The sequence below is a fragment of the Hermetia illucens genome, chromosome 4, assembly GCF_905115235.1.
Source record: "Hermetia illucens chromosome 4, iHerIll2.2.curated.20191125, whole genome shotgun sequence".
Classification (NCBI taxonomy): domain Eukaryota; kingdom Metazoa; phylum Arthropoda; class Insecta; order Diptera; family Stratiomyidae; genus Hermetia; species Hermetia illucens.
Genome location: NC_051852.1, coordinates 124,909,729 through 124,981,817, shown reverse-complemented (window position 1 = coordinate 124,981,817; position 72,089 = coordinate 124,909,729). Strand labels below are relative to the sequence as shown.

Here is a 72,089-nt window from a genome sequence, read left to right as displayed (position 1 = left end):
CCTAATTGCCCCAACATTGGATGTTCCACAAGAAACTGAAAAATAGAAGATTCAATTGGTGGAGAACCCAATTAGCGAATACATCCTGTTCATTATATTGTTTATTGCTGTAGTCCTGATGTAATAATTGGTTTATAGAGAATTGCATGCCTCTCGTAAAGAAATCCTTTAATCAATTTAAGGGTCTATAGCATACCAAATACTACCTATTCAAAGCGCTGTTCTCCTCCTTAAAAGATCATTTATTGTGGAAAAAGGACATTTGCAGGAAATATTTCTTCATTTATATATATAGAAAGGTTGAATGCGTTCGGATACAGAAGGTGAAGTTCCTGATCGCCAAAGCGCACTGATTATCCTTGTCTATGTCTGAATCAAGTCGACTCACACCTCCCGGTGGTAGCCCTGGATAACCATGAGGCAACCGTCGTTTGGTGAACAAACGTGGGCGGCACCCCAACACTCTAATACAGAGACTGCTGAACCTGGCAAGATGTATAAATTACACCCACCGGTATCCATCATCATCAACAACGGCGCAATAACCGGTATCCGGTCTAGGCCTGCCTTAATAAGGAACTCCAGACATCCCGGTTTTGCGCCGAGGTCCACCAATTCGATATCCCTAAAAGCTGTCTGGCGTCCTAACCAACGCCATCGCTCCATCTTAGGCAGGGTCTGTCTCGTCTTCTTTTTCTACGTTATAGACTTTCCGGGTGGGATCATCCTCATCCATACGAATTAAGTGACTCGCTCACCGTAATCTATTGAGCCGGATTTTATCCACAACTTGACGGTCATGGTATCGCTCATATGTAGGTTACGGAATCGTCGATCCTCATGTAGGGAGTCAAAAATTCTTCGGAGAATTCTTCTCTCGAACGCGGCCAAAAGTTTGCAATTCTTCTTGCTAAGAACCCAAGTTTCCGAGGAATACATGAGGACTGGCAAGATCATAGTCTTGTACAGTAGGAGCTTTGACCCTATGGTGAGACGTTTCGAGCGGAACAGTTTTTGTAAGCTGAAATAGGCTCTTTTGGCTGACAACAACCGTGCGTGGATTTCATCATCGTAGTTGTTATCGGTTGTGATTTTCGACCCTAGATAGGAGAAATTGTCAACGGTCTCAAAGTTGTAGTCTTCTATCTTCATTATCTTCTTTTAACCAGTGCGATTCGATGTTCTTCGTTCTTTGGTTTTGGCGGTGACGTTGCCACCATGTACTTCGTCTTGCCTTCATTAGTGTGCAGCCCAAGATCTCGCGCCAATCACCGCCTGCTCGATTTGGATGAAGGCAGTTGTACGTTTCGGGTGGTTCTTCCCATGATGTCGATATCGTCAGCATAGGCCAGTAGTTGGGTGGAAGCCACCGATATCCAATGAAAGAAAAAAATGGAACATATACCCCAGACCCCATGCAGACTAATTGTACTAGAAAATCCACCCTCTCAGGAGGTCGATCCAAAGGGTTCTGGGAGAACCTTTTATTGCATTTGATCGAACTTTTTTGTACAGGGTAACAAGGTCACCATCATCGATCAAAAAGGTTACGCAAATAACAACAAAAATATCACTAATACCAAAGGAACAAAGAACTAAAACTACAAAACCAACTAGTAAGGTAGCGAAAACACCACGAATACCCCACAGATGAAGAAGAATTCGCCAGAGAAACTGATTGAACCTTGCAAACAAGAAGAGCGTCTAAGAAAAGAAAGGCAGACTTATCACCGGAAATCATTAGACAAACCCCGCGGAAAGCGATAAAGCGAAAAATCTAACGAAATTGAAAGGAAACTTCCTTCGTCGATTAATGTTAGCGAAATCGATAAGCACCAGAAAGTTAGAAGCCTCCTATTGGCAACCATGATAAAGGAATATTCAATAATTGCTCTAAATCTACATCTACAATTGCTCTGGGAATCTACATACTATAAACGCAGATAACTGCAGAGCCCCCTCGAAAAAGCTGAACATGGAAAAAAATCCAATGGTACACATATGAAAACAAAAACAACAGGACTGTCAAGGTTATGGCTAACCGACTCCACCCAACGTGCCAAAAATATGACATTATGTAAGACCTAAACCCGAAAGGGCTTTAAAATTCTAGACGATGCGAATATATTGAAAAAAGAAAAATAATTCAATGAAAACGGAGATAAAATAAGCAATAAGCGTGGACTCTCACTGTTCGTGCTTACGTTTGACAATAGTGAAGGTCCAAATAAAATTCACAACTTAAGAGCTACCCTTAATATGAAGGCCAAAATAGAAACACCATGAAAAATCAGCGGCCTAAAACCTCAAAGCAAAAGATTTCGAAATCCTAGGTGTGTGAAATGTGCTGGTCACCATGAATTTAAAATGTCCAAACGTCCAAACAAAAGAGCTTCCCCAGCAAAATGTGAAAATTGCAAGGGCCAACACCCAACCAATTACAGAGGCGGTGACGTAGCGAAAGAATTACAGAAGCTAAAACATACAGGGGTACTGCTGCCAAAGTTGGCTGCTCCCGGAAAACGACAAAAGGAGTCACGCAAAACCAATCCAACGAATGTTGTTAAATCCGTGAAAATAGAATACTTGCAAGTGGTAAGGCAAAGTGCTCTAACCAAAAAGAAAATGAAGATGATTGTCAAATTTCAAAACTATTTTAGAGAAGAAGAAGATTTCGCTCAACTCTTCCAGTTCAACGGAAATTGCTTCATTTTAGGAGATGACTTTAACGCAAAAAATGGATTCTGGAGATCTAGATTAACAACATCCAGAGGCAGAGCATTATTGGAAGCAGGAAGACCAAAATATTTCAAGTTCCAATCCAGCGGTAAGCCTACATACTAACCGACAAAAACACCCGACGCCATTGATTTCTTTGTAACTAAGGGGATCTCAGACTCAGCTCAGCAAAAGACACATTCTAAGAAAGACAGGCGAGTAAATGCAGATGCAGACAGAAGTACTGGCTGGCGATCACATGAAAATAATGAAGTCCGAAAAATGACTGATGTCGCTGATATAATGAGACGCCTGAAAAGAGTAAAGCCAAATAACTTGCTAACATAAAGGATGCCTAAAGATATAACAGCCAGTTCCTCAGCAAAGCCAACCGAGGTACTGAACCAGAGCGTATTCTCCCAATAAACACAAAACCTAGATATGCAGAAACCTAATTATGCATGGCGAAATCTCAGTCGTAGCTTGGTGAAAGGTGGCTTTAGTTGGTAAAGGACCCACACTCTCAAGAATTGTCAGCCCTGAGTTTAATCTTTTGAAGATTTTCATCTCATAAAAAAAATTATATATTCCAATGAAAAATTCTCAACTTGACATAGTCATCTCTATCCGTCAGTCTAAAAAGAAGTTTCGAACAGAATCAAGTCTTATCGCTAGCCAAGCCTTTAAGTGATCTACGCTTCAGCATCCTACATTAGACGCTGCTAGTTGAGAAGCAACTGTGACGAAGGAACTGATGGGAAAAGCCACGACGAATTATAATTTCGTACAACATCCACTTGAACCCCAAACCTCGTTGAGGTATTCTTAAGATTCCCATCCCCCTGATAGTGTTTCATGTTTCCTCTTTAGTGGAATAAGGCATCCACACAGTGTCTGATAAAACAACGCTTCAATTTCATTATCACCACAGGGAATGCTGTGCAAGTGATAAACCCACAGCGAAAGATAAACACAGATATCCATGGCAGCTGGGATTTGAACTCGTAACAACGAGATTGAGAGGCTGACCTCTCAATCATCGTGCCGTCCTCCTGATAGTTCCGTTCTTATGTTATCAGAATCAATGCAAATCATCCTGTTGTCAATAATTTAGTCCAAGTATAAAACCGGATTCGTAATGAATTTGCTGTTCCATTTAACTCAGGACCAGCAATAATTGTCGAAATCCATGTGATAAACAAATCATCCGGCACAATCCGAAGACTGCATAACCTGAAAGACATTGCAGAGCCTAAACGGTGAGCTGACGAGTTGCTAAAACAGTTGCCCTGGAGCTAGGAAAACTATTTTTTTTTCCTGAAGCACCATCAAACGGTGTTAGCTTGAAAACATCCTTCAAGATAAAACTCGTGATAGATCCAAATTACGGAAAGCCACTGAAAACACTGTTAATGAACTACAATGAATAAGCATCCTTTGCAGTGGCTTGTTTTATCTTGTGTATTTCAAATACTCAAATATAATTTTGCAGCCTTTAATACTAAGGTTTCTGGCGATAACCGTGAACCTTTAGACTCTTCAATGACTTGCAGTACCAACATCAGGTCAAATCTTACCATAGAAAAGCTACAGCGGGAGAGACTAGTAAGCGTATTAATACAGTCCACGTAGGGGTTCTACGTGAGCACCTGTCATGGAGACTTAATCCCACGGCCCTCTTAAGACACAGCTTGATTTTGTGACCACAATTAGAGCCCCGGCGAAGCAAGCTACGACGGTACCAGTCTATACCAAGTGCATGGCTCAGCATTCATACTGGTGGATGCAAGACCTAACTAAATCTCTACCGAACTAAGGAGTACGGCACCCGTGTTGAAACGCAACACCACGCCGAGGCCCGAAGGTCTCTGTTCGGTTGAACGCAACCACAACCCCCATCAAGCTCCCACTAGGGGCCCAAGCGCAAACAACCGAGCTGTACTCACATATAACAGGAATTCTCCCGAAGTATGTGGGTCCAGAGGCTATCCCAGTTCCCATGGTGCCAGTATACCCCTGGTAAAGTTTCGTGATCAATTGCCACTTCAGATGAGTCCTCGTGCAGACTCGGGTCTGATCGCCCTGATTAGGCCTTTGGAGCATTCACCTACAGCATCACGGCCGGTGCCACCACTATGGAGGTTCCCTTCGGCCACTTGGTTTTGGTTCAGCCGACAGGGTTCTCGCCCCTCTTCCTCACCACCACCTCTGAGCACCAGTATTAGTACAAATATCGATGGAGTGTATCGGAAGGTTTATACGTCTTAAGCCTTCAGCTTCGAAAGATCGGAAATTGGCTATGACAGCATCAAGACTTGCACACTATTGTGTCGTCAAATATGTATGTATTATTTGGTGACTTTCTCAAAGTTATCTATGAATAATATGTTTTGTTGCTGAAGGGAGTCCTGAGCCAACAACCTATTATAATTAACCACACCAACTGGGAAGAATACAACCCATACGTTTTTATCATATTCTTAGACCAAATACATCCACTTTTGCCATTCAGGGAATAGCGAAAGAATATTATTGCTTTCTACCGCGGCTAGCGACTCACGAGTGTAGGCACTATAGTTTCGTTAAGCTGAGTTCCACTGTTTCGAGAAAAAGCTCACAATTAGTATTTTTTTTAATTCACGGGTTTAATGTCTATCTGTTCGTCTGCCTGTCTATTTGTCTGTCTTTTTTTTTCGGAAATGGAAATCGTCCAGATACACTATTCACATTTTCCAGCGTGTGGGATTTTTACCTACTAAAACCACCCCCTAAATCCTGTCCTCTTTCCCGCGGAACCACCAGACAGTCTTTCGTCGCAGGGTGGATATGGCTCTAGCATCTTCCTTCGCCCATCGATTGCATTCGCAACCGCGCCTTTCTCGACTCCTCTGCGTCTCTTAATCCGTCCAACCATGTCGTTCACTGTGTTCCGGCTCTCCCTGCATGCAAGCATTTTTCCAATTATATTTTCCGGTGCTAGTGTTCCTCCCAACGGCTCCTCTCGACTCTTCCTTTCCTCAGCGAATCTAGGACAATGGGAAAAAAACATGCTCAGGGTCCTCCGGAATACCGTCGCAGCTGAGACAGTTGGGTGAGCTATCCAGTTTAAACCTATAGAGGTATTTACGGTAACCGTAATGTCCCATGGGGAACTGCGCAAGATCACAGTCTATCTCACCGTGCATTCTGTGTGTCCACACATTGATGCTGGGAATCAATCTGTGGGTCCCCGTTTTCGCCTGTTCCCACCGTTGCTGCCACCTACTTAAAAATTCCTCCCTTTCGGCGTTTTTCATTTGCCGATCAGAGAAAGAATCGGGTCCATCATAGATACCTGCAATCTCATCGGCCAAAATGTCAATCTGCATCATTCCGGCTACTAAAGCCACGGAAGCCGAATTGTCCGCTTGATAAGCGTCCCGAACTTTCTACAGCCGGGAGCGATCTATTGTAGATTATTCTCTCCAACATTTTCCCCATAGTGTCCAATAAACATATAACCCTGTAGGAAGATGGTTCACCGGGAGGCTTAGCAGGTTTAGGCAACAACACTAACCTTTGTTTTTTCCATGTCTCAGGAAAGATCCCATCAAACAACCATGCTTCAAACAACTCTACGAATATGTCTGGCCTCGACTTAATGGCCATCTTAAGGACTTTGGTTGGTATGCCGTCGAGGCCGGCGCTTTGTTGCCTCTCCACTACTTCTTCCGTGGTTGCTGGGGGTATTACAACCACACCTAAAGATGAATGTAGACTGTAACCCCTTGTGTTCTCCCGAAGAAGCAAACCCTGAACGATTTTCAGTTGGAGATCGGGACATGCAATTTGTAGAGCTGCCTGACCTCTAAATCTCCCCATCACAACCCTGTAGGTACTTCCCCATAGGTTTATATGCGCAAAGTTGCTTGAAGCAGCCCCTCTTCGCTGTATAGCCAGCTTCAGGTTTCTTCGGGCTTCCTTGTAAGCTCGCTATTTCACCTACTGGTTGATCCTACCCATTGCTCTCTGAGCCGCTTGTCTGGTTCAATGGCATGCCGACCGAAGATCTGACAATTCACTATTCCATCAACAGTTCGGCCTTCTACTAGGGAAAGTATAACGTCTCGGCATCGAAGAGTCGCATGCCTTCGCGATATACTCAATGATATGGAGGGCTCTTTTCGATGGTGTACCTTGTATAGTGTTCTTGTCCAACCACACATCTATGAAGGTTTGCTCGTCAATTGCTTTCGTAGATCAACCTACCGTTCTCCTCATTTTTGGACGGAGAGGTTTCCAACCGCTTGTGTTGCTCTTCAGGTCAAAGACTATTGCCTGGTGGTCACTATGGGTGTAATTAGACCCTTGGTTGAACAGAACGCACGGTGAGATTGATTACTTCCTTACCCAACTTCTAAGTGGGCATGGAGGTGTTCAGTCTTACTTGCACAGGATTGGGGAGGCGCGATCTCCCGATTGTGTGTTCTGCAATGGAGTGGTGGACGACGCTGTACACACCTTTTTTTCTTGCGAGAGGTGGGACGGCCTTCGTAAGCAGCTTTATGTAGAAACAGGGTAGCTCTCTCCAGACAACATTGTCAAAGAGATGCTGAAGAGCGCTGGCGGCTGGAATCGTATTGCGCATTATGTTCGGGCTCTTCTTATTGCGAAGAAGATTGAACTCGAACAGCGGAGGGATCGGAAGGTAAGGGGTTCCCTGAACTAACAACAACTCCCTTCCTCCCCTCCCCTCCCGTTGGTGAAAGGAATTCCTTGGCTTGAAGGCTCCCAAAGCCGGGAGAGCGGGAGGGCTAACCCGAAGTAATGTGTCAAACGGTTGAGGTTCCAGGACATATCGCGAGCTATTGAAGGACTAACAAAAGTCATATCCACAACCGAACCGGACCCCCCCTTTTCCGGTAAGTATTAACCTAACCGTCGTTAGCCAATATGATATTTAACTGCGCGAAAGCCTCCAAGAGACAACGTCTTTTGCATTCGTCAGTGAACTCCCCCACTCTGTGGCCCATGCATTGAATTCACCGGCGATGACTTTTGGTTTCCGTCCTTTTGCATCCAGAACCAATCTATCCTGCATGTCCTCGAATTCGGCCAACGTCAGGCTTGGAGGAACATAGCAACTGTAGACGTATATGCCGTCTATTTTTGCCCATACGAACCACCTTGTGGACTATCTGATACATTCCTGGATGGCTTGGTCCCCACATGCCCACAAGGTCGCCCCACCTGTTTGATCGGCTACCCATACATTATTGTTAGGGTTTCTATAGGGTTCGCTCATTATAGTCACTTGCACCTTTGATTCATCGGTGGTCTGCTAGAGCAGATCTTGCGCGACCCTACCCTACCCAAGAAAAATTCGTATTTGTATATTTATCCAGTTCTTCACAAAAAAATTCTAAAAAAGCGAAAAAAACGCCCTTTACACGGGATGACCCTCTTAATTGTAATGCATTTGGCATGCCCAATTGGAAGGGTAGTTAGAAACCCCTAAGGTTAGCTCTTGCTGTAGGCAAACATATCGAAGCGAAAGGAACTAAGTATGAATTGTAATGATATCTTCTTAAGTGTTTACACTTTTTCACCGATAGGTTTCATCTGGCATTATTATAACTTCGAAAGTCATGTATAAGTGAGTGTTTTCCAAACCCTCTCTGAACTGAACTGGTTATTGATAGTTGTTCCTTTTATAAAATTCTCATAAGAGCTATAGTGGATACCCTCAGTCGAGTGAAACAGCTCCTTGAGCGTGGCGTTCTGTCTAAATGCCCTACAGCCTAAGATATTAGAGACACTAGATAGGCCTCACATCTACTGAAGTAAATATTGGCGGTGGCTATTATAATATTTCCTTCTAATGGATATCTTCCTTTTATTTTAGCTCCCTTCAAAGAGAGCAGAACGCATTGGGAGATTCCTTCATATCTATCCGATTTCCAAAGTTATGGTACTCCGAAGAGAACAAGTTGTAAAAATCTCTTACATTCCAATCCATTATCTTGCATTCGAAATAATTAATTTGAACACACTTTCTATCGAAATATTACCTCTCGTTGTTTCTGCCTCCCACTTCTCCAGACTCTCTTTTTCTTTAGCCTTTGTTCCGTTCACAACCGGGATTAACCCGCCGTGACCAGTTGCATCATTTTGTTCGATCAAAAACCTGATCTGTATGCAGTTGTGAGGCTTTCAAATCAACGTTGTTTCGGCCGCCCTTTTGGTCGCTTACCATTAACTTCGATGTTCCAACCGTACCATCGAAGGCGCCCCTCTCGCAATTTTTCCACAAGCAGTGCAACTCCATATCGATCGCGGATATCCTCATTTCGGGTGGATCAAGGCGTGTTAGGGTACTAGTCCATGTTCATCTCCATTACCGCGAGGCGCCTTTCATTGCCTTTTATAGTCGGCCAACACTGAATACGATAGAAGCGACAGGGTGGACGACACTGCGCTTTTCCAGACTATTTCTCTACATTTATCAGATTCTGACAAAGGACATTCTTGAAATCCACAACCAGAATTCGATTATATTTATCTTTACCCATGATATCTGCCGAACTAATTTAGTTATGTTAAGATTTGGTTTGGTTTATGTGCCCCTTTTCATATCAATTCTTTACTTTCCTGTTGGTGAGACTGAACGGATTAACAATAAAATTACATCCGGTAGTCTTCATATTATGAATAAAACTTAAGTAAAAGCTAAGATAGAATACTTTCTTTCTGGGAATCCACTTCTTGCTAGTATATGGATCTCAAGAGTCTAAGGACGTACTTTTAACTCCTACTCGCTTACAGTCAACACTGTATCTGAACACGTTCAACCCTCTCAATACTGGGAAATAAAATTACCGTTCTGAAACCAGGCAGGTGCTAAATGCATTAAATTTTAACACAAAGTTTCGTAGGAGTAGATAAAGTTCCGCCTAGCGAACATTTCAAGTATGTTCTACGCAGATAGAAGTATATATTCAGGACAAGTAGAGAGGAACTACTCCTGCCTGCCTTTTACGTATCTATTTCGATACAAGTGCATGCACATGTCATATGGCCTACACACTGACACAGGATACTCTCTACTTTTAGCAGGTTACCTTTACCTGTAGCTGTTCCACAAAACTTAACAGTTGTTTCCAGAACATAAGTTTGTAACTTTTTCTATTCACACTATCAATAGATGAACAACGCGCTACTTTGTAAGGCGTTCGTGGCAAAGTTTCGCATGTCGACCAGCGTTTCGCATTGATGTTTTTTCCGCTACATAATTTTAAAGGAAAATTTTCTTGGGAAATTAGATGAAACTTGGGGAAAAGAGTTCAGTGAACTTACGATCTAAATAAAGTTTTTCTTTTTGAGAAAAGTTCATGGTAGGGACAAATTTTACATGAAATTTTGGAATTTGACTAAGTAAACGAGCCTTGAATAATTTGATGATCTGAAACCTAAGATAACATAAGACCCTTTTCACTTAGCATAATTTTGTTAAGAGTAATAAGATTTGTACCAAATTTTGTAGCATATTGATCTATGTACATATGTCACCCGCTAGGCTATGTGAGGTATCACCTCCTCCCTTAAAATGTTATGTTAAAGTGGGGTCTTTTGTTTCATCATTGTAAAGTTTTAATTTTCAACTATAACATGAGGAAGGAAATGGGGAAGTTATATTAGAGGAAGGCCACGATTCCTCTCTCTAACCCCAAGAAAAGTTGTGCCAGTGACTTGTGGTGGTAATCTCTATCACCTAAATGACCGCCGCTTGCAATGTTCCGCCCCCAATAGTTCCTGTGGAGTTTGAACGAGGCACATCTGTCTGTGACGTATATTTCCACCTGGAATATGCTAGTTTGTTTACCCATCGGTTGAAAGTACACTTTCTTTGGACCAATGACGCCGGCACCCGCTCCCTCTGCTGTGAGGTATCCGTCAGTATACCAAGTAATCAGTTGCTGGTTGAAGCCGTATGTCACAGCTACGCTCTCTCAGTTTGCCTTGTTCCTCCAACGTGTTTTAAACTTCTTATTGAAGTGAAACGTCGTTGTCATTTGATCCCTTGGTATCAGTAATTCGGTGTACCGCCTAGAAAGATTATCAATCTTGCTTCGATTTAGGCAGCTTCCTGCCTCACTAACACTTCCAGCCATTCTGAAGATCGCCCTCCTTACCTGCATCTGTATATATAGGGGGAAAGGAGTTAATCCCAAAAGGACCTCCAGTGATGCCGTTGGATATGTTATCAATGCTCCACCTACACACATGCACATTAGTTTTTAGAGTCTGTCTAATTCCTTGACTGTTGTACTGAGTTCAGTTGTTTATGTTCAGATTAGCGCCCTATAGGTAATCATTAGCCTTAGTATTGCAGTGTATATCCAAAGTAGGATCTTCGGGGTGCAACTCTATTTTTCCATTTTTCCATTTCCTACTACACTATTATACCTTCACGTAATTAGAGCTCTCATAGCTTTTTGACAAGTACTTCCGACATGCGCCTTCCAGAGTAATTCCCAAATATTTCACCTCTCTTTCTCGTTACATCTCCATACCATGTAAGCTTATGGCGCTCAGGTAATCACAATCAAATCAATGATGCCATGGTGGTCTTGGATGGATTGATGCGCAATAGCGCCTTCCTGCAGAAAGTATTAGTAATCCTTAGTCCAGTTTAGATTTTACCACTTAGGGTATCCTCATATTTGCTCCTTCAGATTAAAACAATGTCGTCAGCGTAACCTTGGACTTGTATTCCAGTATTTGTTAGCTCGTCCAGGAGCTCATTCACTTCTATACTGCACATTATCAGTGATAGAATTCATGACAATTGAATTGGTATCTCTAACATACTCCCCATTCAATCCCGTAATACATCCGTCAGCTGATACTAAGCAGTTTCGGTTGACCGTGCTGCCCGATAAGCGTGTTAACACGCCTTAGAACGTTAGTTTTAATATAGTTGTCTACGATCTTCTCCGCCGTTTTAAGTAGGAACGATGTTATGTTAGGCATATTGGTCTGAACGATTTAGAGTGAAATAGATCCTTTTCACCCGCTTTCGGAATAAAAACCACTTCCACCCGCCTCCATGGCCTTGATGTATATCCGAGAGCTATGTTGCTCCTTATCACCATTAAAAGAAACTCTAAGATGATATCTAGCCCTCTCTGGAGTTTTAAAAGCTCCCACTAACTTCCCCCCTTCTAAAGGGCCCCGTGAAATGAGTTGTGAAAAGCAGCCTTAAGCCTTAAAACGGGACAAATTGTACCAACTGGTCCTCCAGGTTGGGGGTTGGGTAGGGCTGACAACCCTACACGGAAAACATCTTGTTACGAAGCCACAACAGGAGCCTCGGATAGGACGGATTTTAAAACGACGGACCCGGCAACGACAAAGGAACAACGATTTGCGCATTTTCTCATGGAACGTGCGCTCCCTGTACAGAGATGAAGCTGATAAGCAGCTAGCCGATACCCTGTCCCAATATAGGGCTGATGTAACAGCGTTGCAAGAGATGCGATGGACAGGGACCGGTTTCCTAGATAAGAGCCACTACACTATATATTATAGCGGTCATCCAGTAAACCATGTGCTCGGAGTAGGTTTCTTAGTCAGCCAAAAAATGAAACCTGCTGTTATCGGCTTTGAAAGCATAAGCGAACGGCTATGCACTCTGCGCTTGCGAGGCAAGTTTAGAAATATAAGCCTCATAAACGTTCACGCCCCTACAGAGTCGGAGAAGGATACCTTCTACGAGGCAGTAGAAAGAACCCTCGAAGCCTGTCCCAGATATGATATCAAAATCATACTTGGGGATTTTAACAGCCAAGTATTCAGGCGATACGTTGGCTCCCATAGCTTACACGAAAAAACAAATGATAACGGACTGCGGATTATTCAATTAGCAGGGTCACACGAAATGGTTGTTGGAAGTACCTGGTTTGCGCGGAAAGCGGTCCACAAACATACTTGGGCCTCTCCAGACGGGACCACTTTCAACCAAATTGACCACGTGTTGATCGAACGCCGCCACTTCTCAGCCTTGATGAATGTCAGAACATATAGGGGGGCCAATATAGACTCGGATCACTATCTCGTTGGCATGGTGCTCCGAGCTCGAATAACAATACCACCTAGAATCCCCTCTGACAATCAGGTGAGAGTGAACACTGAAGCCATCCACAACACAACCCTCCGCGACACCTATAAGAGGGAAATGGATGCCGCAATAACCGCAGTCAACAGAGGACCTGGAGATGAAGCATCAACTAATGATCTTCACAACCACCTTAAGAACGTTATCATGGATACGGCCACAAATATACTTGGCCCCAGCCGCAAAAGGAGTCGGAACGGCTGGTTTGACGATGAATGTAAGCTAGCAACGGAACGGAAGAATTCCGCATACCGAGTAATGTTGCATTCTCAAAGAACGCGGGCACGCGCAGAGACTTATCACGAACTCCGTCGAGCGGAGAAGCGACTTCACAGACGGAAAAAGGAAGCCTGGGAGAACCAACAAGTCTGTGAACTCGAAAAGTACAGGGAGCAACCGCACCAGGCGCGGAAGTTTTACCAACAAGTCAGCAGGATGAAGCCTTATACACCTCGATGCTCATCCTGCCGAGACAAAGAGGGAAATCTGATTTCCGACAGAATGGGCATATTAGAGCGATGGGTTCAGTACTTTGATGAGCTACTGGACAACCAGAACATCGGCGAGTTGGAGGTCCCGCCAACTGAAGACGACGGACAAATACTGCCACCACCAAGTTTAGGAGAAACAGTCCGTGCAATTCATCGGCTAAAAAATCATAAGTCGCCAGGAGCCGATGGAATTACAGCCTGATTGGTTAAATATGGAGGCGACCAATTACACCAAGTCGTTCATCAACTTGTGCTCAAGGTATGGGACAGCGAATCAATGCCTGACGATTGGCAACGAGGCATAATCTGTCTCATACATAAAAAGGGAGATATCACACAGTGCAGCAATTATAGAGGTATCACGTTGCTGAGTACCATCTATAAGATATTCTCCACTATCTTGCTAGGCCGGATAGCCCCATACGCCCAGAACGTCATTGGCCCATACCAAAGAGGCTTCACTCCAGGCAAATCAGCAACAGATCAGATTTTCTCTCTGCGGCAGGCGATGGAAAAACTGTTGGAATATGGACAACAGTTGCACCATCTATTCATTGACTTTAAAGCCGCCTATGATAGCATAGCCAGGGTAAAACTGTACACGGCCATGAGAGAATTCGGTATCCCGACGAAATTAATAAGACTGACTAGGCTGACCCTGACCAATGTGCGAGGCCAGATAAAAGCAGCAGGATCACTCTCAAGACCATTCGACATCAACAACGGTCTAGGACAAGGGGATGCGCTATCATGCGTCCTCTTTAACCTGGCCCTCGAGAAAGTGATCCGTGATGCTGAGGTGAATGCAAGAGGTACGATCCTCTTCAAGTCCACCCAACTACTGGCCTATGCTGACGATACCGACATGATGGGAAGAACCACCCGAGACGTACAAACTGCCTTCATCCAGATCGAGCAGGCGGCGCGAGATCTTGGGCTGCACATCAATGAAGGCAAGACAAAATATATGGTGGCAACGCCAGCACCGAAGACGAATCAACCAACAACATCAAACCGCACTGGTCAAACACAAACGCGAACAAGAATAAGGATAGGAGAATACAACTTTGAGACCGTTGACAATTTCTCCTATCTAGGGTCGAAAATCACAACCGATAACAACTACGATGATGAAATCCGCGCAAGGTTGTTGTCAGTCAACAGAGCCTATTTCAGCTTACAAAGACTGTTCCGCTCGAAACGTCTCACAATAGGGTCAAAGCTCTTACTGTACAAGACTATGATCTTGCCAGTCCTCCTGTATTCCTCGGAAACCTGGGTTCTTAGCAAGAAAAATTGCGAACTCTTGGCCGCGTTCGAGAGAAGAATCCTCCGAAGAATTTTTTGGCCCCCTACATGAGGATGGACGATTCCGTAGCCTACACAGTGACGAAATCTATGAGCGATACCATGACCGTCCGGTTGCGGATAAAATCCGGCTCAATAGGTTACGGTGGGCGGGTCACTTAATCCGTATGGATGAAGATGATCCCACCCGGAAAGGACCTCGGCGCAAAACCGGGATGTCTGGCGTTCCTTATTAAGGCAGGCCTAGACCGGATACCGGTTGTTGCGCCGTTGATGATGATGATGACCCATCTTCTCCAGAAGATATTGCCCTATCTATAGCTAAAGCTTTGTATAGCGCGGCTGCTTCTGCGATTTGTTCGATTTTTTCACAGAATTCCCTGAAGCTGTTTCGTTTTGCTTCCCTAGTCGCGTTGCTATCCTCAGTCAGTGAATTTTTGTTCCTCAGCTAGTCTCCGGTTTATTTTGCCCGGTTGAAGAGTTTTCGAACCTGTGTTCTCATTCTAGCTAGTCAAATAGCTGGCCTCAGATGCATCAAACGACACATCTGTTGCGGCTTCCCACTGCTGTTTACAGCTCTATTTCGCTCCTAATTCACCGCTCACCTGTAGATGACCCATCTTTTCACTTAGGTGCCTTGTGTAGGTGTCCAAGTCTGTTCTCTTGGGTTTCTTTTTTATTCTATCGATTTGCGGGTTGCCTCAATGTCGCAACTATCCTTGGAATTAGCCCTTGCAATTACGGTAGTTGCAGCTTTTGCATGATTGATGTTTATCTGAACATTGGTTCCGTTGGTTTTTGGAATTCTTCTCCTCTGTCAGAATATCATTCTCCTCCTCCAACATGGCGCTTTCCTACAAGTCGCTGTCCACTATAAGCCCTACAACATCTAGGCCTAAGTCGTCCAGCTTCTCTTCTTCAATAGGCAGCAGTCCTTTCAGCCTCTATGGCCCAGAGATTCCTTCGAGAACCTCAGTATGTTTTCCACCCGATCTCTCTTTGTGTGTTTTTCCTCAGCTTTTTCCTGTGTACATTAGTATATTGCAAATCGATAGTTGATATGGCAACTCCGACGTTTAATCGCCTCCAGGGATCGGCCATCACCCCGCTCATGAAGTGTTTACCCTTACCCTCCACCTTGCACATGAAGTCTCTCTAAAATCGCATATGGAGATCCTCATTCTGAGCAATTAGAAGACCTATGAGATCTTCCGTTTCTAGTGCTTTGGATTTAGGAAGAAACACTGTCATCATGTGCATCCTAGGTATATCATTCCAAGCAAGTGTCAACAATTCTGCTCCCAACCTGACAATTTAGGAACTATAGTCCTAAGCCACTCTGCACTGGCCCCCATCGTGCAGTCCACCTGTATTTGAAAGCGAAAGCCAATCTCGGTGAACTCAAGCTTGGCTATCCACCCCTTGCACATCTGCATGACGACACGGCCTTGATAGTCTCCTGCTCCTCACGAGTGAGTATTTGCTAGGAAAACATTTTTGATGGTGTGGCTAGTCGATTGCCCTTGACCACACTAGCATAACTATTAGCGAGCTTCCTGAATCCTTCTCACCTGACCTACCCACGAGTCCCCCGTCAGGTTTGGCTTTTTTGGGAGCATTCCCCTAATATGGGCTGATCTCTGCTTCTCCACACTTTCTTGGCTTCGATAAAGATGGCTGACGTCTGCCCGTTTTTAAGGGCTTCTTCTGGTTTCATGCCTTCCTTCCGATAACGCTGGCACCATTTAGCACCTACGCCACAAAAGCCATAACTATTAGCGGGCAGACGCGAGAGAGGCGACTGAAAAGTAAAGAAATTTGTGGGCTAGCAACCTGCAAATCTTGAAACATTATTGCCACCGCAACGTCAATAAAACGTCGAAGGCTTTTCACTATCGAAAACGAACTATGTTTGGAATGTGCGCACGCTCCTTGATAATGGGGGCGGCGGTCCTCCTTTCTCTAACTCGATCGAGAATCCCAACCATATAAACTGGATATTCGACCTAACCGAAATAAGATGGTGGGACTCTGGATAGTACTCCTCTTGCCCCGTTAATAGTAACGTGCTCTTGTACTCTGGGAGGCCAAGTGGAGGCAAACAGGGTGTGGGGTTGTTTGTGATGATAACGACAAGGTGTACACTCTTAATCTGGGAGTTAGTTTGTGACACAGTTTAGGAGCATCGCAATTGTACAGTATTATGCACAAACGGAAACTTTCGATGTAATGGAGAAACAACCACACGTAGTTCAGGAGAGGCTTCCTGAAAGTCACATTGTCGTTGTGATAAGTGATTTGATTGCCAAGGTGGGCGTCTCCGCTAGACCGTGCTATTTTGTGGTCATGTCTGAACACTCTAGCCCGTTGGTGCTTGGTTAACAAACTAACATTAAATGTCAAGGAATGCTACTGGATGTGCTATTCTCATCATTCTGGTTCTATTCTCAACCCCAATAACCCCTATCAGTACTGACGCCTTTCGTCTTCGTTCCTTCTCCGGCTTTACCTCAATCCAGCCCTCTTTAACACTGTTCAACTCGCATGTTAAAAAGATTCTTCAATATTACTGTGTAATCTGACCCCCCTTCCGCTATTCTTGAAGTTGTGCAGCTAAAATTCAGGCAGACCCTCTTTTTAAAAAAAATCTCCCCATGTGCGCTATCCTTCCCAACTTCACGCCCTCAGGCGCCTTCAGACTCTGTAATTGCCTGATGGACGGTTCTGCCAACTCCGATATTATATTCCGCATCGTCTCCCATAGTAAATTTGCTTTCGCTCCCTGATCCTGCAATTATACCGGCCCCACAATGCCCTAAAGCTTGAGTCCTTTGGCTGCTTCTTCTTCCTTACTTTTAAGTATATGTAAAGCCACTTACTTGGTACTTCTGGGGATATAATATGATGAGAAGGCATAGTGTTCTACGGATGGCGCAATATAACCCAGCTGTTTAGAAACATAGCATTCCGTGTTATTGCTGCCGGTACTATCTGATTCGTCAATTTTATATTCGCAATTAGATCCTTGTTTTGTTACAACCGTTGCAATATAACATTTTTAGATGGTTTTTTATATAGATATGATTTATATCATCTCCATTACCAAGGAAACAACCTTCCATTATTGGGTCGAATTCCAAAATTGCTACCAATCGAATAAACTTCTATTTCAGGGGCAGTTCGACAGCACAACAAACCAACGCAAACTGTAGAACAATAGCTACTCAAGGATCATATTGAATAGGAGCTCATCAGGCGATCCAATACAAATTATAAGAGCCAGTGTCGAATAATAGACAATTCCAGTAGGTCAGCTATCATCAGCAGATACTACCTCTTCGTCACAATTGATAATATAAATTACTACCTCCAATTGGTCAAATATAATTAATATCATCAAAGTTGAAGATATCCCTTGCACTAATACCCGCCGAGTCGAGGACGTGTTATTTTCGTCATCCTACATCCTGTCTGTATCCTCAATGAGAAAATTCAATTGTACCCAACTTCCAAGATGTCATTCTACCCTAGATTCGAGTATTTACCAATACTCTCTGTGAACGTACAAATGGACCATATCCACTCCTACATGCTATCCTTTGTTCGGACTTTGATCAGTATGTGACCAGAATGTTCGATGCAGGATTTTTCAGGGGACGTGACAACGCAACGATTCTTAGCGCTATGTCCACAGGAGAGAAGATGCTGGGCTGAAACTCTTCCAATTCAGTGCAATAACAAATTATTTGGTATCAAGTATAATGAGGTGATGGGGTAGTAATTGGAAGTAGGCGATAGAAGGATATTGGTCATTTAGTTCTAAGCAGGCATTCTTAAGGAAAATATCCTTTTATAATGAGATTTCTAGTTAATCTTTCGATCCATAGCGAAATTATAGATGTGACGAAACTTCTATCTCCCAACTTCGCACCAAAGTTAATTTCTAGGGATCATCATGTCGATTGAAGTTATAGCAACTATTGCGCCATCAGGGTGACATATTGATAACGTAATCTCGGAACCTAGGCTACTAACGAGGCCAAATGTGCTCGAGCAGGCAGGGCAAAGTTACTAGATGGCATCGATCCTTGTTTATTTCCGATCCAAGTCGAATCAAATTTCCCAGTTGGCAGCCTCGGATAACCATCAGTCAACCAAGTGATGAACTAACGTGAGCAGCGATGAGGACGAGCAGGCAAGACATGACTTATGATCTGCAAACAATTCAGAATAGATTGCATATGATCTGAAGAACTATGGCAGTCTCTTATCTTACTATACTAAAGTGACTTCACGTGCAAATGACTGTTAGGCTAATGTTAAAGCTAGTTCCGTCCTAATAACCCGATAATTATATTGGAATGGTTGCAAGCACGTCCAAAGCTACCACACCAATAAGTTGGCAATGAAGGCTCCGTTAAGATGGACTCCTGACTAGCACCCACTCGTGACGGTCCTGTCGGTATAAGCACGGGGATAATTCTAGCGGAAATGGCGATTTGCAGGATCTATAATATGATGCCAACAACAGCAACAACAATAACGATGACACAACTGGCAATAGTCACCGCTTCTTGCAATTAAAATGGGAGATTTTTGCTAAAAGGACAAAGCTTCGGCGGCCACCAACTGAAAAGCTAAAAAGGCCCACTGTCCCAGTAAGGAAGGGGCCTAGTTGTGAAAAAAGAAGTAACACGGTAAAAGGTAATAGTTTTGGCAGCCAAAAAGGGGTAACGCAATCAAGCTCGACCTCGAAAAAGATGGGAAGTTCTGAGCTGCATGATACTCCGTTATCGGGAAAAAAGACGATCGATCTCGCCAAACAGACGAAGATGAATCCCATCCGAAAGAGAAAACCAGAGGAAGAAGAACGACTCAAGAAGTGCGGGACGTTCTTACAGAAAATGAAAGCTGCTACCATCGTCCAATAAAACATAAAAGATGTCATAAAATTCTTCCTGGAAATGGAAGAACTCCGGAAGCGCACCGCATACTAGCACATTTCCTGAAAGAACACCAAAGAGAAGCCACCCCTAACTACACAAAACATAATGCCTTCCGCCGACCCTAGGAGAAACAAGCAACTGATAAAGGAAGACGAGGGGAAAAGAGCGTAGACGTGTTACCAATGACACAGCAAAAAAAATTGCGCGAGGTGATAACCAAACGGACCAAGTTACGTCGAAAAAAATTAAAAAAAAACCGCAACAGCAGTGCAAGTTGAACATCGACAATAGTGGCTCCGCTGTAATAAAGTCGAGGTCCGCTAAGAGGACAACATCAATGTCAAAAAAAAAGAGAAGGGATAGATAACAAGACTTGACAGGAAAGTTTTTCGAAAAATCTGAAATAGCACCAAACCGGAAAATATTGGAGTAAAAGTGGAAACTTTCCCGGCGGGCTCGAACCGGCGGTATAATTGTGTCGAAAACCGCTAATACATCCCGCGAGGCACCGAGAGCATTCTAGGAACGAAAGTACGCTTTTCAGCCTAGAACTCATGTACGCCAAACGATATTAGGGTCTCGCGTGCAAAGAAGAGGTGAAGAATAAAAAGGGATTACCCTAACGTGAGCAACCTTAAAGTTGTAGTTACATCTGTAAACTCTAGAAGAAAAAAATCGACCATTGCCACAGGCCCTTAGAAGAATGCGAATCAACTTCTTCACTGCAAAAACAAACAAAAACACTCTGCCTTAAGTGCCGGGCTTAGCCCGGACTACGTCGGTTTGTATAGAGGTGGACGAAAGACCCTTGTCTTACATCTTCCTTTCCAACCTCCCCGAACGCCCCCTCCCTTTATTTCCTTGCACATCCCCGTATGTCAAAACTGACGCTCACCACCCCGACTTGAATTTGAAGCGGAACTTTCTCGTTCAAAACCCAAAACCAAGCACTAAGTTCAACTTCCGGAGAGCCAATTTTGACGGTCTGAACTCAGCTTTAGCGTCTTTCAACTGGAAGGACCCTCATCCTTCCGGTACCAAAGTGTAGGTCGTAATAGCAGAGGTACCACAAGACTCAGTGCTAGGCCCCTTGCTAAAAAATGTCATGTATGACAGAATGATTGCGCTTCTCGTGTCAGAAGAGATTGCGATGGTCAGCTCTGCCGATGCCCTGGCTATAGTGATTGCAACAAAGCATTCAGAGGATGTGAATATTTCGCCACGGATATGATGAGAGTGTTTGCGAGCGTTTGAGAAAACGGAAGCGGTCTTTATAATGAACCGTAGAAAGAAAAACTCAGTGAAGTTGGAGATTGATGAACATATGCTCGTTTCTAAGCGAGCTATATATATAGTATCTGGGGGTGACAATCGACACCAAATCGAGCTTTAGGGAATACCTATAGTATGCATATCTTGCGCTTGCAAGAATGCTGCCGAATGTTGATGACTCGAAACACTGAAGACGGCTTTTAGCAGGAATGGTGCGATTCATTCTGCTTTATACGTTGCCTGTCTGGACGAAGGCGCTTTCAAATTCTTAGAGAAAAAATCAGGTAAATTCAGTTTACCAGCTGATGGCTCTGAAGGTTTGCAGCCCTTTTAGAACCACTTCAGATGTACCAGAATTGGTGGGGGCCATTCAACATTCTGGCGAATGAAATGAGCGTGCTTTATCATGCAAGACGTATAGAGGGCATACAGAGCACAGGAATCCGGCAAGGCCAGACCCGTATAATATCTGACAACGCAGATAGGACGAGCCTTCGAAGGGTCGGTGGTTCATCCCTAACATTAGGCTATAAGTTGAAAGGAAATACAGAGAATCCAACTAACACATTATTTAGTTCCTCACGGTCCTGTATACAGTTGCACTCAACAGGATCCAGAGCATGTGATGTTTCACTGCCTAAGGTTAGCGATGAATAGAAGGAACCGAAATCAACCGCTTCGAAGGAGCGTTTACCCGGAGCGTATAATTGCGGGTATGCTGAAGTCGAAAGAGAACTGACTTACGCTTTCTTCCGCAATTGTAAAAATGAGCTGATGAAGGAAGTAAGAAACGGCAAGCTCAAAGGACGAAAAGCACGATTGCCTAAAGGCAACAAGATCCCGCAAAATAATACCTAAATGGTGGTACCGCGGGGATGAGGCTGGAGATACCAGGGGTGGTTTTCAGCGGGTGTGAATTTGACATTTGCCCGCTCTAACTCAGATGTTTACATTTTTCGTTTATGCACAAAAAAACCCACACTGAAGACCCGTTGAGTCAAATTAACCTGATTTTAGAAGCGGAGACTAGCCTTTAGCCTTAGTTATCGTAAAGGAAAAAATTCCGGCGATCACAATACAAAGGACATTACAGGGTTTTGATGGCCGGGCAGCTGCATATACAGTACAGGGCCGTCTCCTCCTCCTACTCACATAACCGAAATCACCGCCCCAATCTTTTCCATATGGTAGTTTTAGGAGCAGGTTCTTTCACAAGGATTTTCGCCTGCCGGCAAAAATTCAAATTTTTCCACTAGGGTGCGCAAACCCTTGCAATTCCCCCCTCATAGTATACTTGACAGTGGTTGGCCGGATGCCAAATGTGGTTCTGGCCCCAGTGGTGGTGTTTGAGTGCCCTGGCGCTCACATCAGGAATGTTTCGTTCAATCGCCAATTTTCAGCTGCATCTGATGACAACTCCGCACCAACTGACATGTCGTTGCTGTTTAGTGCTGATCATGCTGCCGGCTGTCGCAACAGATTCGACATTCTTCTGCTGCCAATGAAATGGCATATATCTCCGCCTGGAATATGGTCGCCATTCTTCAGTGAAGTCGGGCCAGTTCCATATTCAGATTTTCCGAGAACACCCCTGCGCCTAATCCGCCTTCCATGACCGACCCGCCGATGAAGATTATCTTCTCCTTTGGTGATTAGGACAGTGTACATCAGAGCTACCGAATATTTGTCAAGGAATTTCCAGAAAGACGCATGATGGTATCATATCCCGCCCTTCCACGCTCCGTCATTATCTCAAACTATAATCTAACTTTAGCCTTAGTTTTCCACCTGTTGCCACTTTCGGTCATGCTTCTCCCAGGGCAGAGGTGAGGCAGCGTCTGATGAGTTACCTCTGCCCTGGACGAAACCGTGTGCTAGGCATACACGATATATATTCCGAATATCTAGACCCAGGGCATCCATTCCCTCTATTACTAGCGCAGGAATGATGCCATTCCAGTCTCTCAGTTGAGGGTTGTATGCGCCTGTCGGTCCCGAGTTGAAATTTTGGATGCTGACTGGGAAATGCGCTTCAAGCAAATGGTTTGCCGTAACCCACCTTCTAACTACGTCCTTTAACTAGGATTTTCTTCAGCTTTGAGGTTGCCTCAAGAGAGTTAGAGGTGAATCCATGCCCATTACGAAATCAATGCGTCTGCGATCTGAGAGTGTGATATCGTTTGATACTCTCCACTCTCCGACCAGAGCCGCAATGTCAGGAGATGCCACCGGGATGTCGATGACCTCTCACCTGACCACGTTGAAGAAAGTGGGTTCATTACCCAAATTAAGGATCTGCAAATTGTACCAGATACTCCAGTAGTCTCGATTCTCTTGCATTGATGTTAGAACTTCCCCAAAATATGTGGTAAGCGTTGAGATCACATCCTGCTATTACCCCCATGCCTTTACTTTTGGCATATTGGATAGCTCTGATGAATGTTCCATTGGGAACTTCTTTTGCGTCATAGGGGAAATATGCAGAGCACCATAGTATTTTTTTATCTCTCTGTTGACTTTTTATGGTTAGTTTAGCCAATTTGGTGTCGCCATCACATAGGTCGTTAACCAAATTAGCATGGAAGTCTTTTGAGACTACCACACAGAAGCGGGGTCGATCACTTCCATTGGCATACAACAGGTCAGCATGTTGTAAGTTTAGGCCCCTGACTATCCGACTAATGACCAACGGTTCTTGTATGAGGTATATAAATGCCTTGCAGCTATTGATCCGACGACTGAGTAGTGCAGTCGCCGCTTTACAATACTGCATATATTTGGAAAATATGGCACCGCATCTACGCTTGAGATGAAGATGCCGAGGGCTTCGCGTCCCCTTCAATGGTTATAGGAGCCGGCATTTGTAACGTGACGGTCCCTAACCCATAGTAGAACCAGCAGCCCGTTTCTTCCGGAACCTTCTTCTAGTTCGGGAACGCCAATAGGAAGAAAAGTTCCCGGGATATCGGCTCTCTCTCTGTTTTACTGCCTAACAGTATCCAGGTGGAGGTGTTGAGGTTTTTCCGGACATCAAGTTGTTCCAGAATCTCAGCACCTTTACGCTCTTCTGGAAGCCAGGAGAAACACTTTTTGAACGATGGCAGCTCAGAGACTCTTGTCAGGGTTAGTCCCGCGCCCTCCCACAGATCATTGAGGGAGGAGCAATACTGCCTGGACCACTCGTTCTTGTTTTCGACCGGGGTAACATCTCCAATTGAAAGCCTAAACCCATGTTGCCTTGGAGAAATATAGTCATAGTCAAAGTTAAATTGTCAGTCAAGTGAAAATTGCTTTATTCTATTTTCTAGTCTTGGACATACCGATTAAGTCTAGGAAACCTCTTCCGCTCCCTATCCTCAAATCAAAATAACACCTTAATCTCTGCTAAAATAAAAAAGCTGAGAGCCCCATCAAAACCGAAACTTTCGTCAAGTTCTCCCTCTGAATAATTACTTTCCTACTTTTCCTTAAAAAATCCAATAAAATATTGAAAGAGTTCCGAGTGGCTCTTTCAAGACGATTTCTCTGAATCATAAAAAATTCCCTATGTTAGCCGGAATTTTCATCCCTTTCCATGTCTACCTCAAAAGGAAAGGTGTTCCTTTTTATCTCCCATTTCCCTCTTCATACCGAAACCATGGCCGAGTTTTTGTTAATTGAAACCGAAAAAAGCGCGAGTGAAAGGCCAAAAGGGTGGTTTTTGTTTGAGTTCGAATCGACTCAGTATTCAAGTCCTGCTGAGATGAAAAGCTATTCAGAGACTTCTCGACAGAAAGATCTTTTTGAAAGTTAATTTTTTAGCGTTATGTTTGCGGATAAAAATATGGTTAATGGTACTGAAATAGGGTCAAGCGAATTCGAGCGTAAAAGGAAAATTGCTTTAAGGATGGTCAAGATTTTTGGCAGACGAATAGCCTGTTTAGAGGTTTTACTGCCTCGGTAGGTATGGATTTGTTCCTGGCACGAGGTAAGTTGAGAATGCAAGTTTTATTATGCAATGCTCTTTGAGCAACACCAGCTCATTACCAGGTCTTCCTTAGGAACCCAATCAAAACATCAGAGTAGAGCAATCGAAGGAAACTCTCTAATATGAAACCATAGCCTCATCAAACGTAGTAACTTCTGCAGGAGGAGTAGTCAAGCGATGATCAAAGAATTTTCTGACCCATTTAAGGCAACATACATTATCATATTCTGCTAACTTCCTCCAACGGAAACCAATTCCGACTTAATCACTTTAAGTTAAAATTTCAAAAGGATTACATTTCACGACGGTTTTCTTTCAAACTTTTCGGAAAATAAGAAGCGAACCACATTCCGACCAGTCACTTCCCACTCTGTTAATTTGCAAAATGGAATCGGAATTATGCTCCAGGTGAACGTAACACACATACCCATACATATATCTGCCTGCCCTCAAACTTTGCCTCCTTCGAGACAAACAGGACCTGCAGGAACGCCGTGAGATGAAGGAAAACTTTTCACTTGAGTTTTAGTTTCGGGTCACGCTAAAAGTAATTTCCATTAAGAGAAAGTTTTCCCGACATCCATCTCCGCCTCTTACCGGTTCCTTCGTCCTTTTTCTCATTTTTCTCTGGGAATTATGCTAGCGATCAAGTGCTAGACGTCAGGTTTATTCTGGAAAATTTCGTTTCACTTTCCTACACACCAGACTCGAATATTTCGCCCGGAAAAAACTTTTGGCAGACCAATAGTCCCGGTCGTTAGTCACGCCATTGTATCATATTGGATGGAGATGATGGTGGAGGAGGCCGGCCGACCGGTCCTTCTGCCAGGATGTATTCGGGGCGGACTGGCTCAGGAAAACCTAATCGGATGACCTTTCGGGTAATTACGCTTGTCTCGTACGTTAAGATAATTCAGGCTATTGATTGGAAACGAATTTTTACGAGTAGGAGCTAAGTTCATTTGATGGATGATTTTTTCCTTAATAGGATAATTTGTGGTGACGTTAGTGTCTATTGATGGAATGATTCGGTTCACTTGGATGACTCGATGTGCTGTAAATTTGCTGGGAACGCTGTCTTCCATAGTTGAGTGTGGTCAAGGTTTGACCGCAAATTAATGAATGGATGCATTTGCCAAGGGGATTGGGTAACTTCGCTCTGGTTCGAACGAACTGTAACACCTCAGGGAATCGGTGGGATAAATATTGCTTGTGCTGATAGTATTCAATATCAACATGGGGCAGCAAACATGCCACTGAGATAATGGTTCCCTTTGAGTTGAGTCAATAATAGTAATATTTTCAAAGGCATCGCACTGCGTCCGGAAAGGACTATTGTGCGTAATAGTATACCTATAAACTATTATATGTCATTCAAGCCTATAACCAACAGGAACTCATTATATTTCCTACTTCCAAGTCTTTCAACATGGCTTCTGGTATTAACTACAACTCCGCCATGGTCTTTTCATGGTGTCAAAGGGTAGTATAGGTCCTAGGGCGAAACGTGGATTGGTACCCACGATGGAGCATAAAACCCGGGAAACGCCTGCTGAACCAACACCAACAGCTCTACTACCAAACCCTATATCCACCTCCACGTGGTGATCTCTGGGAGTTCTTTCCTAACGAAATGCTGCAGACGGAGAAGGATAAAGGCGAGTCTGCCGCGCCTAAAAACGGAACAAATTGTACCAACTGGTCCTCCAGGTTGGGGGTTGGGTAGGGTTCCCTACACGGAAAACAAAAGTTACAAAGCCAAGAAAGGAGCCTCGGACAGGAGGGATTTTAAAACGACGAACCCGGCAACGACAACGGAATAATGGTTTGCGCATTTTCCCAACGTGCGCTCCCTGTATAGAGATAAAGCTGCCAAGCAGCTAGCCGATACCCTGTTCCAATATAGGGCTGATGTAACAGCGTTACACGAGATGCGTTGGACAGGGATCGGTTTCCCGGAGAAGAGTCGCTACACCATATATTATAGTGGCCATCCAGTAAACCATGTGCTCGGAATAGGTTTCTTAGGCAGCCGAAAAATGAAACCTGTTGTTATCGGCTTTGAAAACATAAGCGAACGGCTATGCACTCTGTGCAATGTCACACGAAATGGTTGTTTGAAATACCTGGTTTGCGCGCAAAGCGGTCCATAAACATACGTGGGGCTCTCCAGACGGGACCACTTTCAACCAAATTGACCACGTGTTGATCAAACGCCGCCACCTCTCAGCCTTGATGAATGTCAGAACATATAGGGGGCCAACATAGACTTGGATCACAATCTCGTTGGCATGATGCTCCGAGCTCGAAAAACAACACCACCCAGAAGCCCCTCTGACAATCAGGTGAGAGTTAACACTGAAGCCATCCACAACACAGCCCTCCGCAACACCTATAAGAGGAAAATGGATGCCGCAATAACCGCAGCCAACAGAGATCTTAGAAATGAAGCATCAAAAAATTATCTTCACAATCACTTAAACAACGTTATCATAAAGACGGCCACAATGTACTTGGTCCCAGCCGCAAAAAGAGTCGGAAGGGTTAGTTTGGCGATGAATGTAAGCTAGCAACGGAACGGAAGAATGCCGCATACCGGGTAATGTTACACTCTCAAAGAACGCGGGCAGACGCAGAGACTTATCACGAACTCCGCCAAATGGAGAAGCGACTTCACAGACGGAAAAAGGAAACCTGGGAGAACCAACAAGTCTGTGAACTAGAGGAGTACAGGGAGCAACCGCACCAGGCGGGGAAGTTTTACCAACAAGTTAGCAGGATGAAGCCTTACACACCTCGATGTTCACCCTGCCGAGACAAAGAGGGAAATCTGATTTCCGACAGAATGGGCATATTGCAGCGATGGGTTGAGTACTTTGATGAACTATTGGACAACCAGAACATCGGCGAGTTGGAGGTCCTGCCAACTGAAGATGACGGAAAAATACTGCCACCAAGAAGCATGGAAGAAAGAGTCCGTGCAGTTCATCGGCTTAAAAATCATAAGTCGCCAGGAGCTGATGGAATTACAGCCGAATTGATTAAATATGGACGCAACCAATTACACCGTAATGTAAAGTGTAAAGTGTAGGACAGCGAATCAATGCCTGATGATTGGCAAAGAGGCATTATTTGCCCCATACATAAAAAGGGAGATATCACGCAGTGCAGCAATTATGAGGGTATCACGTTGCTGAGTTCCATCTATAGGATATTCTCCGCTATGTTGCTAGGCCAAATAGGAGCATACGCCCAGAACATCATCGGCCCATACCAAAGAGCCTTCACTCCTGGCACATAAGTAACAGATCAGATTTTCTTTGTACTGCAAGCGATGAAAAAACTGTTGGAATATGGACATCAGTTGCACCATCTCTTCATCGACTTTAAAGCCACCTATGATAGCATAGCCAGGGTAAAATTGTACACGGCCATGAGAGAATTCGGTATCCCGACGAAATTAATAAGATTGACTAGGCTGACCCTGACCAATGTGCGAGGCCAGATAAAAGCAGCAGGATCACTCTCAAGACCATTCGACATCGACAACGATCTACGACAAGGGGATGCCCTATTATGCGTCCTCTTTAACTTGGCCCTGGAAAAAGTGATCCATAATGCTGAGGTAAATGCAAGAGGTACGATCCTCTTTAAGTCCACCCAACTACTGGCCTATGCAGCCAATATCGACATCATGGGAAGAACCACCCGAGACATACGAACTGCCTTCATCCAGATCCAGCAGGGGGAGCAAGATCTTGCGCTGCTCATCAATGAAGGCAAGACAAAATATATAGTGGCAACGTCAGCACCGAAGACGAATCAACCAACAACATCAAACTGCACTGGTCAAACAGGAAGAATAAGGATAGCAGAATACATCTTTGAGACCATTGACAATTTCTCCTATCTAGGGTCGAAAATCACAACCGATAACAGCTACGATGATTAAATCCGCGCACGGTTGTTGTCAGCCAACAGAACCTATTTCAGCTTACAAAAACTGTTTCGCTCGAATCGTCTCACCATAGGGTCAAAGCTCTTATTGTACAAGACTATGATCTTGCCAGTCCTCATGTATTCCTCGGAGACTTGGGTTCTTAACAAGAAAGATTGCGAACTCTTACGCGTTGGAGAGAAGAATCCTCCGAAGAATTTTTGGCTCCCTACATGAGGATGGACGATTCCGTAGCCTACATAACGACGAAATCTATGAGCGATACCATGACCGTCAAGTTGTGGATAAAATCCGGCTCAATAAGTTACGGTAGGCGGGTCACTTAATCCGTATGGATGAGGATGATCCCACCCAGAAAGTCTATAAGGGCAATATCTATGATAGAAAAAGAAGACGAGGCAGACCCTGCCTAAGATGGAACGATGGCGTAGGTCAGGACGCCAGACAGCTTTTAGGGATATCGAATTGGTGGACCTCGGTGCAAAACCGGGATGTCTGGAGTTCCTTATTAAGGCAGGCCTAGACCGGATACCGGTTGTTGCGCCGTTGATGATGATGAGTAGTGGCGACCACTAAGTTTCAGATGGGATGCCGATTTGGTTCTGAATAAGTGGCTAAAATAGTCTACGCAAGCGGATACTTTTTCCTCACGGAAGTGACACTGGAGGTTACCTATTTTTATTGGGTTGTAGTTGACGTCAAGAGAAGATTTTTTTCTTCCAGCCAATCGATTAATTATTGAGAGAACTTGTGGGCCAGATTTGAGGAGTTTCTAGTAAGATGCATTTAATTCGGACCGAGTAGCTCCATTGATTTTGCTGGACAAGCCTTTGATGATCTCGGAGAGGAGACGGTAGTCAGCGTTGCATCTGTGCCGTAACCATTTCATCGGTTACGGAACAGATGCAACGCTAACTACCGTCTTATTTCCTGTGCTGCAGTAGTCTGTTTCTATCGCGGACTAAGAGGAGTGTTGACGCGGAGCGTGTTTGTCAATTGTGGTTTCGAATGCAGAGTTGACTTTCCGGATGTATGTAACTAGCTCAACATTTGAGTGGATGCGCGATTTGTCCATGGGTGGGCCCAGGGCACTGACTAAGGCGCGTTGGAAATCGTTCCAGTTTGTCAGATTGAAGGATCTGCATTTATGCGGATGGTAGAGTGAAGGGAGAATTTGCTGTAGATGCAGAAAGAGACTGAGGGCATAATGGTCGGAGTGGGCTGCCAAAGAAAAGCAACTAATGACTCATGCTGAGAAATTGGACAAGATTATAAAGCCGTCTAGGAAAGAAGATCTACGAGGAAAAGATGACATTCCAGGGTCATTGATGTCCACGCTAAGGAATGGGGTTGACTAAAACCAATCGAAGAGCACTTTGCCGTTTTCATTGTTAACTGAGTCGCCTCAAGATACGTGCCTCGCGTTGAGGTCACTGCCGAGGATAAAGGCATCGAAACTGACTGCGATTTCCCTGAGTTCAGAGAGAATGGGAGTGAGGTGACGACCTGTACCGCCGGGGAAGTAGAGACAGCCGATTAGCACTCGGAGGTCGCCACCACCCCACAGAGGAAGTCTAACTACTGCTAACAGGCGGTTTGACGCCAGTGCAGCCGATGAGATGCTATTTACCCTAAATCCCGCTTTGGCTAGTATGGCTGTGCCTCTGCCCTCGTTGTTGCCGAAAGTAATGTAACCGGGAGCATATAGTTTTACGTTTGGGGCTTCCTCCAGTCTGGTTTCGTTTAGGAGAGTGAGGTTAGGATCGGAATCGTCGAGGAGCTTGTGAAGAACGGAACGTTTGTCGTTAGAAATGAGCAAATTAGTCTTGAGTATGAGCACCTTCATTTTGGTTGTCTAGCAATTTGAAGAGCAATTGTAAGTACGCTTCGGGTTCCAAGGGTCCCATGAAGAAGCCCCTGGAAATGGAGGAATGTGGAGGCGATAAAAAGCTAAAGGTTTCGGGTCTTCCTCGACCCGTGTCCACTGCGGCGAAAGACGGGGTCACTGGAAAATGCGACCCACGTTTGGTATAATTACATTAATCATGCCGTTTCCTTATTTCTTTTGCAGACGAACTTGCGACAATATTTGAGCAAGTCATCATTTGGAAGGACTTTATTTCGGAATCTCTTATTTCTAGAAATGATGAATTGATTTGAAAATGGGACTTTTAGAAAACGAGTAGAATAAATGAAAAACTAATTTTCGCTGCACAATCGATCCGTTTTCATTAAACAAATTTCGAAATGTCATATTTCAGCAGCCTCTCACATTTAATTTATGATATCGAAAATATTCTGAACATTGATTTGGAATTTTCATCAAATTAAACTCCTAAATTGTCTAATTTGCTAAAGTGGACACTTCGTCCGTTACATTTTCAAGCCAGCCCGCCCACCACGTACAGTCACCGTCAGCAGCGAACGACTTCCTCACCACAGTCCACCAGCCGCAGCGAATTCGCCTCACTTTTACCCGGCCAGCGTTTTGCCGACCGATGCCGACAACTTGACAATTCCCATTCATACAAATTGGCAAGGGATGAAGTAGTGTTCGTGTCCGCTGTCGTCGCGAAGTGCAAAAGGAAGAATTTTTTAATCGAGCCGAAAGTGATAGTGCGTGAAAACATTCAGCGCTCACGGAGACCCAGTAATTTGTACATAAAACGAGGCGCCAGGATGACGGAATCGTACGAGGGCAACGGCGAGTACAACAATTACAATGACGAGGAGACGGACTTCAAGCGGAAAGTGGGCTCCGGCGGAGGCTCGCAGAATGAAAATTCCGAGGAGCCGCACAACGAGCAGCCGTCGCTCAATGACAAGGCCAACGACTATATTCGCGACTGCCTCATGGAGAAGAACAAGCTGGACAAGAACTTTCCGATCGCCGAGCGCCTGTTGGAAGGAGGTAATTGCATGGGTCCGCGGCGGCCGTGCGAATTTGCATTTTCAATTCATGTCTTGTTATCAAAGATGGCCTCGCGACGGGCTGAAAACAGGTCGTCCGTAGGCGAAGGTAGTGTGCGATGGCGTCCGGCAGCCATTTTGTATTGGATGCCGGCGACCGTGTATTTTGATTGAGCCGATCCCCAGTGCGAATTTCCTAGCGTGGAATTGATGGCAGCGGAGATAGGTTCGATGGACTCAGATCGCTTGGATATTGTCAGCCCCAGGAGGCTTGAGTGAAGTAATGACAAACTGCGGATGGGATGCTGTGTCGTGCCGGTGCATAGTCTGCATATGCCCATTGGGGGGTTGCCTCTTCTATAGGTTCTGCAGTTGGACAGTTTTCGATAGCAAGCGATAAAGCATTGTCCCAAGTTCCGTTGAAAGTATGTTATCTAAAACTCAGGCAATCTTCTTTGAGGTGTGTGGAGCCACGGCAAGGAACCATAATGCCCGAAACCGAGAATCATCAGGAAATTTCTGAGGTGTCTGAATGAGTTGAGATGACTCCGTAAAGAAGGTCGGAAGTGGTGGCTCCTTACTGCTTGTTCGAAACTCCACTGTGTTATCTCTAGGCACTATCAAAGAAGTTCTCTGAAAAGCGTCTGGACTGTAGTGTTCCGACTGTCTGGGCTCATGCTTTACATATGCTAACTCAGCTGGATGGTGATAAGACTAAAGGGAAGCTTCGTTGTTGTTTTAGAAGAGAAGCTCTCTCCTGGGGTCCTAGTTGGCCTTAGTTTCTGCTGATCTAAATCTTACGTACTTGAGTAGAAATTCATTCATTCAAATTTGCTTCGCCGCGATAGTTCAACAAATCTTGTATATTCAATCCTTCCGGATATCCTGCTACTTACATTAAGGATATTATTTACTTGGAAAATCCTCTTGCAATAGAGCTTATTCGTTCCAATAGAAGCGTTCGTGAACACGTGTTCTGAGCTCGCTTGATGCTGGGTGAAGTCAACGCCAGATCCAAACTTTGGTCTCCCAGACTCGACTGGGTTTTGGGTCAGCTAAAGGTCTTTTCAGCCTTGGAATTCATAATGAATGGAGTGAGGATGTTGGAAGAAGGCATATTCTTCCTTAGGCTTTATCCCGCTCGGTAGGGAATCGGACCCTTTAGACCGAGTTCGCCACTTCTGGGCTGGTCCTGGTAGAGGCTCTCGATTCACCATCTAGCGTATCAGATCGTTATTTTGGTCTCCCGACTTTGATATTTAGGCTAATCTCAACCGAGCGAGCACTGATTATATTATAATACCGAAGACCAAGCTCGAACGATGGATGCATAGCCAACTGTTTCAAAAGCGTCCACAAATGCCTGAGTTCGTCACGCTTGTTGCTCGCTTCACGACATCATTCTACCCCAGTTGAAACCAAAGGGTTTCAGCGGTCAACCAGACCAACGGCTCTGCTAGCCTTGCATCGTATGCCCCTCTTCCTGGCTGCGGTTTCTTCCGTGAAGAAGGGCTTCAGCCAGGTCGAACGGATCTGGACTCCTGACGTCAAGGCCGTCCTAATTAGAACATGCGTGCAGGAGTCAAGATCCTTATGCACACCAGCTGCGTTTTTCGCGTTGTTCACGGGTGGTAGTCGCTTCAGCTTCCATACTACGTCCTTGGGCAGACGCAATAACCCGGTGGTGTTAAGACCCGACCTAATGCCGAATGCAGGGTCCCTGAGTCTCAAGTTCCCTCCTTGTACCAGCTCCACGGGGCTTCCAAAAAATTCTTCGACATTGATGGTCCGGAGGCCGAATAGAACGACCAGTAGGACTTGCGACAAAGAAAGGTCGTCTTGGCCCATTATAGCGTCTTTCATCGTCCTACCCTGTCATCCCATTGAACTGCGAGTGGTACGTCTTTTTTTTAATTCCAAGACAGGGGAAGACTCGAACTGCTTTCTGCTAAGTGATCGTATCTTCGGCACATCAAAGCGTAGAGCGCAATCTCGACAGAAGACTTCGGCACAAGATTGTGCAGAAATGTCTTTCACGTGAAGGTCTATCGGTGATTGTGACATAGTATTTGAAATCGTAGTTGAGTCTCACATAGGACCAATTTAATCGAGATGAATTGTGGCCCGAGGGAGCATGCCTACTTCCTTCCTCACATGTTTTATAGTTTTACATTTCGGGGATGCGATACATTGTCTGATCCAAGAATCAATATCCAGTTCATGGGCGACCAGAAATGCCTTGCGGTGATTAACCGAGTCGTTATCCGGATGCCTGGTTACGCTAGATCGTGATTGGCATGAAATAATTCCTTACGGAAATCGCTCAGAATATATGGCTTTGGTCCCTTGTTCAAAGTCTCGCAGTATATAGTAGACATAAACCCGAAGATAAGAAACTCTGAAGAACTGCGCCTCCACGATTGCCGGAAAATCAACGGTGACAGGGATCTTGACCTCTGCAACACTTGAAAGAGCATCACCAATAACGTTATCCGTTCCAGATGCGTGTTGAATGTCGCGTAAATTGGTTGATAAAGTTCAGATACCGAAGTTGGCGGGGGATCGCTTTGCCATGTTTTTGTTTCAGAGCAAAGGTGAGTAGCTTAGCGCAACCTGGATGAAGTGGCGTTCTTTGTGATCAACGTATCACTGAATGTTTCAAGTCGAAAATTTACCGCAGTGTCGTCAGCTCTGTCTGGTTCTGAGTGTTAGCTTACTATAAAAGGCAACGAACGGCGTCTCGCGGTAATGAACTGGATCCGTGGCGATCACATCCGAAATGAGGTTATTTGCAATGGATATCGATCGTGAAAAAATTGCGAGAGAGGTGTCTTCGGTGGTATAGCATCGAAGTCGATGGTAAGAACCAAAAGGCCGGCCGAAGCAACGGTAATCTGGTACGCTGGATGCTGATCTGAAAGCCTCGCGACTGCATCCAGACCTGGCCTTTGAGAGAACAAAATGACGCAACCGATCAAGGCGAGCCTACCCCTCATTAAAAATGCTTTTTTTTTCAAATTTAGTGATTCTTATAATAATTAATTTCTTAATTTAATTACGGCGAGAACAGCAAAAGCGGAATCCATTCTCGACAGAGGACCTTAACACATGAATTTGAAAGTGCTTGAGACGTATTGCCTCAGGCCATAGTGTAAGCCGATCAATGACTGTCAGACAACACCTGTAGTCGTGTGAACTTCGCAAAGGGCCTACAATGTCAGATTGTATGGTGCGGAGGCGTTTTGTTGACTTAGGGAATACACCTAATTCCTTCTTAGCATGCCTAGTGACATTACATCTTTGCCATGCCATGCACTCTCCCACCTAGATATTCACGTCGTTGTTTATTGACGGCCAGAAATATTTGCTGGAGACTAGCCGATTCGTTGTCCGAATGCCAGTGTGCAAGATCGTGCACCGAGCGAACCACTTCCTTACGGAAAGCGGCCGGAGTATATGGCCTAGGTCCTTTTTCGGAAATCTCGTAGTAGATCGAGGAAAGTGAGCCGAAGATAGGGAATTCCTTAAACTTATATTTGTAGTTGGTCCTCAAACTTTGAAGAACTGCGTCGTTCTTCTAGGGCACAGCGATTGTCGAAAAATCGGCTGCGACTGCTGAACGGCTTTGGGCAAGAAACAACGGTAGAAGTTTTCCATGCTCAAGAATCTTCTAAAGTCTTTGACCGTCTTCGAAAGCGGGAAGCTTGCGATCGCTTGCATTTTGTCTGAGTCGGGTTGTAAGCCGTCACAAATGATGGGATGGCCTGGTGCTGGAGAAATACGCACTTTTCAACGTTAAGAATTAGGACATTGTCAAGGAGACGTTGAAAAATGGTCTCGAGATGTGACAAATGCTCGGACTCGGTGGAACATACGAACAGAATATGATCCAAGTAGACGAAACAGAAGTTCAGTTTTCGTAATACAGTATGGATAACTTTCCTGAAAAATTGCGCCACATTGCATAGGCCAAAAATCATCCGTGTCAACTCGAAGAGTCCGAGAGATGTGGAAATTGTTATCTTTGGAATATCTTGGGGAACTACAGGAATATGATGGTAGGCCTTGGCGAGATCCAAGGTCGAAAAGACACGGCTTTGGGATCAGATGGAGTGGAGATGACTAACTGCATATACCTTGCTTAAGTAGTTTTTCAAACTCTTTCCCCACTACTGAGAGCTTCTGTGGTGACAAAGAACGCACCTTAGAAAAGATAGGGGAGCCAAAAGTGTTGATTTATTGCTTAATATCTTCCGCAATGAGATCAGAGAAACTACGCTCGCTAGTGATGTTGCGGCATATTTTTTTTTTTTTTTTATAAAGAAGTGCACGAATACGTGGATTGGTAACGTCTTCAAAAACGATGGGCGAATAGGTTGAGATTCTACCTGATGTCCTAAACGAGGTTGTGGTCAAAACCGTAACGGTACACTACAGGATTACAGAACTCTGTAGGAGGCAATGTGGTCAGCATTGCGCTCGTCCGAGATTATTACCTTGATTTGACTCAGGAACTCATTCACAACTGGTATCCGACGTCAAATCACGATACAAATCTCACTGCCACCAGTGAGATTTGAACCGTAACCTTCCGTACGACAGCCTTGTGCTCTAACCACTCAGCTATCCGAACTCATGAATTCTATTAAGCTTCATTCTATTGTACTTTTTGCTCAAAGCCTGCCACCATACAATAGAGCCATACGTAGCTGTGTATATCCACAGAAACATTCTCGGCCGGAGATCCCATTTCTTTGCAAACGTTCTCTTACAGGCATAGAAGACTATGCAAACCTTCTTAACCCGCAATTCTTGTTCAATTTCCAATTCAGCTTTGAATCAGGAATTGATGATTTGTTACTTTACACTGGAGGAAAGAACCAATCATTGTTGATTCAGCCGCGGCAGGTGGAATTTGAGTACTCTTGTCTTGGTGGTGAATAGCATAACTTCCGTTTTGTTTTATGTCGAGTGCGCATCTTGCAGCCCACAGGCACACCTTTCCCAACGCTCCTTCCATGATGTCACTCATAATAGAGGGAAGCATCCCTGATACTCACCACCAAGCCGTCGGTATACGCCACGACCTTCACTCCGCTGCTGTCCAATATTCGCACAATTTTGTACATCACCGTTAACTAAAGCACTGAGCTCTACGCTCTCCCAGGTGTCGCTGATCTTGGCGAAGCACGAACCGAGAAAGTCCCTGAAGAATTGGTCCACGCAAGCTATAAAGTGGAAGTCACGGATCAGCTGAGAGTCTACTTTGCTGCTTACCTTTATGTAGAGGTTGCTTACCGTCCGAGCTGTTGCACACTCTGTTCTGCTTTGTTTTTGTTCGACTTCGTCTTGAGATCGGTTGAAAGAGGTGGGCTTCGCCTTCTGCTCGTCTGCCAGGCCTTCGCTGTTATATTGTTTTCGGTGACCGACATTCTTGTCGGTCTCTGCCTTTGAGGGGTCAGAGGGCTGATATCCGCTACATCCAGCTCGACGGCAATGGATTCCCAGCTGGAAACCACTAATCCGCGTCACTCCGGGAGGTCCCTGCGTGTTGATACACAAGTGATATAAGTGTTGATCCCCCGAGTCTATACGGTGGAAAGTAAACTTCGTTAGGCTAAGGAACAACATCGGACTGTAACGCCATAAAAGAAAAATGCGTTGAAAAATCTCCATGCTATGGGATAACAACCCATTCGGACGATAATATCCTGAGAATACTGCCTTTCTTTTTCCATGTTGGAACGGTTGTACTTTCTTTCTTTCTTTCTTCTTTCTTGAGTCCTTCATGTTGCTTTGTTCGATTTCGTTTCATGGCTTCTGTGTCCGTGGCATTGACGGATGTGGTGAATCAGCAAATTCTTTCGTAAAAGTCTGCTCGAAATATTCCCGAGAATTTAATGTAAAAAATCTTTGTAGTGGTCTGCTTGGATAGCAACAGTCACTCTCATTGCTTCACACACATTCTTATAAATTTGCCAATCGGCAAGCCAATTCCATGGATCTTCATTGTCATTTCAAAGTCAAGTATCCCAGTTGATGGAAAAGCTGGCCGCGCTTGATGACCCCGAGGGTTGCCTGAGCCGCTTTGTAGATCGTTTTGATTCGACGATCCAGATCAGTGAGTAACTTACAAAAATTGGAGATAGAAAAAAAGCAAAAAATACAAGCACCTCCGAAGAAGAAGGTAGCCTCCAAAATTCCGCCCATTGTTCTATCATGTTCTCGACCTTGCGCAGCAGGTCGCTGCAAACCTAAACCCGCAAGACGTCTTCAATGTTATATCCCTAAGACCATTACAACGAGGCAGAAACGACTGTGTGACTGGCATTTCACTTCTATAAAAAGATTGAACCATACTTTAATGGAATAGTAAACAGTTCCGTCATAATGATTATTCGGAAATATGTCTGCATCCGTTACCTCATTTCTGTCCTCCCTGATACCCTTGCTTGCTGAACGCAAGCTTTCTCACTAGCTGGAAGTAGGCAAAGGTCACACTCGTCCCTAAATTGGAATTCTCTACTTCGTTAACCTCAGCAAGTGGACCATCAAATTTATTATTGAACAACACAAAAATCATTCCATCTAATTGTCCAGTACAATCAACCCAAACCAACAAGAACCAAGATTTCATCGGCTTGATTTTCTAGACCGACATCTCAACAGATGAAGAAATTTCACTTCCTCTGCCATTGTACCGGCATATTCAAAAACGACGATTTTACGAACGATACGTCTTATCCAGATATGTAGTTACGTCTCTGTAGATTTACGGTCTTCTTAAGATACGGATGATTTTGTGACCACAATCAGAGCCCCGCTGAGATATGCTATCAGATATCAGTCTGTACTAAATGCATGGCTCGGCATTCATACTGGTGGATGCCAGACTTACCTAAATCTCTACCGAACTATCGAGTGTGGCACCCGTGCAGACTCGGGTCTGATCACTATGATTAGGCCTTTGGAGCATTCGCCTACTGCATCATGGCCAGCAAACCAATGTGATACAGCGTCTGCGAGTGCTACCACTATAGAAGTTCTCCTCGGCCACTTGCTGTTGGTTTGGCGGACAGGGTTGCTGCGCCGTCTTCCTCACTGCCGCCACTGAGCATCAACCAGATATATAGTAAAGTTCCTTGAAAGGTGTCAGTCGCACTTCAACTGTTTAGTTGACAACTGTTTACGCATTGAAATCAGCGAGAAAATTTTCCCCGCTGGGCCCAATTAGCACAAGTCTTCATTCCATACAGTGAGCATAATCGCCAGTTCGACAGCGAGAGGAGTCGAACTACGAACCCCGTCCCTAATCCACCCCTATGGGAGAAATTCAGGGAGAGGCAGAGGAACTTGCCGATTAAAATTGAGCACTCTGAAGCGAAAATTGCTTCCCTACATTCACGTTTCGGTGTTGATGTGTAATGTGACGAGTAGGGGATAATTGTTTTTTTTTTCTCTCTGTGAGTTCTACACAATTCAACGAAATGAATGGGAGATATGAGGATCCAACAGGACACTTGTTTACACGGAGCAAATGTCAATAATTTCATTGAGAGGACTTTTATTTAATCCCTTTTCGGTTTGCGGATGTACTCTTATGGTTGTAATGTCGAAGTATACCACGGTGTGTGTAGCGTTGCTACTATTCGTTTATCTTTACTTATACATAACTATTTTGCTTGTTTAAAAATTGCCTAACAGAAAGTTTTTTCTCCAATAGAAATTGAAACAGTTCAAAGAACTGGACGCATTCCAACACGTGACCCAAAATATGTAGACATTTATCGCGAAAAACCAATTCGGGTATCACAGAAAGTACTGGTACCAATCAGAGAGCATCCAAAGGTATATTTGCATCAAACGGCAATATATCATCAGTTTCTAATTATTATTTGTATTCCGACTCTTAAATAGTTCAACTTTGTTGGCAAACTGCTTGGCCCCAAAGGCAACTCACTGCGTCGTCTCCAAGAGGAAACTCTCTGCAAAATGACTGTTCTCGGTCGTAATTCAATGAAAGACCGAGCGAAAGAGGAAGAACTACGCTCTTCAATGGACCCAAAATATGCTCATTTGAACGATGATCTCCATGTGGAAATCTCAACAATTGCCCCACCGGCTGAGGCACATGCTCGAATGGCCTATGCTATGGCTGAACTGAGAAAGTATTTAATACCAGACAGTAATGATATGATAAGGCAGGAGCAGTTACGCGAGCTAATGGATAGCTCAGGAGAGGGTGGTGCCGAATTTGAAAAAGGATCATCAGGGTATAAACCAAGGCAGCCACCGGTGTCGAGTGCTGTGCCGCCCCGATCTTCGTATGGATATAGGTAAGACAAATCGAAATTGAGCCAGTTTTCTATAGGTTGAGATGTAAAACCTTTCGTTCTTTTTATTAGACCACCAGCTCCTGTCTCAACACATCCATCAACCACATCAACGCGGGCTGTGATGCCTCCAAAGCAGAAAGTCCTATCGATATTGGACAGAGCACGATCAGCGATGGATGAGGCTTATAGGTAATTATTTTAGTTTAGGCTGATATTTAAGTATAAGTTTTATTCAATATAAATATAGTTTTTGATTTGACTGAAACTAAAAGTCTCGGATAGATATACATATCTTTATTTTGAAATGGAGTAAATAATTGACAAAAAAAAAGCATTAAGAGTGGTGACTGGAGATAACATGGGTTCGACCAAATTAAATGGAAAAACAAAATGGTTAGCTTAAAAACAGGAGAAGAAAAGCACAAACTATGACTAATAATATGTGAAAAGGAAAGCCTTATAGGTGAATAATTCCTTTACAGTGTGAGAAGTGTTCTGCCAATTTCTTTGTTCGGGGAAAGTATCGAATTTATTTACGATTCAAAGTTATAAAGAGAAGATTTCACACTTTTGATTGAGTAACAGTACAGAGAAAATGATCTTGTGCTAGGCCGATTTATAGTGCTTTTGGATGGACAAATATTGCGAATGCTCAATTTCCTCCTGAGATCTTTATAATACATGAGGGGTCGGACGTGTAGGTGCTATTACTCTGCTCGTGAAAATGTGTAATTACGTAAATAATGGTCGGATCTTCATGAAATTTTGGGAGAATACTTTTGAATTGTTCGAAAAGCTCACAAGGAAATAAAAAGGCATTCACCGCGGTCGAGAGTGTGAACATTAAGATCAATTAAGATTCGAGATACACGTACATTTTCGCTCATTATTATTATTCTTTTAAAGGAAAGTCGCATCGCGTCGTTAAAGAACTATTGTGTCCCTTTTACTGGTTATATTAATCATAGTATCTCCAGCAAGCCTACCGTTGGCAAACCTAACCGTCAGGGCCTTTAGTATATTCCCTACTTCCAGATCTTTTAACTTTGCATCCGGTATTAGGTGTTCTCCCAGATGCCTCGACATACTTTGTACAAGTGCCGGACACTGTCCCAGGACGTGTATAGAGGTTTCACCACACCCCGCACAAAACCTGCAGGCAGTGTCCGTAGATATTCCTAGCTTTCCTAGCTGAGAAACAGTGACCAGTGAGAATTCCCACTATGATTCGGAGGTTCTTTTTGGTAAGGTTGAGGCAATCCTTTGTGCACATTGGTTCATATCCCCCAATAAGCACCCTCGCTCCATCCCTGGTGGGCCCGCCCAGTATAGTTCCCTTCAATTCTTAGTATCATAGCCATGAAACCGTTTCCGATTCCACAGACGGGTTCTGACCGGTGTAAAGGCGTTCCTGCTCCCTTCTTGGCTTGTTCGTCCGCTGTCTCGTTGCATCCCAACCCAGCATGGCTTGGAACCCAGAGTATCCAGACTTTGTTGGACGAGCCGACTGTTTAGACTTCACCTAGTTGGACTGGACCTAAGTGCCTTGAACGCTGCTTGGCTATCGGTGAGAATAGCAATGTTCTGCCCCCTATAGTTCCTTTGGAGATTAAAGGAGGCGCATCTGGCTATGGCGTATATTTCCGACTGGAATATGCTAGTGTACCTGCCCATTGGCTCGAAGTACACTTTCCTTGGACCAATGGCACCATGTGTCAAGTAATCAGTTGCTGGTTTAAGCCTTACGCTCTACCAGTTTGCCTTGTTACTCCGTGTTTGAAACTTCTTATCGAATTGAAACCTCGTCTTAGCTTAATTCGTAATCACTGCTATCGGGGGGGGTTCTGAGCTTCAAAATGGTATATAGGTTGAGGGTCTGGGTGCCTGGAAAATTACTGATTTTCGGAGAAATCTTCGTATCAGTAATTCGGGATATCGCCTAGATAGAATTCCAATCTTTCTTCGGTTTAAGCAGCTCCGCACATCACTGATACTCCCGGCCATCCTGAATATTGCCCTCCTTGCCTGCATCTGTATGGGCAGATGGAGAAGGGTTAATTCCAGAAGGACCTCCAGGGATGCCGTTGGGCATGTCCTCATTGCCCCACTGATACACATGCAAGCCAGTCTGTGGAGCTTGTGTAATTCCCTGGCTTGTGTACTGAGTTCGGTTCTTTTTGCCCAGATTACCGCTCCATAAGTAATCATTTGCCTTTCTATTACAGTATATCTCCAAACTAGTGTTTTCGGGCTGCAACCCTATTTTTTCCTGCTATGGGCCTCCAAGTCATCAGATCCCCTGTGGCTTTCCGACATATGTCTTCCAGAGTAATTTTTGGTCTAGCGTAATTCCCAAATATTTGATCTCTGTTTCTCTTTTCACTTCCACATCATTTAATCTTATGGTTCTAATGTTATCAAGCTTACGCTTCCTAGTGAATGATACTATGGTGGTTTTGGCTGAATTGATCCGCAGTCACGACTTCCTGCACCAGGTACTAGTAACCCTTATGCCAATTTGGATTCTATCACATTGGGTAACTTCATATTTGCCCCTACAGATTAAAACAATGTCGTCCGCGTAACCCTGGACTTGTATTCCAGTATTTGTTAGCACGTCCACGAGTTCATCCACTACCATATTCTACATAAGCGGCGATAGTATTTCGCCCTGCGGACAACCTTGAGTAGTGTTCATGATAATTTATACCTGTCGGTATTTCTATTAGCCTGCTTTCTAGCATTTTGCCCATGCAGAATGACAGGGTGTTTCCCACTCCCTTGCGGCTTAGGGCATCTTGTATCTTTGTGTGCGATGTGTTGTCGAATGCTCCTTCGATATCCAAAAACGCGCACAGTGCATTTCTTTTGTTTCTATGGCATCCCGTAGTACCTCTGTCAGCTGATACAGAGCAGTTCCAGTTGACCGTCCTGCTCAGTAAGCGTGCTGACAATGATGTGGGGTAGGACCCCGGGAAATGAGTTCTGAGAAGCAAGTGCACCCTATCCTCATTCTCGGTAAATGCCCCATCTCCCTTCTTCAAAGAGGCAGAGGATGTTGCCCCGTCTTTGGCCACAGCCTTGTAAAGCCTGGTTGGTTCTGTGATCTGTTCGATCCCTTCCAAGAATACCCTCAAACTGTTCCGTTTTGCTTCCCTGATCGCGTTGCTATACGGAGTCAATGCATTTTTGTACCTCTGCCAGTCCCCGGTTTGTTTTGCGCGGTTAAAAAGTTTTCGTGCCTCTGTTTTCATTTCGGCCAAGTTCCTGTTTCACCATGGTACATCCCTTGATGACCTAACTTTTTTAGCCAGACAGCTGGCCTCATAAGCGGCAATGTCGATTGTGTTGAGGTTTTCCACCATCATTTTTAGTTCCAGTTCGCTCCTGATGTCACCGCCCCCTTGAAGGTGGTCAATGTTGGTGCTCAAGTGCGTTGCATAGAATTGCCAATCCGTTCTCCTGGGATTCCTTATTATTCTTTTTATTTCGGAGTTACCCTCAATGTCGAATCTGATTATCTTGTGATCAGACATAGATGGCGAGAATACTTCGACCAGCTTTCAACTGAAGAATTTGCTCATCCTCCACTTCCATAATCATTGCCAACATTTGGACCAGTTCGACCTGTCAGCGCAACTGGTGCTCAAAGGTGACGGTGAGGAAGACGGGGTACCGGGAGACGCTGTACTCACTTTGGCTTGCCGGCCGTGATGCAGTAGGTGAATGCTCCAAAGGCCTAATCAGGGCGATCAGACCCGAGTCTGCACGGAGACTCGAAACCTTACCAGGGGTATACTGGTACCATGGGAACCGGGAAAGCTCCTGGACTCTCATACTTCGGGTGAACTCCCGTTGTATGTGAGTACAGCTCGGTTGTTTGCGGTTGGCCCCCTCGTGGGAGCTTCATGGGGGTTGTGGTTGCGTTCAAGCGAACAGAGACCTTCGGGCCTCGGCGTGGCGTTGCGTTTTAACACGGGTGCCGTACTCGGCAGTTCGGTAGAGATTTAGGTAGGTCTTGCACCCACCAGTATGAAGTCGAGGAAACAATAAAAGCGAAAGCTGGGACCCAACACTGTGGCTCAGTGAATTCTTTAATCGGGTTATTCAGGAAGGAAGAACACCATCTTACTGGCAAGAAAGTACCACTGTTCCAATATGGAAAAAGAAAGGTAGTCCAGCAGAATATTCAAATTACCGTTACTTTCCCATACCATGAAGATTTTTGAACGCATTCTTGACAACCGTATTCGCGAAATCGTTGAAATAATCTTGAATCAAGCCGGATTTGTCAAAAACTGCGGAACAACTGACGCAATACACGCTACGCGGTTACTCAGGCAGAAATATCGCCCTCTTTACATTGCATTTCTGGATCTAGAGAAGGCGTTTGACCGTCTGGCATACGAACTCATCTGGTATGTTTTACGACAACACTGCCAGAAGAACTCGTGCGCTGGGCTCAATTGCTCGACCACGATCCGAAAAGTAAAGTTTGAAGTATGGCGGGTGTATTAAACCGCTTCGTGTCTCTATTGGTGTTCATCAAAGAAGCACCCTCTCACCATTCCGCTTCGTTCTTGTTATGGACACCGTCACACGGGATATCCAACGTCCAGCGCCCTGCAAACTGCTTTATGCAGATGATATTTTCCTTGCATCTGATAGCAAAAATGATCTCGAACAACTTGTGCAAAAATGGAATGATCACCTCATGCAACACGGTCTCAGATTGAATCTAAACAAAACTAAATTTTTGCCGACCGATTCCCATAAAACAGACATAATCACTGTCAGCGGCAGTGATCTGCCCAGAACTGAGCGATTTAAATACCTCGGATCAAGGTTATCAACCAATAGAGAACTGCGTTATGAAATTGCTTCACGCATTAACGCAACCTGGATGACGTGGCGTTCCACAACTGGTGTTCTTTGTGATCGACGTATCAAGGAACGTCTAAAATTGAAAATTTGCCACAATGTTGTCCGTCCTATCGCTCTCTATGGTTCTGAGTGTTGGCCTACTATAAAAGACAATGAACGGCGTTGTGCGGTAATGGAGACGAAGATGTGGCGTGTCACGTTTTGATCACACTCGAAATGAGGATATCCGCGATCATCGCGATCGTAGAAAAATTGCGAGCGAGGCGTCTTCGATGGTATGGTCACGTAATTCGTGCTAACGAGAATTCACTTGCCAAGATTGGTCTGAACATCGAAGTCGATGGTAAGGGACCAAAAAGTATGCCGAAACAACGGTGGCTTCATACGCTGGATGGGGATTTAAAAGCCTCGCGATTGCACCCAGATCAAGCACTCGATAGAGCTAAATGGCGAAACCGATCACGACGAGCCGACTCCGCTTGTGAACGGGACAAAGGCTGAAGAAAAAGAAAGGAGTATGGTTACATTCAATTAAGGAATTCACGTTATTGGGATTTCCGACAAGACTGCAATGCGCTGTAACCCTTCTTGAGTTGTAAATAGGCGTCGGTGACATTTTTTACAAATTATTAAATAACCAAAAGTAATACCGCGTTATTTTCTATGGACTCAGATTACGGGAAGGAACTTGTGTCCAAAGAATAGGGTTCCATGCCAAGCACGAATACTGGGCCGTAATAATATGTTTCGTTCCTCGTTAGTTGGAACAACACTCTTGTTTCTATACAAAACAGGAAGTATTGCAGTCGTATTTCTCCGATGGAAAATCTTAAAGAAAACCAAATCCAGATCTTTCTTTGAACAACGGAGAAACGTCAAAAGAAGAATTCACGTGTCACTGAAACTGCGATCGACTTTTTCCAATTTAACATCATCGCCATGACGCTTTCTATGGTTCCCAGCAATAAACGCCGCCTCGCTGTCATCGAGAAGATAATGTTGCGCTGGATCAGTGGGATAACTAGCTATAATCATATCCGCATCGCGATTAATATGGCATTTCACCCAAAAACTGAACCAACTACGGCTTGATAGGCAGTGATTTGAGAACCTCTCCGCTCTATCCAGAACAAATTTTCGATTGAGAGAAATGACAAAAAAAAATCAAGACGAATCGAACACGCCATAGAAACGACGGCTACACAATAAGACAGGAGATTGCACCGCAAGAAAAAATGAGCTTGTTTGTTTGGAAAATATCGCATGATGTGAAAATAAGAAGAGCAGATACTCCTTTGTATGCTTCGATGATCAAAGACAGCGGTAATAGCAGTTATATATTGAAAACATAGGGACCATCTCACCTCAAGATTCAACAGAATCCAGTTATATTTGCACCATCTCCACGATTGACTCATTGATTTTCAGAATACCATGTTAAATGAATAAACAGTGCTAGTAAATAATCATCATCAACGGCGCAACAACCGGTATCCGGTCTAGACCTGCCTTAATAAGGAACTCCAGACATTCCGGTTTTGCGCCCAGGTCCACCAATTCGATATCCCTAAAAGCTGTCTGGCGTCCTGACCTACGCCATCGCTCCATCTTAGGCAGGGTCGGCCTCGTTTTCTTTTTCTATCATGGATATTATCCTTATAGACTTTCCGGGTGGGATCATCCTCATCCATACGGATTAAGTGACCCGCCGATCGTAACCTATTGAGCCGGATTTTATCCACAACCGGACGGTCGGTATCGCTCATAGATTTCGTCATTGTGTAGGCTACGGAATCGTCCATTCTCATGTAGGGGGCCAAAAATTCTTCGGATGATTCTTCTCTCGAACACGGCCAAGAGTTCACAATTTTTCTTGTTAAGAACCCAAGTTTCCGAGGAATACATGAGGACTGGCAAGATCATTGTCTTGTACAGTAAGAGCTTTGACCCTATGGTGAGACATTTAGAACGGAACAGTTGTTGTAAGCTGAAATAGGCTCTGTTGGCTGACAACCGTGCGCGGATTTCATTATCGTAGCTGTTATCGGTTGTGATTTTCGACCCTAGATAGGAGAAATTGTCAACGGTCTCAAAGTTGTATATTTTTCCATCGCTTACCGCAGAGAGAAAATCTGATCTGTTGCTGATTTGCCTGGAGTGAAGCCTCTTTGGTATGAGCCAATGATGTTCTGGGCGTATGGGGCTATCCGACCTAGCGAGATAGCGGAGAATATCTTATAGATGGTACTCAGCAATGTGTTACCTCTATAATTGCTGCACTGTGTGATATCTCCCTTTTTATATATGGGACAGATAATGCCTCGTTGTCAGTCATTGATTCGCCCCTTCCCGCACCTTGAGCATCAGTTGATGAACCGCTTGGTGTAATCGGTCGCCTCCATATTTAACCAATTCGCCTGTAATTCCATCGGCTCATGGCGACTTATGATTTTTAAGCCGATAAATTGCACGGACTGTTTCTTCTAAACTTGGTGGTGGTAGTATTTGTCCGTCATCTTCAGTTGGCGGGACCTCCAACTCGCTGATGTCCCCTGGTTGTTCAGTAGCTCATCAAAGTACTCAACCCATCGCTCCAATATGCCCATTCTGTCGGAAATCAGATTTCCCTAAACATTAATGTTACTTATAATTTCCTTTAGTATTTAATTAAATTGCTGATGAGAGTATTAAATTTATAATTTTGTTTTCTTTTCCGCTTTTCTTTTTTTATGTATGCTATGCCACCTAAATCCCCAAAATTTCGAACGCTCTCTGTGTTTTTTAAAAAGAGTACCGCCTTTCAGCCGTCACTATGACGAACCAATCAGCTATGAGGCGCCAGCGTACGACAGTTACGGATACGGGCATGCACCACCGGCTTCAAGCCGAGCCCCCTACGAAGTACCAGAATATGAGCCTGCAGAATACCGACGTGAATATTATCCACATTCACCCAGCTATCCAGGTAAGTTGTATTTCTCATTCTTTTTCAATCCGCGTTCGAAATTATTTCGTGTGATATAACATGGAAATTTTAAACCAGGAAAGAAAAGGCTCAAATTTAAATGAAAAAAGTAAAACAATTCTAATACGAAAACCTGAATTTTTCGCAACCAAATAAATGAATGAAATCGAGAGCATCGTAAGAGACACAAAAGCAAATAAACCAGCCGTTGTGTTCCATGTTTAACTGTAATTCTCTTAATTGATAAAATTTCTCTTCCTAACGCAACAAACCACAAAAACAAAACAAATTTCTTTTTAAAAATGTGCAAAACTTTTATAATAACAACCTTAAACTATTATAATCTTCTTCATAAAAGAAAAACAGAAATTGATTGTGAAGCCAAGTTCAACTTCATCAACACGTCCAGCATGGAAAGCGTCCAATAGTGGCGCAGCTTCCTACCATCATTCGTCGTCGTCATCATCAAGACGTCACGACGAACTCCATCCGGGATCGATAGCATCATCAAGCTCAAAGCACAGTAGTCGGGAAGCGCGCTACAAAAGTGCACCCTACCCACGAGCCAAATAAATTCCACTAAATTGAATCGAAATCGGGATCATATGTAGTTTAGGCCAAAACAATTCAGTATATTGGGCCCTAGATCGAAAACAGATAACAGTCCCGTCTCGATAACAAGTACGATTAGTCGTGCAGCCCCTCCCACTTTCAATGTACATGTTTAGACACCGTACAATTTAATTATAGTTGATTAAACCTGAATACAACTGTCTAATATCCAACTATTATAAAAAAGAAGAAATATATGATAACTGGAAAAAATACCTTTAAAAATCGTTCTTAATAATTTCTTTTAAATATTCGAGAGAAGATAATGGAAAAAATGATGAATTTTAATGCGAAATATAACAGTTGAGTGTTGTAATGAACATTGTCAATAAAACAATACAAGTTTTTTATTAGTTTTACTTTCCTTTAACATAAATACAAAATATTATTGGTTAGATAAGAATGTCGCGTTGTCGGAAAACAATGCCATATGAAGCGATAAATTATAATTGTGACAACTGTAACATGATGAGAAGTTTATAAAAGAATGAAATTTGTGTTTAAAATAAAGATATTGCTGATCTAGACGCTTAAGTAAAACATAATTTTTAATTGCAAGTTAATAATTTTCGTTTAAATGAGAAAAAAACTGGACGAATGGACATTTAATGTGACATTGTAAAGATGCGGTAAGAAATTGAAAATATTTTTTTTAATACATTCAACTAAATTTAAATATTGAGTTGGGGGGAAAAGAAATGTCGTATTTGTGATGGAAATTTGACGCTTTATTTAACATACTTAGAATTATCCGATTTAAGTCAAATATGCGCCGTTTTGATCGCAAACTTGCTGCCATTTAGAAGGTAACTTCATTATCCTCTTCGTATTTGCAAAAAAACTCAAAAAGCCAGTTTTCGCAAGCCTCTTTTGAGGCCAACTTAGATATACCGAGAGCGTTTTGCATGGACCGGAAGAGATGGTAATCACTTGGTGTCAGGTCCGGATTATACGGTGGGTGTGATAGGAGATGACATCCGAGCTCTCGTAGCTTCTGGGGGGTCATCAAAGATGTGTGAGGCCGAGCGTTGTCCTGGTGGAACACAATACCATTCCTATTGACCAATTCTGGTCGATCGCCTGCTTCAAACGGCCGAATTGAGGGTCTGGCCATAGTTGAGCAGCTCATTGTGGATGATTCCCTTCCAAACACACAGCAAAGCCTTCCTGGTCGTCAATCCGGGCTTGGCGATGGTTTGGGCCGGCTCGCCGCGCTTCGGCCACGATCTTTTTCGCTGAAGTTGTCGTACGTGATCCATTTTTCATCACCAGTCACCATCCGCTGCAAAAATCGATCGAATTCGTTCCGTTTAAGCAGTGCATCCCAGGCGTTGATTCGGTCCAAGAGATTTTTTGCGTCAACTAGTGTGGCAGATCCAGATCCTTGGAATCCAATCTTCTGCAAATGCTTCCAAACGGTTTTATGGTCTATACCCAATTCCTGACCAATGGAGCGAATGCTCACATGCCGATCTACTTGGATGATTTCGACGATTTTATCGATTTCTGCAACGATTGGCCTACCAGTACGGGATGTATCTTCGACATCCACTACACCAGAACGAAATCAATCGAACAAATGCTGTGCTGTGCGAATTGTTACAGTATCATAAACTCACAAATTTTTTTCGGCCGCCTTCGTTGCATTTTTACCTCTCAGGTAGTAAAAACGTAAAATATGATGAATTTCTTGCTTGGCGGACTCCATTTTTGACGCGCTATAACTTGAAACTGAAACGTACGATCACAACACTGTCAAAGAGACACTTGTTGCACAGATTGTCGTCTTCAAATCGCCGTACAGTATGACTCGATACGATAAGTACAACACAAGATATGTTTAAGTGTCGCCATCCATTGACAAAATACGACATTTCTTTTCCCCCAATCCTATATCTCTCAGTAAGAGCGTGTCAGAAATATTGAAAAAAGAAAATGTTTAAATCGTCTGAGCAATGGCTTCCCTCAGCTCATAGTTGGTAATGGAAGTTGTGAAAATTTGATCAACCTTCGTACACCATTTACCACGGCTACATTTGATTCCCTTGTGTTTAGTCGGTACCTTTCGATCTTAAAAAATATCGGGAATCACCTACAGTTCAGTGTTCATTTCAGATACTCATGTTTCCTCATAGTACCTAAAAAAGTATGCGCCGCTCTGGAACCTGTTGAATTTCTGTCTTATTCCTGAAGTAATGAGAAACAAAAAAAAAACGAAAATAGATGCTGAGTGCAATTGTTACTACCCCCAATATCGAAGGTAATCCCCTCTCTCTGGTTGCCATAACAAGTTCTCACGAGCGGACTAGGTGGCAAGGTGCAACGGCCGGATTGAAGAGATTTCCTGCAATATTAACATAGCAGCAGTTGAAGTCAGTCGTGAAGGTTTTGTGTAAACACAAAACATTAAAATCGGTTTATTGTTTGTCTGCCGGTCACATGCATTTTTCTCGGAGACGGTTGTAGCGATTGTCACCAAATTTGGTAGAAAGGTAGGAACTGTGAACGCTCACGCATATAGCGAGTTACATACATTTACGTCGAATTTAAGGGAGGGTCTCCATACATGCAAAAGGGGGTGTAAATTTTTTTCATCAAATATAGTCATCTGGGGTATCAAATTAAAGGTCTCGTTTGTACTTTTCGAAGCCGGTCTTAGTTTTGACATTTGTTGAAAAGGTGGGGAGTGGGGGGGGGTTGAAACTGATAATTTTTTTAACGAATCCTTTCTCAGAAACTACCCAACCGAAAAATCTGCAAAAAAATCAGGGGGATGTCGCTATATGGTACCTAGACTCCGAAATACTCTTCATATCGATACCTGTTCAAATAAAGTTGATAATAGTACATTACTATAATTTTTAGTAATTGACAGGAAAATCCCCCTTAAGTTCACCCTAGAGTCACAAAATTTTGCAGCAGGCTACAGCAAAGAGCATGATCCTCCCAAATTTGCTGAAAATCGCACTATTACTAACGAAGTTATACTAGGTCAAAATTGTCGCTCCTCTGCAAATTCAAGAGTATGAATGTCAATATCACTTGAAAATGGATATTTTCACATAATATATGCATTTTTTACGTGCTACATGATAATGGGAGAAATGCATACTCAAATCTCTTTACAAAAGAAATACACAAAACCTTTCATACCTGAAACGTCTAGCTTCCGGTTTCTCGACTTGTTCCTTTTTATTCACTGCTATCACAACGATGGTCAAAACTGAAATGACTCCTTGATTAAATATAGGAGTAATTATACTTCATTATCCGACACCAACAGCGCCAACTGGTGGTTTGATACAGCAAAATCGCAACTATCTTCACTTGATTGCCAAATCGGCCATTTCATATGCAACAACCTAATAATTGGCTACAAAACCCCCCTTGAGTTCATCCTAGAATCATCAAGTTTTGCAACAATAATAATAATGTGGGAATCCAAGACTTTGAATATCAGTATCACGCGAAATTATATATTCTCAAATAATAATGGGACAAATATCCATTCAAATATTTTTATATAGAAAGTACACAAAACCTTTCATACTGAAGCGTCCGGTTTTCCGAATTATTTATCCTAAGGTCTGTTCGAGAAAGTACTGATCCGACGTTTCTCATTTGGCAACCCACACGAATATATTTGGAGGAAATAAATTTCTATTTTACAAAAATTCATTAAAAATTTTAACATTGAGCCAGCCAAAAAAAAGTAATTAGTCGATAACCGGAAACGGTGTTTAGGTATGAAAACTTTAGTGGTTTATGATTGATAGGTACATTATCTCTCTGGCTATCAAATGAGTGAACACTGCAATGGCCAATTGGTTGAGGGGTCAGTTTGACAATCTTAACTTCAGTCGAATCTCACGGTCATGCATGTTTGTGATTATCTAAAAGGAGACAGAAGTAATAGGCAATAGGCCACAATCCTGACGTTGGGTACTGGTGAAAACACCAAACTTTATAATATATATGCCCGATATTGTGCTTACATGTGAAATTTATTGCTTTGTAAAGTACCATTTGAGGCCTTTCGTTTGATATTTTACACGGCTATATTCAGAGAAAAAAAAGCTGCATACTCCCTTCTCTTGTATGGGATCTCCTCTGAACCCCACACAAAATATGCCTTAAAATGTATACGCAGGACTCTACAACTACATACGCCCACCATGATCCCAATATGTGCAGAAGATTGTATGACAGACGGACAAAGAATAAACCGATTTTGCTTGTGCACAAAATTGAAAAGATACGGATTATCGGGAATGCATTGTATTAGAAAAATTGGTTTGTAGAGCTCTTGAAGTTTTCCCTTTTAGGGAATGAACTTCGCGCTGATTACCGGGCAGCAGCTCTGCACTCCGTACTTCATTTTGCCCCATCCGATTGAGGAAGCCCTGAGCTCGCATTGCTACCACTCACAGTCTGCTAGCTGGTCGCTGCTCCTAAAACAGATATAAAATCTAAGAGCGTCAGAAGAGTTGTTTTTGCTTAAACGAAACAGTCGATAAAATGTTGATTTTTAATGTATAATACTCTGTCTTCCAATCCAATCGTTCTCTCGATTGATTTTTTCGTTACTCCGATTTACTGCAATTGTAATGAACTCTCGGGTTCCTTGCTGATCTTTTATTGTTGCTACTAGGATGTTGCATATGAAATGGTCGATTTGGTACTAAAATTTGAATCGACTGTAAAGCTTACAAAATTTTATTTAATTAATCAAAATAGGTGCCAGTTGATTCAAAATACTTCTCCCAGCGAGATACAAGGGCATATATGCCAGTTTCGTGGAAGTCCAATTTTCGGGTGTTGATAAACTAGTCGAAGGCAATTTTAATGACCTCTTTATTCCTAAATTGTTTTTCCGCGAAAAAATGATCCAAATGCTTAAAAAAGTGGTAGTTGGTTGGCGAAAGATCCGGTGAATATGGTGGATGAGGCAGAGTCTCATAATGCAATTCGTTCAACGTTTGAACCGTTGTTCTGGATACATGATGTCGTGAAGGAGTGTCACACCATCTCTGCTGACTAATCTCAGCCGATGAATACTCAATTTTTGGTGCATTTCCTCGAGCTTGGCACAGCATTTCTGTGCATTTATCATTTCTTCAGGTGCCAAAAAAGGAAAGTGGATAACTTCAGCTATAGACCACCAAACAGTCACCATTACCTTCTTCGGATGGAGGCTCGGTTTCGGCATATAATTCGGTGGCTCATCAGCATCTAGCCATTGTGCTGATCGGGGACGATTATCGTATAATATCCACCATTCATCGCATGTCACTATCCTATGGAAAAAGGTATTGCTTCTGTTGCGGGAGAGTAAAGAACAGCAAATTTCCATTTGACGCGTCATATATTGCTCCGTAAGGGCATGCGGAACCCATTCGTCAAGCCTTTTCAGCGAACTATCATTGAAAAAAGAAAATTTGTGAAACTTAAGGGGAGTGAGTAGCATAAATTGAAAAAAAAAATCAAAAAATTTTTATTAGCTTAAACAATTCTTCAGAATGTTCTGAATCTAGTAATAAGTCTACAAATCAAAACCGACACCTAGAAGTACTTAAAAGAAATTTTTGAATTTAATTGTTATAACCTGTGAGCGAACCATGAAATCAGTCAAAACCAAGACTATTTCATATTAAGAGATAACATGTGATGAAACAATATTATATATTACATCATATGAAAAAGAAACCAAAATTCATAGATAATTTTTTTTTTAATTAATTCACAACTTTCGATACATCAGAATTCTCCATTGCTATAAGAAGTACCACCTTCCTCTTCCAAATATGATTCTTCCAATTTCCTTTTTGCATTTCTCATTCGCTGCCTCGGTTTTTGTGACGTCTCCACATTTTTTCTTTCCGCCTTCTGAATTCTCTCGATGTCAGATGTCTTGAGAGCGTCACAACAGAACTTCCCTGGTTCAATACCTAGGTGATGAAGGATTCTACATCGGGATATATTTCCGTCATTGAAGGTAGATACCGCATCATAAACCCCAAACTCAAGAGTTTTCCTTGTTACAAAGGTGATCTTTGGAACGCGACCCCAAATGGCATGATTGAAACTTTCGTTCGGGTTTATGGTTCGGCCGTGACCACACTTTCGTAACAAGTCAAGGTGGGCCAGTTGTCGAAATACAGGCTTTATTTCATCCACCACTGCCTTGTTCAGGTGAAAATGTTTTGAATGATCATACACAGTATTTTCATTTTGACGTTTCAGAAATTTGCACCAAGATGGTTTGCATAGGCCATGAATGGGGTATATATGGGGAAAAATATTGCCCAAATTGCTTCTTTTATACTCTCAACTGTATTGTTTTCAGGTTGGCGGATAGCATTACCATACAAATTTTGAATTTTGGTAATGGCTGCATCCGTCAACCTGTTTTTTCCTCCAATTGGTTTTCCATCTTGGAGTTTTTTTCCCCCCCAACTTCGATTTTAAATTGCAAAGACGGGTCCCCGTTCTTTTTTGCCTATGCATTCCAACTTGCGTATTTCGAAATCTGGTCCATACGGTTTTCTCTCAAGGACTGAAAGAAAGCCTTTCGAGTCTATTACCAAGGTACTCCTTATGCCGCACATCGTAGTTCTGTTGTGATCTCTCAAATATCTGTTTAGCCCCAGTAACTTCTATCGCTCTACTGGAGCCAATGAAATTTGCCTGGCAGTCGGCATCATGCTCATTTGTGTAAACACAAAACCTTATTAAAATCGGTTTACTGTCTGTCTGTCTGTCACACGCATTTTTCTCGGAGATGGTTGTAGAAATTAGCACCAAATTTGGTAGAAAGGTGGAAACTGTGAACCCTCATGCATATAGTGAGTTACATCCTTCTACGTCGAGTTTAAGGGGGTCCCCATACATGCAAAAGGGGGTGTCAATTTTTTGTTCAACAAATATAGTCATGTGGGGTATCAAATTAAAGGTCTCGGTTAGTACTTTTCGAAGTCGGTGTTAGTTTTGTCATTTGTTGAAAAGGTGGGGAGTGCGGGGGTTGAAAGTGATCATTTTTTTAACGAACCCATTCTCAGAAACTACTCAACCGAAAAATCTGAAAAAAATCAAGGGGCTGCCAGTATATGGTGCCTAGGCTCCGAAATACCCTCCATACCGATACCTGTTCAAATAAAGTTAACAATAGTACATTACTATTACTTACTAATTTTTAGTAATTGACAGGAAGCCCCCCCTTAAGTTCACCCTAGAATCACAAAATTGTAGGCTACAGTCTAGAGCATGATGTAGGCTACATCCTGCCAAATTTGGTGAAAATCTCAGTATTACTAAGAAAGTTATACTAAAACTGTCGCTCCTCTGCAAATTCAAGGCTATGAATGTCAATATCACTTGAAAGTGGATATTTTCACATAATATATGCACATGCTAATGGGACAAATGCACACTCAAATCTCTTTATAAAAGAAATACACAAAAACATTCATACCTGAAGCGTCTAGCTTCCAGTTTCCCGACTTGTTTAGTTAGCCAGAGTAATGGCAAAACTTTGACATTATATCAACGTCAATGACCAAAACTAAAATACAGTATAAGATTTTGACTCAAATAACTGGTTTTATGATTCCCTTACCTTACAAGTATCAATGGAGGTCGCGCTGACAACACCATTCAGGGAAGTGTAGCCCCTCTTTTGCCATGTGCCATCGGGAGCCACATTTATGACCCTACAATTGTCGTTCATTTCCACGGCTTCATTTACTGCATTCGCCATTGATCCCTTACCCACCTCTTTGGCAGAAGAAGCCAAGATGCTGTCGTATGCAGCATATTTGGTGATGAGAGGAGGCAGGTTCATAAATGCGCATAAAATTTTGCCGGCAGTAAGACCTTTATCGATTGCCCTGAGGGCATAGGCGAACCTGACATTCAGTGTCAAAGTCGGTTTGACCATTCACAATATATATAAATGCCATAAAAAAAAAAACAGTCAAAAAAAGCGGCACTTCCACAATAACATATTTACCTTCTTCCGTGTCATAAGTAATTTTTTAACAATTCCAAAAATTGTCAAATTTTGCACAATTTTTGCAAAGCAATTGAAGTTTCGCAGCAAGATCACGTCTAAAAATTACTGACACCTCGAGTATACCATGACAAGTTGTACAACATCCCATGGTCCCCAGAGATTTATTGAGAATAAAATAAAAATAATCAGAAAAATTACAAGAAATATTACTTTACATATCAAAATTTATGAAATTATAATTTTCATTTGTCTCGAAGTTGTCGTACTCCTCTAAATGGTGACTCACTTTCGAGAAGGAAGAGGAAAACGATTTTTCTGAAAGGGAGGATTCCGGGGTGTTCACCCTTTGATGTACTTCCTGTACAGACCCTGTAATGGCAGGCCCTGGTGTTGGCTCCGGGGTAGAAGGTCAAAATATCTCGTTCGGGCGTTCTTGGGGCCTTCTTTCCTTTTTTTAAAAAACACGTGTGCTTCGGGGCATCGCGAAAAACTAATATTAAATGACGCGAAATAACACAAGTTATTCAAACACGAGTTGAGGTTCACTTATACACGCTCCGGGCTTCACATATGTCGATTGATCTCGATTTTTCTTGTAGAATCGATAACAATCTTTCTCTCTGCACTCTGCTGGGATAGTAGAGATTTGAAGCAACCACTCTAGGGCGAAAAATCGAAAGAAATCGATAAGAAGGCCGGGAAATATGAGTCGCCACGTTTTTTGCCTCTCCTGAAAAATCGCGTTTTTAAGGTTTTGTTTTGAAAACAAAACCTTATTAAAATCGGTTCAATGTTTGTCTGTCTGCCTGTCACACGCACTTTTCTCAGAAACGGCTATACTGATTGACACGAAATTTGGTGAGAAGGTGGGGACTGTGGACCCCTGGACATGCAGTGAGTGATAATTCCTCTGTGTCCAGAATGAATTCTCATAGCCAACTATCATCGAAAAAGAAAATTTTTGAAACTTAAGTAGAATTGTTCGATAGAAATATCACCTGCCGCTTGCATGATAAAATTAATTCAATTAAAATGGTATATCACGTAGCCAATAGAAATCAGCATCAACCAATGGGAATCATGCAGAACATATACAAAACTTCTGTCATAGTGATAGTCGCAAACTCCGCACTTAGGTTGTCCGTGTCCGGATCAAGTAATACCAAGATAAATGTCCAACACAATCGAAAAATGTCCAGTAAATAAACTTTCCCAATAACATTGTTTTTAGTAGCTTTGTTTAGACCTTAAAACACTGCAATTTGTAAACTCCACCAACCGTTAAAGCGTCAAAATAATAAATATTTATGTAAAAATATTAGAATAACTTCCAACTAAACCAAGAAAAAAAACTTTCAGAAGAAATATAATAAATATTTTGTATAATATTTTGATATTGTCAGCAAAAAATATAAACAATGAAAATATTTGAGGACCTTCTGTAAATTAAATAACCAAAAAACAAACACAAAGTGTAAACCAAGGCATACGTTACTATTCAAGCTCATGTAATCATTACCCTAAAATATGAATAAACTCTAAAAACATTTAGCTCTAAACCACATCTCAGCATTGTCATTTCACTCATGTAATCTATAATCCAAGAGCCAATAGAAACTTGTCCAAATATCATGAATAAATATAATCCCACAAGAAAAGCGAGATAATTGCTATAATTACACTTAGGGGAGGAGAAAATATGAAAGAGATTTGCACATGAGCACATGCTTAATGCATCTTCAATAAAAAGCTATATATAAACCCTTAAATACTAATAAAGTTATAATATCTGCAGATTATGATAATTATAAACAGAAGTATACAAACAATAAAATACATGTGGATTTAAACAAAACCAAACCGGCCTTATTATTTATTTATTTGGGCTTGCATTTCCCAGCTGGCTAGCTAAGCGTAAAAACAAAGCGGGTTCAGTCGAACTTTAATATGTTTAAAGAAAACCAGGATCTCGTATATAAATAAAACCAAATAAAGGTATGACCACTGGAATCTGCGGAATATTTAAGACTCTAATTTTCCCCAGAATAAAAATTTATATAGTTTTCTTTCTAACCGAATTTGACTTTCAGTTTCATATCCGTGAATATGTATTCTGTCAGCATAAGTTAGTAAATAAAGCTGATTGTGCAACGAAATCATTTCTGCTTTTAAATTTATTCTTAATCAAAACAATATGTATCATCTATTAATATTATAATTTGCACAGATAATGCTATTAACCATCCAACACAAAAAGTGCAACAAAATGTTAACGCGTCAATTAAAAACCATACACAATATCAAAATTCAGGTAAATAAAGTATATAATTCCCAAATCATTTAAAAACGTGATTGAATGCCAAAGTGATATATAAGTGTACCTAAACAAATTTTTTTATGGAAAAACAAATATAAATCAAAATTTGTGGGTTTCATGGATATTTGAGTTTTTTTCGGACTTTTTATATATTTGTTTTCGTATACAAACTTCTCCGTGTTTTAATGTGATTAGGATTGGATTTGAATTGATTCTTAAATGAGATTGTGGAAATGTCTTCAATATATGAGCCGATAAATATCTACCCTCAATGAAACTATCAGATTAGCTGTGATTTTGTGACATGTAAATGGTTAGCAATGACAATAGAACAAAATACAGACAAAATCGAATTATTCTTATTGTTAGAAATCACTAACTCCGAATTCGGTTATTACTGCTGCTACTCTAAAATACTGTTTTGCAATTGGGAGGGATTTAAGGGGGTTTTTTTTAGAAATTTTTTGTGAAGAACTCAATAAAGATACAAATATTACATCAGATTTTTCATCATAGATTTATTTATATCTTAAGCGTGCATAGTATTTTTTCTAGCCTGATCGCATAGTTCGTTATTGAACTACAGAGGAATTTATACACCCATCTGCAAAAGGGGTATTTTTCTGCTGCCACGCAAGAGGACGCTGCGATCGTCTTAAAGAAAAAAGTTAACGGCATTTTAACGTGAACACTTAACTACAGTCCGCAAACTAGGATTATTAAAAATATTAAAAACTATTTTTTTTTTTTTTGCCATGTCAAACTTTTTTTTTGTGAATTTTGGTGTTTTTTCAAGGCTTCAAGGAATAAAAAAAAACTACTGAATGAATCGCAATTATCCTAGTTTGCAGACCGTTGAGATATGTCTTGAATAAGTCGTAAAAAGTTCAAAGAATTTCAATCGATTGATTTTGGGCTGTAGTGGCAGCAACATGCAGTTTCGAGAAAAACGCATTTAAAAAGTACAATGCGATTTTCAACCATAAAGCCTTAACTGACCATTAATCTGCTATACCTAGTCCATACACTTTAGGTTTCTTGAAGAAACACATGTACAGCCTTGGCTTCAATTTTTATCATCCGAACGTTATTCGGACCGATAAATACGAGCTTTATTACAGCGATCAAGATAAATCTGGCATCTGGCACTTATCACGTGTTTAACACTATAATTTCCGAACGACTTCGAATATCAAACAAGTCGGGAAACCGGAAGCTGGACGCTTCAGGTACGAAAGGTTTTGTGTATTTCTTAGTACGTAGCACGTAATACATCCATATATTATGTGAGAGTATCCACTTTCGGGTGATATTGACATTCATAGTCTTCAATTTTCAAAGAAGCAACAATTTTGACGTATTATAACTTTATTAATAATGGTGCGATTTCCACCAAACAAGAACATGCTCTACGTTATAGCCTACATCACTGCGTGGTGCTAGGATGAATTTAAGGGGGGTTTTGTAGTGAATTACTAAACATTGTAGTAATATACTATTATCAACTTTATTTGAACAGATATCGATATGGAAGGTATTCCGGGGCACCATATAGGCAGTTTCGGTTTGGTAGTTTTTGAGAATGCCCCCTTAAAGAAATGATCAATGTCGACCCCCCGCACTCCCCACCTTTCCAATAAATGCCAAAACTAAGACCGGCTTCGGAAAGTACTAACCGGGACCTTTAATTTGATACATGACTATAGCTGATGAAAAAAAAAATGTACCAATTTGGAAAAAAAAATAGTGTTTGAAATTATCAGCATTTTAAATTTCAACCAAATTGAAACAGACTGAAAAGCCCAAAATGTTAGAGTTAATTTCTCGCGTGAAATGCCAAGGAGGACGATGAAATATTGTTTCATGCCTTACTACACAAATAACTCCAGAAAAACCAGCCAAAAAGCTTGTTTGCCTATCCCGAAAGGAGATTATCGGAAGAAGTGGATCGCCATCGTCCGACGGAATCCAGTTTCCGTGGAGTCAAGTTTAAATTGTGAGAATCATTTTAAAGCCTTATTAAAATCGGTGAAAATTTTCAAAAGACTGGCCTGGACACGTTAGAGTGTGGGATTTTTATCCACTAAAACCACCCGATTCCCCCTACCCCGTGAAACCCATCTTTAGCATCACGGGCCGGAGTTAGCTTACTTTAGCTTCCCCGCCTTCCTCACTTATTTTGTTTTTCGCAGTTTATCCTGAATTACTGCGATCATGGAATTGATCACATCCCAGTCTTCCTGGCAAGCTACCATTCTCCAAACAAAATTTCCCCCTAGGTTTCTCCTTTCTTCCACAAATCTACGACATTGGAAGAATACGTGCGCTGGGTCCTCTGGGACCCCGTCGTAGTTGGGACAATTAGGTCAGGTGTCCAATTTAAACCTGCACAGGTATTGACGGTAACCTCCATAGCCGATGAGAAACTGGGTTTGATTATAATTGGTCAGCCTGTAAGTCCAACGACCCTTTTCTGACTGGTTCCATCCCTATTGCCATCTGCCTATGGATCTCTCCCTTTGGGCTTTTTTCACCTGCGATAAGGGAGAGATGGACCTGGTGTTATAAATGTTCATCATTTCTGTTGCCAGGATGCAAATCAGCATCATTCCCGAAATGAAGAACGCTGCATCATCTGAGACGGTCTTGAAGGCAGAACACACCCTTAAGGCTGTTCTTCTGTAAACTTCTTGGCTATGAGCAGCCTGCAAGTATACCGGGATCCTCCGGCATCATGGCGAGAGCCATACTCATGGTAGATGCTTTTCCCCAAGTATGCTCAATGTGCTGCTTAAAATTGAGTTTTCCGTATATCATCACCCCTAAGTACGATACGATTTCCGATTCTAATGCGTCTTTTCCTCTGCGAGTGCCAGTCCAGCACTCTAACCAAGCCTTAACAACACTAATTGCTTCGCTTGAGTACTCGAGATGCTTTGCGACCACAACCAGTGCTATATCGTCGGCATAACCCACCAAAGTGGGTCCGGAATGGTTGATCTGGCTTTTCAGAACCCATACTGCCGATCTAAAAGGCCCCCTTGGCTCTCGACGACTGGCAATAATCTATTATAAATTACTCGTTCCAACATTTTCCCCATAGTGTCTAAAAGACATGGGTCCATAGGAGGACGGTTCCCCAGCGGGTTTGCCAGCCTTAGACAGCAGTACCAACTTCTGCCGCTTCCGTGGTGCAGGAAAGATACCCTCGGACATGGTCTACTTTTGGCGGCAAGTTCGTGAGCCTTATTCGGTATGCCGTCCAGACCCGGGGCTTTGCTATTGCCTATTCGACTGCAGACCTCCAGCAGCTCATCCCTGGTGACTGGTGGAATCGGAGTCACATTCAAGGAGTGCTGGAAGGTGTCAGACCTCCCTCTTGCTGGAGAAATAACCCCTGGATTATTTTCAACAAGATCGTAAAGCACGTGATCTGCGGAGATGACCGGCCTCTGAATCTTCCTGTCACGATTTTATAGATACGATTTATGTCCGCTTCCAAACAGAGCTCCCTCAAACATTCCCTCTTACTCCGCTGGCTGGCGAGCTTGAGGTTCTTGCGGGTTTCTCATTTTGCCCTTGATCGATCCTGCCTATTGCCCTCTGAGTCATTCGTCTGGCTCTGTGACCAATCGATCGAAGGATGGCAAATTCACTATTCTACCAATAATTGGGTCTTCTAGTGGGGAATGAATATCTCCTAGGCATCAACGTGTCACATGCTTTAGAGATGCTTTGTGTGACATAGCTCTACCCGTAGAGGTGCCTGCTTTGCTGGGGAGGTCTAACCACAACTCTATGAATATTTGCTCATCCATCACTTTTGCAGACCATCCTGATGTTATTTTGTATGTCGGCTTCCGGGGTGCGGGTCTCCTGCCTTATGACTCCGTCCTTAATTCAAAGGTGATTGCCGGGTGGTCACTGTTCGTGCAGACCTCGCTAACTTGCCAGGACATGTCACGTGCCAGCGCAGGACAGACAAAAGTCAGATCTATAATTGAACCAGATCCACCTTTCCGATCCTTCATTGGCTAGAACTACATCCAACTGGGCGAATGCTTCTAATAATCACCGTCCCCTTGCATTAGTCTCTTTGTTGCCCTACTCTGTGGCCCACGCATTAAAGTCATCGGCTATCACCTTTGGACCTCGTACCATTGCGTCATGAACAAGATCGTCTAAGAGCTCTTGAAACTCGGTGGGCCGTAGCAGCTGTATACGAATATATCGCTTATTTTTGCCCACACAAAGCCACTAACCGCCTGATCCATGTTGTGTTGTATGGCTTGATGACCATACGTCCATACTGCCACTCCACCAGTTAAATCTGTGACCTACACACCACCGTCAAGATTTTTGTACGGTTCACTATGATAGCAATCTCCATCACGGATTCGTAAGTGGTTTGCGTAAGCAAATCTAGTGCGACCCTGCGATGATTGAGGTTTATTTGTGTTAATCTTATTTTTTCACTGCAGTTAACGCCTTCCTAAATTCCGGACATTTACCACTTCCGGCAATATGCCGGTTATCCCGTCCCTCCTTCGCACAAAATGCATTTGAGGTCGCTATTGCACTTCTTGGCAATATGTCCTTTTTCTCCACACCTTCGACATCGATCGATACCACTAGGGAATGCATTCCCGAAGTGTCTAAACAGTAGGCATTTAAAGCACCTCTTTAAAGAAATCTGTTCCCTTAGTCGACAAACAATCCATCCAATCCAAACCTTTCCCACAGCCAACAGCTTCTACGCTGACTCCACTGGCAGTCGCATTGGGGTCGTTTGAGCACCGCCATAAGCTTTTCTTAGGCTCACGATAGATTCTTCGTTGAATTCCTCCAACTTGAATTGTTGTTTCAAGGCAGTGCAGATCTCTCCTCTGGATGTTACCTCATTGAGATCCTTGCACTGTATGTAGATCTCATTTTTTTGGAACAAACGGCGACATTCTCCCCAAGCGAGTTTATAACTTGGTTACGAAAGCCGTCAGTTTTTCCCACGTTGACGCACCAGGACATACCACTCGCCAGCGCAGGGCTGACAAAGGTCAGATCTACCACCGAGCCTGACCCCCGTTTCTGAAAGGTGTTTACAGCACCTTCGTTAGCCAAAACTATGTCCATCTGCGCGAAAGCTTTCAATAAACTGCACCCCCAAGTATTTGATTCTCTGTTACCCCACTCTAGGGCCCAAGCATTGGAATCATCAACAATCACCTTTGAACTTTGGACTATTGCACTCTCTGCCAATATGGCCTTTCTCCTCACTTCTGCATCGATCTGTCTGTCCGTCACAGGCATTTTTCTCGGAGATGGTTTTAACGATTGACACCAAATTTGGTGGAAAAGTGGCAACTGTGAACGGTCATGCATACGGCGAGTTATATCCTTTTATGTCGAATTTAAGAGGTGGGGGGGGGGGGGTCCCTGTACATGCAAAACGGGATGTAAATTTTTTTCATCAAATATAGTCATATGGGGTATCAAATGAAAGGTCTCGATTAGTACTTTCTGAAGCCCGGGAAGTGCGGGGGGTCGAAAGTGGTCATCTCTTTAGCGGACCCATTCTCAGTAACTACCCAACCGAAAAATCAGGAATCTGCCACTATATGGTGCCTAGGCTCCGAAATACCCCCATATCGAAATTCCTTCAAATAAAGTTAATAGTATGTTACTATAATTTTTAGTAGTTGGCTGCAAAAACCCCCTTAATTTCATCTTAGCACCACGCAGTATGCAGTGATGTAGGCTATAATATAGAACATGATTCTACCAAGTTTGGTAGAAATCGCACTATTACTAACAAAGTTATAATAGGTCAAAGTAGTCGTTTCTTTGCAAATTTAAGACTATGAGTGTTAATATCACTCGAAAGTGGATACTCTCACATAATATTGGGTTAGGGAAAAAGTAATGTCGTATTTGTGATTGAATTTTAACGCTTTATTTAACATACTTAGAATTATCCGATTTAAGTCAAATATGCGTCGTTTTGTTCGCAAACTTGTTGCCATTTAGAAGGCAACTTCATTATCCCCTCCTTATTTGCAAAAAACTCTAGACAGCCAATTTTCGCAAGCCTCTTTTTGAGGCCAACTTAGTAGCACCAAGAGCGTTTCGCATGGACCGGAAGAGATGGTAATCACTTGGTGCCAGGTCCGGACTATACGGTGGGTGCGATAGGACATCCCATCCGAGCTCCTGTAGCTTCTGGCGGGTCATCAAAGATGTGAGAGGCCGAGGGTTGCCTTGGTGGAACACAACACCATTCCTATCGATCAATTCTGGTCAATCGCCTGCTTCAAACGGTCGAGTTGCTCACAGTAAAATCCCACCAAAACCTTTCTGGTCGTTAATCCGGGTTTCGCGATGGTTTGGACCGGCACGTCGCGCTTCGACCACGATCTTTTCCGCTTGAGGTTATCGTACGTGATCCACTTTTCATCACCAGTTACTATCTGCTTCAAAAATGAGTCGAATTCCTTCCGTTTCGGCAGTGCATCGCAGGCGTTGATTCGGTCAAAAAGATTTTTTTGCGTCAGCTCGTGTGGCACCCAAACATCCAGCTTTTTTTGGAATGCAATCTTCTGCAAATGGTTCCAAACGGTTTTATGGTCTATACCCAGTTCCTGACCAATGGAGCGAATGCTCAAATGCCGGTCTACTTGTATGATTTCGACGATTTTATCAGTTTCTGCAACGATTAGCCTACTAGTACGTGGTGTATTTTCGACATCCACTACACCAGAACGAAATCGATCGAACCAACGCTGTGCTGTGCGAATCGTTACAGTATCGGACCAATAAACTTCACAAATTTTGTTTGGCCGCCTTCGTTGCATTTTGACCTCTCAGGTAGTAAAAATGTAAAATATGACGAATTTCTTCCTTGGTGGACTCCATCTTTGACTCGCTATAACTTGAAACTGAAACGTACGATCATAAAACTGTCAAAGAGACACCTGTAGCCCAGATTGTCGTCTTCAAATCGCCGTATAGTATGACCCGATGCGATAAGTACAACACAAGATATGTCCAAGTGTCGCCGTCTATTGACAAAATACGACATTACTTTTTCCCCAACCTAATATGAAAGTACGGGGCTAATCTTAACAAAAGGGAGTCTAATGGAGACTAAAAGGAGTTACATTTAGACATCCTGGTCACTATTTCTTCGTCGTCAATAAGAATTTTGCCGAAATTTCACACAGTCTAGCCAGGCGAATTCTAACGTGCATATTCGTCTTGCAAAATTTATAATCATTTTGTCAAATTCTTCTGTAAGTTGTTGAATTCTTATTGAACACCATCTAGCGCATAGAATCAATTCAATCCAATGTCTCTCACATGCGTATATGTTGAACCCATCCACTCTCAGCTCCCTTTCAATGTTAATTAATCTATTTCTCATTTTCAAAAGTAAATACAGCAACTGGAAACACATCGGCCAATACAAACTATCGGACGCATGTGAATAGGTGAAATTTACTATCGGCTGGTACATCCACCAGCAGCACAATCGCCGGAAAAACAACAACCACTACATCCACTACGGTTAATACAACTACGGCCATAGACAACGGGACGAACCCTAAAATTCAGTCTAACAACAATAATAACAACAATCGAATTCAGGGTCCAGCAGCAGCGGCAACAGCAGCCAATCTTCTATTTGTAAGGTAGAGTCTCATCTGAACCTCCCTTTGGCGAACAACTCCTGGATAATTATAACCGTCTCATCTCATTGCAGGCCAGCAAATCCTTCGCTTCACGTCAACAAGTTACCCTTCATGCCCGTTCAATTCCTATAAACCCAAAATTTCGCCAATCGTCCTCGAATAGTGTTGCCTTAAACGTGGATTCCTCGAGGCCGAGCCGGAGGCAACCGGGAACAGTGAACGGAGGGAGACATGACGCAAGCAAGCGGATACCTTTTCGGCTAATGTACATTTGTTCGAATTATGATAATTTATATATTTATTTATATCAGTTAAGAATAAAGAGGAGATCTAAAAGTATAATAATACCTACAGAGAGAAATATGAAGTAACCTTAAAGGCAGAAATATAAAAATATAATAATCACTTAACGTAATCTATTCAATAATATCGTTGCATTATAACATTACATAATAACAAATATTTTAAAAATACTTTGTTCAATGTTCAACCTAATATATACGATTATAATACACAATAACAGGCAGTCATTTAACGCATAAAGTAATATAAAATCTACCATAATATACGAATCATAAATCACACTTGGATGATGAGGAACAAGAAAAATCGCCCGCACTAGTCAACTGTGTTATTCAACAAAAAAGGGAAGAAATTATAATTTTTTATTGTATATATGAATAAAGAGATGTCGACGATGTATAGAAATACGAAAATGTTGCTTTGTTATTCCATAGCATCCAATATTAGCAACCGACTACAGCAATTGAATAAGCATGTAACTATTGAATTGTTGCCAATGAAATGGCTGATTTGGCAATCAAGTGAAGTTAGTTGGTGTCGGATAATGAAGTATAAATCTTCTTTTTCTTCAGCCTTTGTCCCGTTCACATGCGGGGTCGGCTCGTCGTGATTGGTTTCGCCATTTAGATTTGGGTGCAATCTCGAGGCTTTTAAATCCCCATCCAGCGTATCAAGCCACTGTTGTTTAGGCCTGCCTTTTGGTCGTTTACCATCGACTTCGATGTTCAGACCAATCTTGGCAAGTCAATTCTCGTTAGCACAAATTGCGTGACCATACCATCGAAGACGCCTCTCTCGCAATTTTTCTATGATCAGTGCAACCCCATAATGATCGCGGATATCCTCATTTCGGGTGTGATCAAAACGTGTCACCCCACAAGTCCAACGTAACATCTTCGTCTCCATTACCACAAGACCCCGTTCACTGTCTTTTATAGTCGGCCAACACTCAGAACCATAGAGAGCGACAGGACGGACGACATTGGGGTAAATTTTAGACGTTCATGATACGTCGTTTACAAAGAGTGCCGGTTGTGGAACGCCACTTCATCCAGGTTGCGTTAATGCGTGAAGCAATTTAATAGCGCAGTTCTCCATTGGCTGATAGCATTAACTCGAGGTATTTAAATCGCTCAGTTCTGGGCAGGTCACTGGGGGATTGTGTCGCTGTGAATTATAAAGCGGTACTGGTCTGCGACTCGCTGCAAAGTCACGTGCGCGAATCGTGGGAAACACTCAACGAATCTCTGATACAACAAGGGGATAATGGAGCGGATGAAGAAGATGTTCATTTCTTCAGTCCACTTCATTCGTTGCCTACGCAAACCTGCTGAAGTGGTGGCCAAAGATTATGGCGAAACAGCTGCAGCAAGTGGAGCAATGCTCCTGCTCGTCGTGTCGCCTAGACGTCGAACCGCCCCATGACTACCGGTTTCAACTGTCCATTACGGGAGCCCGACCCAGTCACCAAGTCAAACGACTCCTGCCGGTTATCCGCACCGGACCTCAAATTTCTTCTTCTCATTTTTGGTAGTGCATTTTATCCCTAGCTTTCAGGTGTAAGGATAGCTTCCTCAGTGGGTTATCTACAAGACTGCAAAGTTCCTGCACTTTCCTCACCTACTCCCTGAGACGCTGCGGTGGCGTACAGCCATTCAGACTGACCATCCATATCTCCTCCTTTCTCAACCGGACTTGGGACCGGCTACGGCGGAGTTGTAATGATTTGAGTTTTTAAATCTATTCCGGTAATCATCGTATCCTAATTGTGTTCTTTCTAGTTTTTCCGAAACGTTCCACCAAAGTAGAAAAGTTGTTAGCCATGTCCGAGTTCCGTTTTTTTTTCAAGAGGAATTTTCGAAATGTGAAGGCATTCAATATATCGGTGTTATCCAACGAAAAATGGTGTCCTTACTCTGTTACATGTTTGGCAACCGCGGACTTTATGTGTGGGTTGCCATTCTTTCTTACGAATTCAGGCTCCTTTATGTGTTCTAACACCCTACATTGATCACGTCGCAGTCTGGGCAGGAAATCTTGTATATGCCGCTTTTTTCGATACAGTCTTTTTTTATCTTTATTGCATCCGAGTCGTCAGTAAGTATCGTCTACTGGTTGAAGTAACCGGAATCCAGGTGTATGTAGTTGTCTTTTGATGTTCTACGTCAGCCCCGAATAGGTTAACATACCCGTTGCCTTGGTTCTGTGTTTGGCTCCTGGGGGAATGTTGAAAGTTGTCTTAAGGCCTGGCGTAGTTTCTTTTGGATCCGATTTACGATGGTGTTCCTGTTGTACCAGTTGCATGGGCTGTGTCCAGGATATCATTCGTTTCTGTTTTTATTCTCGCCTCGTTGAGCCAGTGACCATTCTGGGGAACATAAAGTTATATGCCGCCATCTTGTGGTGTAAGGTGTATGCGATGGTTCGTTGTAAATACAACGAACCATCGCATCGAATCAAATGATTCGGTTTCCTGTAAATGTCGAATTCAAAGTCCCCTCTTTCCCGATTATTTTTAACTTCCGTTCCTTTTCGATTCACATGGTAAATTCGATGTTTCTGTATGCCCGGATGAGTTTTTGGAAGATCATCGTACATCGTCCACATATCTGAATCAGACCACGCTTAGGAACAGCGGTTTATCGTCGAATGATGCGAATATTTCATCATTTTGTATTCCCCCTGCCTCGTGTCTGGCGATAACTTGCCTACTTGTTTTCCTATTTTCAAGCCCAACTTAACTTCTTCCGGTGAATTTGTTGCTGCTATTATCTCTCTGACCTCGTTGCCTTCTTTATGTATTCTGGAGAGGCATTTGACTCTAGGCGGAGATGAGAGATAGGCATTCTCAATTCGGATGCTTTCTTAATGATGGGTTTGCATTCTGCCGGATCCTTTTCCATTCTTTTAACAGAGTCTCATGTAGGGCGCCAAAAATTCTTCGGAAAATTCTTCTCTCGAACGCGGCCAAGAGTTTTTCGAGGAAATCTTGAGCTTTCCTCAAGTCTTTAATGCAACGCGATTCGTCAAACCGTTTCCTCAGGAGCACAGCTTGGTAGCGATAAATATGCCTTCGATCGGACCACGCTTCTAGATTTCACAAAGTCCTTTTATAAAATCTACATACTTGTTGTTTATCGGTTAAAGAAGGAAGTCAATCATAAAAACTTTATTTAATTTTATAATTTAAACAACTTTATTACATAAAGTGGACGAGAAACTAAAAACTTTGTATATACCCTTTTCTTAATTGACATGTCAAAATCCATTTTTCAAATTCAATTCTTTTTTCGACATAATCCAGGCCTACTCCGCCACGGAGAACACCGGTGGTAGCAACTGTCAATCGAATTAACATTTGAAATAAATTTCGAATGTTGTTAATTCGAAATAAATTTCGAATGTTGTTAGCCCCGCTGCGCCACAAGTTCATAATTTTTCTTGCTTAGAACCCAAGTCTCAGAGGAATACATAAGGACTGGCAAGATTATTGTCTTGTACAGTGAGAGCTTTAACCCTATGCTGAGACGTTTCCAGCGGAACAGTTTTTGTAAGCTAAAAATGGCTCTGTTGACTGCCAACAATATCTCGCGAAGTTGGTGTTCACGACTGGCAAATCTGTTAGATGAATTTAAATGGTTGACAGCCTTGCACTATCTGTCCAGTCGAAACATCGCCGCTCTTCCTTGTCCACTCAAGTCTGCTGATATGAACCCCATTGAAAAAAGGTGGAATGTTTCACAACAAAAGGTTTATGAGAGACAAAACCCTACGAAGAAAGTTTAATACAAAATATTCGCGAAGTATGCCTGGTCACCAATAACTAAAAGAAAATTTGCCTTTTCTTGATCTGCTTTTTAACCACCTTTTGTTTCGTGGAAAATTGACTGTCGCCTCATAAGAAGCGCATAGCGCGTCAACTGTATCTACGCGCCACCGCCCCCTATTTGCCGAAATGTCCCTCAACTCCCGTGAAACTTACACTCCTGTTCTGCGCACCGTGTTTCTAAGACCATCCACTCGTCAGTTGCACTGGAGTAGTGGGTTCCATTACATGACCTAACTGACAATGGAGCTGTCATTCTTTCTTAAAGCATGACCTACCCACTGCCACTTTCGCCTCCTAATCAACACGGCAGATACCACTGCCCCTATGTGATAGAATCCAAACTAGACTAAGGGTTACTAGTGCCTGCTGCAGGAAGGTGGGACTGCAGATGAACCCAGCCAAAACCACCATAGTACCATTCACTAGGTATGGAACGATAATCTGGGCAGAAAGAACCGAACTCAGCACACAAGCCAGGGAGTTACATAAGCTCCAAAGGCTGGCTTGCGTGTATATCAATGGGGCAATGAGGACATGCCCAACGGCATCCCTGGAGGTTCTTCTGGGAATAACCCCTCTCCAAGACCCAGAGGAATGCGTGACGGGATATACGGAAATCTTCTACACCGATGGCTTAAAAACAGGTTGAAGGGCAGAGGCATCGCAATCTGCAGTGACAGTCAAGCTGCATTGAGGGCATTGAGCAGTCCTTTGATCACCTCGAAAATCGTTCAGGAATGCAGAAACCGTTTGAACTCTATGTCTAGATTCAATACGGTGGAACTACTCTGGGTACCTGGTCACTGTGGCATAGAGGGAAATGAAATCTCGGACGCTTTAGCGAAAGAGGGGTCAGTCTCCCCTATGCCAGAACCGGAGCCAGCAATTGGAGTATCAGTAGCATTGGCTAAATCTGTTTTCAAAAACTGGGAACAAGTTTCCCATAATGACAAGTAGCAGAGCCTAAATGCTGCTCGGCACACCAAACTTTTCCTGCCAGAACCGAACATACGTACCGCAAAGTTTATCCCGTCGAAAAGCAGGAGGACTTGCAGGTGTATTGTGGGCATTCTGACAGGCCATAATTCACTAGCTGGGCATCTGTTCAGAATAGGAATTACCGAAGAGGTTACGTGTCCCTCCTGTAATGAGGAAGCGGAATCCACGGAGCATTTCCTATGTGAATGCCCCGCCTATGGACGCATCAGGCATTAGATCTTTGGTGCCGATGTTCTCCAATTGCGACGGGTAGCATCACATCTACTAACAGAAATCCTGCGATACGTTAACGAATCCGGAACATTCCGTTAGACAGGAGAGGCGAGTACAATGGGCCAACACGGCCTGAGTGCTCAGAGGCTGTAGCTTCTCCCCCACCATACACACACACACAACCCCTCTCCATCTGATGCAGGCAAGGA

The 72,089-nt window shown here is 43.0% G+C and overlaps 1 protein-coding gene across 5 annotated transcripts; it reads left to right on the top strand.

Moving 5' to 3' along the window:
* Positions 1-31,292: 31,292 nt before the first annotated feature.
* LOC119654196 (KH domain-containing, RNA-binding, signal transduction-associated protein 2-like) lies at positions 31,293-67,252 on the top strand. 5 transcript variants are annotated; one of them, XM_038059395.1, is made up of 8 exons: positions 31,293-31,727; positions 39,450-39,574; positions 39,644-40,062; positions 40,132-40,251; positions 47,736-47,911; positions 58,762-58,845; positions 66,278-66,536; positions 66,608-67,252. In XM_038059395.1, exons 1-7 carry the CDS (start codon positions 31,496-31,498, stop codon positions 66,337-66,339), a joined length of 1,218 nt encoding a protein of 405 aa, XP_037915323.1. In that variant the 5' UTR covers positions 31,293-31,495; the 3' UTR covers positions 66,340-66,536; positions 66,608-67,252. The 5 variants fall into 5 exon arrangements, with proteins under 5 accessions (XP_037915323.1, XP_037915322.1, XP_037915325.1 ...); XM_038059396.1 differs by lacking the exon at positions 58,762-58,845 and having other exon boundaries at positions 31,314-31,727; XM_038059394.1 differs by lacking the exons at positions 58,762-58,845; positions 66,278-66,536; positions 66,608-67,252 and adding an exon at positions 48,270-49,081 and having other exon boundaries at positions 31,296-31,727; positions 47,751-47,911.
* Positions 67,253-72,089: the final 4,837 nt, after the last annotated feature.

Bases quoted from the DNA above. Each gene is read 5' to 3' on its own strand.
- LOC119654196 (XM_038059393.1), top strand. From the start codon at position 31,496: ATGACGGAATCGTACGAGGGCAACGGCGAGTACAACAATTACAATGAC. The intron at 39,575-39,643 runs GTATATTTGCAT...ACTCTTAAATAG, and splicing joins CAATCAGAGAGCATCCAAAG to TTCAACTTTGTTGGCAAACT. The intron at 40,252-47,735 runs GTAATTATTTTA...TTTTTTAAAAAG, and splicing joins GCGATGGATGAGGCTTATAG to AGTACCGCCTTTCAGCCGTC.